The sequence below is a fragment of the Condylura cristata genome, unplaced genomic scaffold (assembly GCF_000260355.1).
Source record: "Condylura cristata isolate star-nosed mole 26May11 unplaced genomic scaffold, ConCri1.0 scaffold00008, whole genome shotgun sequence".
NCBI classification, from domain to species: domain Eukaryota; kingdom Metazoa; phylum Chordata; class Mammalia; order Eulipotyphla; family Talpidae; genus Condylura; species Condylura cristata.
This window is the reverse complement of record NW_004567109.1, coordinates 28,616,052-28,685,841: the sequence shown is the minus strand read 5'-3', so window position 1 is coordinate 28,685,841 and position 69,790 is coordinate 28,616,052. Positions and strand designations below refer to the sequence as shown.

Genomic DNA, 69,790 nt, shown 5'->3' with positions numbered 1-69,790 from the left:
GTGATTTGGTGATGGGAAACCCGTGGGGATTACAATTGAGATGAAAAAGAAATGTGCAAAATGATGTAAAAATAAACTTTTTAATAAAAAAAACATAAAAAATAAAAAAAAAAACCATCCCCTTTTCAATTAAAACAAAAAGAATCAAAAACTTTTTAATAAAAAACATCATAAAAAATAAAAAAAAAAACCATCCCCTTTTCAATTAAAACAAAAAGAATCAAATACCTGGGAGTCAACAAAAAAAAAAAAAAGAGAGAAAGAGAGAGACTATAAATTTGCTTTTCTCTCTCTCTTTTTTTTTTCTTGCCTGCAAACTTGGCTGCTTCTGTGTATAGTTGATGCTAGAAATTACTACCTCTTTCAATAAAGACTACCCCATACCAGCTCATGCACACACACATTACCTCATAGGAAATTAAATGAATGCAATTTTCATCTGAAAAATATAATGGGACAGTACAAAGGTATTTTCTTTTACCTTAATGTTGGGGAAACGTACATTCTCACTGGGGTTCATCTCTCATCCTAAAAGGTAACCCAAATAACTGCTAATATATTTATAGTCCTTCATAGCTTATAAAGTACTTTATTGATCCATTCTCATTTAATTTTTATAATCTGTGAAGTAAGTAATACTGTCTCATTGATGAAGAAACAAATTCAAAGAGGTAAAATTTCCAGGGCTAAAATCTAGAAATTAGAATTTGGGTCCAGATTCTGTGCTCATATAGCTACCAAAATGTAATAATCTATTTTGGTTGTCAAATATTAAAGGTTTCCTTTATACTTCTTCCCAATCTTTATTTCAGTTGTTCAAGGGATGAAAGAAGCTCAAGAAAAGCTGACAGGAGATGCCTTCAGAGAGAAACATCTTCAAGATGAGTTGTAACCTGAATGTGTTGCTTCTTTCATCAAAATTAGCATTCTGGAAGGAAAGCCACAGGAGAGGGGATATGGAAAAATTGTTCAGAACAATAACATCAACCAGAAAAGCTTGCTCCTGTCTCCTTGGGAAGGAGCTCTTTCACTGTGGAAGAGTTCTGCGATCAGAAGCTGACCTCCATGTTTTTGGATCCAGCAGAGTATTGCAGATTTCCTGCTGGCTCCTGATCTAAGTATACTTGTCTTTGAATGTAAAGAAAGATATCTTTTGACACAAAACTTGAGCCATTTGGAGATTTACTCCTCACATTTAAGTATTTGAATCATTTTCCATTTATTCTTGCTATATTCACTTTGGTGGTAAAAGGAATCAGTAGCATCTTTTCTACGTTGCTAAATTTGCAGAAATAGCTTATTATTTAAAAACAACATACCCTAAATGTAAATCAGTAATCCTAACCCCACCAAGGAAACCAGCCTGTTTCTTCACTTTTTCTCCTGGAAATAATCTTGGACTTCTTCCTGAATCCTTGCAACTTCCTTTCTCTTCTGCTTGGGCTTCCTGTTTGCACGCATGCATCTGCAAGAATGGCTGTGTGCTTGGACTCAGTCCTCGCTAGAAGCATGTTCCCCCTGTTAATTGTTAGAGAAATTCAACCTTCAAGCCCTTGAAAGAGCCATTTTTGTCAAGCAGTCAACTGTATTTTTGTATTGGGGTTAACAAAAAAAAAAGTATTGTTCCATTAAACTTTAATAAAATTTTAAAAGGACATGTATTGTGATGGTCTTTTGGTTTTAGAGAATGAAGGGAAGAGTGGAGATCACGTGGAAAACTAACCTTGAGGAAGTAATTTAGGACCCCAATCTAGGACTCCTGCTTACCTACCTCCCATATTGAAATGAGTATCCAGAGCTCATTTAAAAAATATTTATTTGGCCCTCCCTGGTGGCGGAGCGGGTTAAAGCACAGCACTGAGAATCTGAAGCCACTTCCACATGAGTTCGATTCCCGCCTGCCTCCTGCCCCGGAGGAGGACCACATGGTGAGCCAGACCTCTCCTGACCCACCCGCTGCTTCCCTCAGCAGTGTACTTCGTAGATCTGCCTGTTCTGCTCCGCACTCTGCCTCTGGTGAAGCCTCTCACCGCCCCTGAGCCTCTGGCCTGTACCCCAGTTCTGTATGCACAAACAAATCTTTAAAAAAAAAATTTTTTTTTATTTATTTATGCATACAGAACTGGGGTACAGGCCAGAGGTGCAGGGGGGTAAGAGGATTCACCAGAGACAGTGGGGAACAGACCACGCAGATTGACTGAAATATACTGCTGAGGGGAGGAGCATGTGGGACTGGAGAGGTCTGTGCCATGTGGGTTACTTACCTGGCAGGGAATGGAACAAACTCACGCTGTAGAGACTGTGGATGGCCTCAAATGCTGTGCTTTTACCCCCTTGCACCATCAGGGAGGGCACAACCTTGGGTTTTTAGCTTAAAAAGAAACAACAGGCCCCAAATAAAACACTTATGTTAGATCCCATGGAGCTTAACAGCAATTTCAGTTAAATCAGCCTGGAATTTTCTGATCAGCACTAGTGAGGTAACCTAACTGATAAGCACTCCCTGCCTTCCCCTAAAGGAAGGTAACCTGCCTGAAAGAATCCACTTTTTAAACTTTATTGTTCCTTTCTGTCTATAAAAACCTTTCATTTTGTACAACTCCTTAAAGCACCCTCCTTTTTGTAAATAGGATGCTGCTCAATTCATGAACTGTTTAATAAAGACAAAAAACTTTAAATTTACTTGGATGAATTTTATGTTTGTTGGGTTTTTTGTTTGTTTGTTTAATACACAAAGATCAGGGCCTGACCTAAGCCTTTAGATAACATATTTCAGAAAGATTCTAGGAAACAGGAGAGAGTACTGGAGAGAGTGAAGCACAGGAAGGATAACCGAAATAATGATGTAAACTGTACAGTTGTTACAAGCTGTGTAGAAGGCACTTCAGAAGCTCTTGGAATATAGTATAGTATATACTTAACAAAGGTTAGCTTCCATATTTTCAGTGCTTAATGCAGATTGATTTCAGCACTTATCTGTCCTAAGAGGTTGTAGTTCCCCTTTAGAGCACAAGAGGGAGTTTGAGACAACCTTTGCAAAAGGTTAGATCCCGTGGAGCGTAACTGCAATTTCAGTTAAATTAAATCAGCCTGGAATTTTCTGATCAGCACTAGTGAGGTAACCTAACTGATAAGCACTCCCTGCCTTCCCCTAAAGGAAGGTAACCTGCCTGAAAGAATCCACTTTTTAAACTTTATTGTTCCTTTCTGTCTGATTTACTAGTCATCTTCTCTTAAGTCCTTGCAGAAAGACAACTAAGAAGATGTACTTCCAAAATTAGAAAGGCAACCTGCCTTAGCTTGTGTATTGTGAGTGGTAACTATTTCTCAGCTTCCTGGACACGTATTTGCAGGGGGAAGTCACTGGCAAGCATAACGTATTTAGTATAAGAGCTGTCACATCCCTAAAGTAGATGATGTTTTTAAATAACCTACTTTATATACATTATCACTTTTAATTAACTTTCTTAAAGAGTCAGTGAAATAATTCTCTATTTTACAGAACAACCTGTGTGATCCATAAAAATATACCTAGTGAATGCTGTAAGTTAGATTTGAACAAAGCATTTGCCCTTTTGATTATTCCACACTGGCTTACTTTTATAACGCCTGTAAGTTTATTTTTACTAAATTCACTTATTTAACAGAGATGGACCAGAAAGGGGCCTGGTCAGAGGTGAGTAATAACTGATGAGACTGAAGGGAGGCTTTGTGCCATAGTGAGTTCTTGGATGTGAACACCCTGACCACAGACTGCAACTGTATTCATGTCAAAGCTGTAAGCACCTTGCAAGAGTGGGAGGCTTTGGAATTGGTCACTTAAGACTGGTCTCATGGGCCCTCCCTGGTGGCGCAGTGAGTTAAAGCACAGCTCTATGAAGCTATTGCAGCCACTGCAGCACCAGTTCAATCCCCAGCCAGGGAGGTGACCCACATGGTATGGCAGACCTCTCCTGAATGCCCGCTGCTCCCCTCGGCAGTGTATTTCAGTCAGTGTGCCTGTTCTGCCCACTCTATCTCTGGTGAATCCTCTCACCACCCCTTCCCCCACCTGTATGCAACTGTACCCAGTTCCTGTATGTATAAATAAATAAATCTTAATAAAAAAGAACAGTGGGGGGAGGGGTAATGCACTGGACTATGGTGATGGCATAGGGTGATTTGGTGTTGGGAATCCCACAGGGATTACAACTGAGATGAAAAAAATGCAAAAAATGATGTAAAAATAAACTATTAAAAAAATCAAATAAAATAAAAAATAAAAAAGATTGGTCTTACCTTGGGAGAATTGCCTGCCCGTCAACCCTTAAGAGTCTCACCTCTAAAATGGGCTGTTTCCTTCTTTATCAAAGGTCATTCCCCAAATGTCATTTCTTCTGAGTCTTTCCCTGTTTAGTCATTCTAACATCACACCTATGTCCATTCACTTTCTGTCCCATCATCTTGTTGGAATATTTCCTTAAAGATGCTTACTATTAACTAAAATTATATATTTTATAGACTTATATATTGTTTGTCTCCTGTTCTAGGATTCATAACCTCTGTGTGAGCAGTGATTCTGATAGGTTCATGTTTTTTCTGTGCCTAGGATACTGTTAAATGTTGGCACACACTAGCAATCAACAAATATTTGTGGAATAAATGAGTGATATATAATCATGAAAGAACTAAGAACAGAAGATGAAAGCTACAAATCAGGAATATTCCAGCAAAGAAAAGGATTTTCCTAACTACAAGAGTTACCCAAAGACAAAGCAGTCTTCCCTGGAGGAGGTTGTCTTCCCATCATCAGGAATGAGCCTATCAAAGCAATAAAGGGGCACATACATGGGGTTGGTGGGAGAGGGCTACTTTGAGGTCCCTTTGGCTTCTAAGCACCAGAGACAGTGGGGAGCATAACAGGCAGATCCACTGAAATACACTCCTGAAGGGAGCAGCGGGTAAGACCGGCGAGGTCTGTCACGACATGTGTGTCATCTCCCTGGCCAGGGGTCAAACTCATGCTTTAGTGGCTGCAGGGAGCTTCATAGTGCTGTGCTTTAATCCCTTGTGCCACCAGGGAGGGCCCAACTTGCCAATTTTTTGACTGCAGCTCAGAACCATGGACTAGTTATATCTCCCTTACTTTTAAGATGGTATGAATCAGTGCCCCTTTGTAGGTTTATTGTGAAAGTTAAGTGAGACGGTAGATGTAAGAAATCCATTTGAGTATTTATATATCTATTTATTCAGCAAGTATTCTCTGACCTCTTCTAAGGATGACACAGCAAGTACCATAAGGGATAGTAGTGTGAACTTCACCTCATGGAATTCAATTTAGTGGATCTTAGAGCCTGCTATCCTGTACCAGAGACTGTGCTCCTTTTGGTCAAGGACTGTTTGTTATTCATCCTTATACAATTAGGTACTCAGGAGATATTTGGTGGGTGGATCCATGATCATGAATTAAAATAAAAAAGTGAATAGAATTCCAGGTAGAGGGAGAAACTCATGCAAATTCAGGGAAATGTTATTATCCAAAAATAAAATTCATCCAGTAAAATTTAGAGACCTAATTGGCTTTCTTGAACAATTAATGAATCAGGGAGCATCCTATCCAGCAAGTAGAAAGGTTCTGCAAAGGCGCCACCAGGGAGGGCCCTATGTTCCTATTACCAGTGAGTGGCTCCATAGTTTGTTTATAGCAATTCCATTTTTTCCCCTTGTATAACCTATTGAACTTGTGCCCAAATCCAGGGATTTTTCCATGTCAAGTCCCTCTACTTTTCACTTTCCCCATTGCTATGATGTGAGTTCTAGTCTTTCTCTCTCACCTGGCTTATTTCAGCAATACCTAACTGCATTCCCTATCTCCTGTCTCCTTGCTTCCTCCCTCTCCCATTCAAAGTGTTATACCCATCGTGGTCAGGGCTAGCTTTCTTACAATCACATGCAACTGTATTTATTATTCCATTATCTGAAACCTTTCCTTGCAGTTAATGCCCAAATCTCCAACATGATTTATGAGGTCCTACGACCATCTGCTCTTATCTCTCTTTCAGTCCCATCTTCCTCTGCTCCCTTCATTGAACTCTGTGTTACTAGAATTGCTCCAGTTTCTGGTGACTTTTGACACCTGCTGTAGCTCCTGCACTGCATGGGGCAATCCATTGAAGGAGTCAGATGAAAACACCCGACCTGCCCACATACCTAAGCTCCCAGGTGGCCATGAGGAACTCACTCTAGTATGTAGATTTGAACCTGGTAAAGATCTGAACATTCCAAATGACCTCCACACTTATGCTACTAACTGTTCCAAAAGACAGACCCTCATTCAGTAAAGAGCATTAATTACATATCATATTTCATGTAAAAAGAGAAGGTTGAGTACTCTGACAACTAGAAAGATTTAAGGAACTGTTGCTTATAGGACTTTTAATTAAACAATAGCATTCACTGATCAGCCAAAATTCTGTGTTCTAATAGAAAGAATCTAATAGAAAGAATCTTGAAGTTGGATCTGGAATCTAGTTCTGCCATTTACCATATTGTGATCACAGGCAAGTCACTTGATCTTTCTGACTTCTGTCCTCATTTATAAAAAGGAGATAACAATCCATACTTTGCATGCTTGTATTGAGGACTGAGGTAAAAGATGTGAACAAGTATAGTACATTTTAATAATTAATCTTTATAGCTGTTGGCCAGTTTGATCCAAGACAAAAAGTAGAATTTTTGTCTTTCTCTCTTTTCTTACTTGTGCATTCAGATCTGGAAGTGAAGACAGTTCAATATAGCATGACATATTTTGTTCTTTTTGGGGAGTCACCTGCAAGTCATTAGGGAGGTAGTTGTTATGGGCATAAATGATACAACCAATGTCAGATATGGTTACTCTGCCCCTTAAGGTCAAAGCACTATGGGTTTGAACCTTGATTTTTACACTGTCTAACCTTTGTAAGTTTGTAACTCTCCCTGAGATTTCTACAAATTCTGTAAGGACTTGTGCTATCATATTTACCAAGCACTCAGAGACTAAAGTTACTAGTCTACTTTTTCAACAAATACCTAATAAAGGCCATTGCTCAATTTCCCTAATCACTCATGTGCTCTCTCCAAAAGCATTCCTGAGCGTAATGGCCTTTACTGAAGTCTTGAGAGTCAAAGAAAGCAGTTCCATCAAATCACAACAAACAACTTATTCTATTTTAGGCATTCCAGTGCTTAAACACTGTTGTCCACTTTCCATGAGATGGTTTCTCTTGACCCTTAACCCATATAGCAGCTACACTTCCACTGACTTTCTTACTCATAGTTTTCTTTTTCCCTTGCTAACTTTATCACCTCTTTCCTCATATTTTGCCTGCTGATTTCCAAATTCTTCTTCTTCTTTTTTTTTTTAATGCAGAGCAATCTAGTTTCTCTCCTTCTCAAACACATACCCACACTCTTCAAAACTTTGACTAGGACAAAAGGACTTTCTGTGCAGGAGAGTCTACGCTACATCTTTCTTATTATAATAATCATAGAGTATAATTTTTTCTGTGTGCTTACTATACATCTGGCAGTCTATCACATGTTCCCCAATAGTGACCTCACTTTTTTCTAGAGATTTATTTTTACTTATTTATGTATACAAGAACTAGGATCTAGGCCAGAGGCATGGGGGGAAGGGTAAGAGGATTCACCAGAGACAGCGTGGGGAGCGGAGCAGGCAGATTAACTGAAATACACTGCTGAGGGGAGCAGCAGGCAGATAGGAGAGGCCTGCTGCATCATGTGGGTCAGCTCCCACTCCTTGAATAGAACTCATGCTGTAGTGGCTGGCAATAGCTTGATAGCACTGAGACTTTAACCCCTGTGCCACCAGGGAAGTCCTGACCTCATTTTCTTATCTAATCTCCTTAGTGATTCTGTGAGATAGGTAGCTCTCACTACTGCTATTTCCACAAATGAGGGTGAAATGTGTGTCAGAAAAATGAGGTAATTTGCATAAGACACATACAAGCAGGTGGTGGAACATGGGCTGAAAGATGAGATCTGGCCCCAAACACTCTTTAGACCCAAAGAACAAACTCTTTCTACTCTACTAAGCGGCCTTACAGGGTAGGAGAAAAAGAAAGTAATCAAAAGACCTGAGGCTATGTAAATGCAATGCCATCTGTTCCCATATTGTTTCACAGCTTTAAAAAGATGGTTTTATATATCATCTCATTATTCCTATGAAGAATGAATAATCATCATCACACCCATTTTGAAATGAGGAAACTAGGGCCTTATGGCAGAAAGGGAGTGAAGGAGTAGACAATGTATGATACTTGATTTTGAGATCACAGAGGTAGTAGTTCTCTATTATTACAAAGTTCAGGGTGTGATCAGGGGAGCCATCAGCCAGGAAACCACATGGATACCAAAGTCATCAGGGACATGTCAGGGCAGGGGTTAGTGAGGACAACCATGAGCCAGGGGCTGGAATTTTCAATGCAAAATGAACAATTGGAGGCCCATGATGTCCTGAGGGATAAAGGGGGGTATGACTGGAGAACAAAGAAAATGGAATTTTTGAGCCCTCCCTGGTGGTGCAACCCATTAGGACACAGCACTGCAAACAAGCTGCAGCTGCTTCAATGCGAATTCAATCTCTGTCCCAGAGGTGACCCACCTGGCACAGCAGACTTTCCTGTCTCACCTGCTGCTCCCCTCAGCTGTGTACTTTGTCAATTTGCCTGTTTTGCTCCACACTCTGTCTCTGGTGAGTCCTTTCAATATCCCTGCACCTCTGACTTGTACCCCAATTCTGGATGCATAAATAAATAAAGCTTTATAAAAAACGGAATTTTTGTAAAAGGTGGAAGTGGCAATTTAACCTGAATTTTTGACTTGATGATGAGTTGGGAATGGGAAAGTGAGAAACCTGTAAGAAGAGCCCTGGAGGAGGTCAAATTTTAATTAAGTCAAAGAAGTAACTTGATTATTCTTTGGAGAAACAGATGGTGTAGGAGAATTTAACAAAGGAACAGAGTTCTAGAAGGCATAGAGGAAAGAGTTTCCAGAGAGGTTGATAGAGGGAAGGAGAGTGAAAAGGAGGAGCTAGAGCAGTAAAAGGATGAGAGAGAAAGAAATCGGACACCCGGAGGGGCTGTGAGTTGGGTAGTTTTCCAGGTTGGAGAGAAAAACTGCATGAAGGCTCATCACAGAATTGTGGGGGAAATGGTATCTGACTGAGATCTCTAAGATTTGGGGTGGGGAGGCAGAGTTGAGGAAAGGGCAGTGATTCTAAACCAAAGCTGACAGCTGGCTCCTGTGATCTCAGGGGACTTGAAGTGAAGTCTAGGTGAGGGTGGGAGGTTGGGTATTAATTACCTCCTGTACCTGCCTCCCCTGGCAGAGCTCTAAGTTCCTAATTACCAAGGAAGAACCTTTTCTTACTCCAAACTAATGCAGGTAATGTGGGGTCATGGAAGGGTTTTTGGTTTTGTATTAAAAAGGTTGATGGTAATATGATGACATTTAGAGCAATCACTCAGGCTGCTGGTGTAGAAAATGATAAGGAGAGTGTAGGCAGGGAGGCCCATTAGAAGGTTGTTATTTAGTCCAGGTAAGAAGTGATGAGGGGAAGGGAGAGTGGAGAGCCCTTCTTGTGGACCAACAGGTTAAGACTCAGCACTATGAAGCTCTCTGCAGCCACTACAACTGCAGCTGCAGCTTGAGGTGACCCACATGGCAAGGCAGACCCTCTCCTGTCCTGCCCATTGCTCCCCTCAGCGGTGTATTTCAGTAGATCCACCTGCTTTGCTCCCCACTCTGTCTTTGGTGAATCCTTTCATTGCCCCTGCACCTCTGGCCTGTACCCTAGTTCTTGTATGCATAAATAAATCTTTTATTAAAAAAAGAAAAGAAAAGAAGTGATGAGGCCTGACGGAGGTGAGGACCACAGCTGTGGAGATGTAGAGGCAAGGGCAAGGCTATAGGTCAGTTAAAGAGCTGTTATTATCAGGTTGATAGGATTTAGGGTGTGAACAGATGCATGGATAATGCCCAGGTTTCTTAGTTTCTTCTGGTCAGTCGTTCAGATGCTGCCTCTCTGCGAGCTTTTGTAAAGATGAAGCCATACAGTGAACAGGCAAGTACTTTAGAAGTTGCAAAATACACTCATCATTACCTTACATTATCATCAAAGTCCCCTGGTAACCCTAGTAAATTCAGCCTATGGAACGAGGTGTGAGAATTAAGATGAATCATAGTAGTCACCCAGAAATTGGGCAGCTTGTGTTCCTCAAGATACCCCAGATTCCCTACACCTGTCCCAAAACCCGGGAGGGGGGGGCAGGGGGCGGGACGAGCATGGACTCCGCCTCTGGGCGGGACGTGGGTGTGGCCAGGACGAGGCTTAGTCTAGCGGAGCAGAGCTGTAGCTGGAGCCTCAGCCTTAAGTCGCTGCTGTGGGCATCAGTCCTGATCCGCGCCACACCGCACCGCCCAGTACCCAGAACCTGGTTGCGCCTTCTGCCGCGCGCCGCCAGGTCCCGCGATCTCGCTGTTCTTGACAAGGAGCAAATCGCTGGTCCCGCACCGGAGTCCCAGGTAAGGGGCGCGGCCCCTGCCCACCGTGGGCTAAGGACAGGAACTGATCCTCGGCGCGGGGCGCCAAGGACGGTGAGCGAGGGCTGAGAAGGAGCACGAGGCAACGGAGTGAAAGCCGAGTAGAAGAGGGAGGCCGCCGCCGAGGAGGCAGTGAAGGGGCGCTTAGCCCGGGAAGGGGGGCTGAGGGGCGTCTTCTCGGACTGTGAAGGCCTCAGGAGAAGCTCTTAGGGCTGGAGTAGCTAGAGCAAGGGACAAGAAAGAGGGCTCCCGGGCTGGAGAAAAGAGGAGTGGTTATACTGGAGGGCAGTGAGGGATCGTGGCAGCAGGGGTTGGGGTGGGGTAGGGGGTGTGCGGAAATCCCGAGTGGGGGTCGTTAAGAGCCGGGGAATTGTAAAGGTCTGGAAGGAGTGGTGAGGGAAGAGTGTACCCCGGCAGCCCAGGGACTGTGAAGGGGAGAGGATTGACGGGAGCGAGGGCCAGGGGAGGAGTGGAAGTGAAAGGCTATTAACAGGCACTAGGTTGGGGGGTGTGGGTCATTTTGAACTGAGTGAGTTGATGAGGTGAAGGGACACTGGGCAGGAGGAGGTGCTGATGAGGTATAGGGGTGAAGAGACCAGTGTATGGAGAGCTAGGAGCCAAAAGGGTGTTGAGCTGGGAATGGGCAAGGGGATTAACCTTGAGTGGGGGGGAATGGGTGGGGTTTGTAAGTGGAAACCTTGGGAGAATGAGAAGGTGGGAGGCAACCCTGACTGTGTCTACCCAGACTGCAGAGGCAGGGGTGGGGGTCTGGCAGAGGGAGAAAGCAATGGCTGTGGGATTATGGACAGTGGGAGTCTGTGCTCTGGCTAAAGATGGGGTTGGGGGCAATGGAGAGGTTCTGGAAAGGAGCAGACATCAGTGGCTAGAGGTGAAGTAATTGTTAGGGAACTTAAGAGATTTTAGGGTGGTAGATATATCTGGCTGAGGGAGAGGCTGGGTGGGGGCTGTGGTTAAGAGTGGAAAGATATGGGGGCCCAGAGTAGAGTCCTTGGGCTTTCAGCACCAGCTGTATCTTAACATCTCAGAAGGTGGAGGAGGGGGCACAGGCACTGGGCCCTGTTACACTGCCACCTGGAATCACAGACAGGAAGAGAATGGTGGACAGAAAAATTCATCCTTAGGTCATCTCTGTTCTGGCATCTAAGTATGAGAAGGGATTTTAGGGAAGGCAGGGTGGCAGTCTGCAAGCTGATAGAGTTGTGGAGGGGAGTGTGAGAGACAGGGTTCTCTTTCCCACATTCTCAGAATCCAGATGGCAAAGGGTGGAGGGGCATAAAAAGAGTGGATTGGATGTATGCACAGGTGGATACCCACCTGTTTTATGCCTATAAAGGGTGGAAGACAATGGAAGTCCATGAGAAGACCTGTTTATTGTAGTGGGATTGTTGGTGCTATATTAGCTAGAGAAAAGATGTTTTCCCAGAGGGTGGGTCTGGGAACACTTCCTGCTCATGAAGGATTTAGCTAGCAGTGAAGGTGTGTATATTTATGATCAGAGGAAGCAATACAAGGAAAAGTTGAAATGATCTTCTGTTCAAGATATAAATCTCCTGTTTTTTTTTTTTAAAGAGAGGCATCAATAATCTATAGAATTTGTTTCAATAGCTTTCTCTCTAACCTTATGGTTCTTTCCATCTCCCCAGAGTGCATCACAGGTGCTTGGTGAATGCTGAATGACTGAGCTGTGGAGCTGCTTCTGCCTCACTTTTCTCATCTAGCCCCAATAATTGTTGTGAGAAGCAAATATAATGTGGGCGAAAAGAGCTTTGTAACCTGGAAAGCACTGCCCACAAGACAGAGGCCACTGATGTAATTATGCAGGTGGTGCCTACATTTTGTGCATGATAGTATGCAGTGGCAGCATCTAGTAGAACATCTGGCGTTTAGTAGGTGCCCAATAAATGGCAGCTATTATGATATTTTCTTTTGTCTCTAGGAGATGTGGGGGAAACAGTTAAGAGTTGGGCGTAGCTGGATTGGGTTGGGCTGGGCTGGGCTGAGCTGAGCTGAACTGGTGGTGATGGGTTGGCAGAGGGAACTGTCTAAAGAAAGGTTGAGTAGTAGATTGTGGCTTTAGTAAGGCGACTGCGTAGGGTGAGTTCCACAATTATTTGAATCCCTCCTATTCTTACCAGTAAATGTTTCCCAGTAAGATGTTGTTATATTTATTGAGTACCTGCTAAATGTTATATACTATCTAGATTATTTACCAACATTATTTATCTTCCAGGGTCAGTTGGTAGGAGAAAACATTAAGTGTACAGATAAGTGTATTTTAAATGGGTTATAAAACATTCTCCCATGTATTGATTTAAATTCTTAACACAGTTTTCCAGGAGTTATTTCATAGATGAGGAAACTGAGGCCCAAGGTGTGATTTGCCTAAGCTATGCAATTGCTGGAAGAACCAGGGCTTAACCCCTGTCGCTCTGATTCAGTCTTGTGCTTTTCCCATCAAGAGAGAAGTTTCGTCCATTTACTTCTTCCCTTACTGCATTTACTGAGTTGATCTCCCCTGGCTTGATTTCAGGGCTTTCTTCCTTCTTTCCTGGATTTCCTTAGGTATTTATCAGACTGAAAGGGTTATTTGTTTTTCACACCAACCCTTAGAGGAGCTGTTTCCTTCATTCTCCCATTCTGGGACCAGAAAAGATTCCCATATGATTCCTGGGCCTTCATCTGTATTGCTAGTCACGGAGACAGTGAGCTACCAGGCTCTATCATTTATGTGACTGTCACAAAAGAGAGGGAAGAGCTGACTGACGCTTATCTTGCAAATGCCTGTCTGTACACGCCACTGTCTGCTCAGATCTGCCTCAGGGGGCTACCCCCTGAGATGCTTGCCAGTGCTTCAAATGTCTGTGTAGCTGCTGCCCCCTCCTGAAAAGATCTCCTTGGGGGCTTTCGCATGAGCATGCCTTCAACTGAACCTTGGTGGTCTCAGCTCTCCCTACTCACACCATTGACTGGGGAAGCTGTGCAGTTACACTTAAACAGATGTTGACTGCACTGTGTGGCAGGAGCTAGGAAAGAGATGCTCAGCATGCTCTCTTACCCATTCTAAAATTGTTGTGCTTTTTATTTTTCCTAACCCTAGTTCAATCTGGGAGTCACTAGCTAGCAGATGTTCTAGTCCTGTCTCAGTTGATATACTGTGTGACCTTGAACAATTCATTTCTCTTTGTGGAGCCTCTGCATATTTTTTAAACTGCAAAATGAAGGGGAGTAGATCAGACCAGGCACTGAAACTATTTTTCATTTTTGTCTCACTCCCCACTCTCGCAATTGCAGCAGACATAGCTAATAAAAACAAAACACTCTTTTTGCTGATTCTAGGAGAATGAATTTTTCTAAACACAGTGTATGTATGAAGCATGCTTATGTGCATTCTCCTATTTAGAATTCACAGTAGCCTTGGAGATAGGTAATATTACCATATCATAGGTGAGGACACTGAGGCTCAGAGTTTAAATGACTTCCCATGTCACTGAATTACTAAGAAATGGGGGGAGGGGGAGCAATTTTTTTGTTACGGTAAAGCTGCCACTCCAAAGTATAAAGCCAGCAGAAACATGAAGACCAATGATATGACATTTACACTGATTGTCTGACACACGGCAAATATTCAATAAATGTTTATTGGAAGGAGTCATTTGCTCTAAGTATTTACTGTAGGTCCAGTGTTGATAGAGTGTAAGGATGGATAAAACTCAGCTGAATTCCAAAGGGGAGGCAGACAGTTCACTGAAAAATGATCTTAAATAATGGAATCCAGATCAAGGGGAGGGCAACTGAACAGGATTTGACTGCAAAAGTGAATTAAGGGGCCAGTGAAATAATATATATTGAGTACCTCCATGGGCCAAGAAACCATGCCAGGCCCTCCCTGGTGGTGCAATGGATTAAAGTGAAGTACTGCAATGAGCTGCAGCCCTTCAGTGAGAGTTCGAACCCAGACCCTAGAGGCGATCTACATGGTGTGGCAAACCTCTCCTGACCCGCCCGCTGCTCCCCTCAGCAGTGTACTTCCTCACTCTGTCTGTTTGGCCCCTGTTCTGTCCCTGGTGTACCCTCTCACTGCGCCTATAACCCAGATCTGTATGCATAAATAAATCTTTTTTTTTTTAAAGAAACCACGCCAGATTGACTTACATATGGATGGTAACTGTTAAAATTCTCTTAGTACCAAAGCTCTGTGAAGTAGGTGGTATCTTCTCTATTTAAGAGAAAGATGCTATGCCTTAGAGAAGGGATATGGTTTGCCCTAGAATTCAGATGAGTTGTAGAACAAGGATTGTAAACTTTCCCATAACACAATACTATACTGGGTCTAGTCTCAGCTGTTAGCTGTGAGACTTGTGCAAATCCTCTTAATTTCAGTCTCCCTTTTTTTTTTTTTTTAAAGATTTATTTATGAGCCACTGCAGCACCAGTTCGATCCCCGCCAGGGAGCTGACCCACATGGTGCGCAGACCTCTCCTGACCTGCCCCCTGCTACCCTCAGCAGTATACTTTGTCAACTTGCCTATTTTGCTCCCCACTCTGTCTCTGGTGAGTCCTCTCACCCACCACACATCTGACCTTTATCCCAGTTCTGTATGCATAAATAAATCTTTTTTTTTTTAAGTAAGTAAAATGGTAAAATCTTTAAAAAAAAGATTTATGCATACAGAACTGGGATACAGGCCAGAGGTGCAGGGGTAGTGGGATGATTCACCAGAGACAGAGTGGGGAACAGAACAGGCAGATGAACTGAAATACACTGTTGAGGGGAGGAGTGGGAGTGGGTCAGGAGAAGTCTGCCATGCCATGTGGGTCACCTCCCTGTCCAGGGATCAAACACATGCTGAAGGTGCTGCAACTAGCTTCATAGTACTGTGCTTTAACCTGTTGCATTACCTGGGAGGGCCCTCCCCTGATAATTTCATGATGCTAAATCTACCTGTTTTACTCCCTTTTGTTTCCTTTGGAGGAAAAAAAAAGCAGACATTCTAAAAGAAAACTACATTTTCAACTTAGGGTAGTTCTCCTTCCCTCTGACTTCTCACCTATCTGAGTGCTGAGTGCTGAACACAGGGAATGCAAGTGAAGAAGCAAGGCAACCTGTGTCTGGCACCATGTCAGGGAAAGGCATGGATAAGATGATGGGACCAATTGCTGGACTGTGGTGTGTTCTAGGGTAGGAGAGCATGGTGGCAGGTCTGAAAGGGTTGGGTTCCAGGGAAAGCCTGGAATAATGAATACTTGCAAAATGAATGAATAAGTGAATAAACAAATAATAGGTCTAGGCATTGAAGGATTCAGAATAATGATGTCTTCACACATGAGTGGGAGACACCATTTTACTTAGGTCTTAATAGTTGTTTTCCCATTTTAGTCTTATAATAGTCCCCAAAGAATATACTCTCTCACTTGTTCAGGATAATGGAAAAAGGCTTCAGAGAAGATAATATAGAGTATTTATTCTTTGATTAGTTGGTTCCTAGTCAAACTGAACAGTTTGGGCTTGATTTTTTTGGAGCTAGGAGTCTAAACTGGATCTTTCCGGGAATGTTCATGCATTTGCTGCTTTGGCTTTTTTTTCCCCTTAAAAGTCAGTTCAGGAACTTCCTCCGACAGGACACTCTCCTAGACCACCATTGCCTCCAGATTTAGTTAGCTGTATCATGGGGGCTTTCTCAGCCAAAGTTTCCTTTTGATTTATCATTTAAATGCTGCTTTGTTCCTTTGGGTTCATGTGCTTTTTCAAACTCTTATCTGTGGCCACTCAGACTTTGGACATCATGTCTGATTCTTATTTGTATTCCTCATTCTCAGCACAGGGCTTGACCCAAGTAAAGTCCTCAGTAAATATTTACTAAGGAGTGAATGGGAGGAACTGAGTTCCACCCCAATTCTGAGACAACATTTGGCTTAGGTGCAGAGATGGGGTAACTCTGAGTTGTGTGAATTTCCTCAGTGATGCTGGGATGGAGGGTGGGTATGTGTACAGCAGACTGACCATTAACAGATTGGTGACTCAGGGTGACACTGAAAGTGTGTGTCTCTTCTGCAGATGGCTTCAGTGACTGATGGTAAAGCTGGAGTCAAAGATGCCTCTGACCAGAATTTTGACTACATGTTCAAACTGCTCATCATTGGCAATAGCAGTGTTGGCAAGACCTCCTTTCTCTTCCGCTATGCGGATGACACCTTTACCCCAGCCTTTGTCAGCACCGTGGGCATCGACTTCAAGGTGAAGACAGTTTATCGTCATGAAAAGCGAGTGAAGCTGCAGATATGGGTGAGTCCTGGGCATCTTGGGAAGGACTGTCCTGTGAGGTAACAGTCTGCTGATAAAAAGGCTGGAAGCCCAGGCTGGGTTGTATCTTGTGGGTCTTATGGCATCAGCTATCAATGCTGTTTCAGGTCAGGCCCCTGGGCTGTCCCTTGCTGGATTTATGTTTGAGTTCCTCTGGGGCCTTGGTTGCTTCTGCTGCTTGCCTATACAAGAGGCGTTATCTTTGCCTATACAAATGAGTGATCAAGAATCTGGGTTTTGGAGGTAGAGACCTGGGTCAAATTCTAGTTCTGAAACTTAATGAGTCATGGAATCGTCACTAAATTACTAAACCTTTTTTACCCTTTCCTCTGGCAGCTATAATAGCATCTATATCATAGGTGTGTTGGATGCCTAGCATAGTTCCCAGAACATGGTAAATGTACAATAAATGTTAGCAACTATATCTATAATCTATAGACACGTAACAAATATCTTGGGTTGAAACAACAATAATAATTCATTATCACACAGTTTGTAAGGATTAAACCATCAGGAATGGTTTCTGGACTGTAGCCTTTCCTGAGGCTGCTGAAGGCTTATGTAGGACTGGGAGGTGACCTTCCAAGGGGGATTATCCCAAGACTGATATTGGCCAATAGCAAGTGGCCTTGGTTCCTTACCATTTGGCTCTCTCCACAGAGTTGCTGAAGTGTCTTCATGGCTTTTTCTAGGTGAAGAAAGCCAAAAACCCTAAGAGACAATGTCTCTTACTGCTTAGCCTTAGAGCATTCCATTGGTCACTGACTCAGTAGAAGGAAACTACATAAGGGTATGAATACTGAGAGGAAAGGAATCGGTGGGGACCATCTTGGAACCTGGTTACCAAAGAAACTCTTAATGGTGTTTACTGATGATGCCAATAAAATATATATACATAGAATTAAGAGGACATAAAAACATGTAGATCATATAATTTTCATTAATGAATTAGCATTGAGATTGGAAATTTTGAAAATTTAGTGTATTAAAATGTTTGAAACATGTATTTGTCCATTCGAGTTGTTAAATGCACATTGGCACATTATGAGTATATCCTATTGGCATAGTCTGTATATTGTACTTTTTTATGAGCTATGTCCATATATTTTTAAAGACTTATTTATGCATACAGAACCAGGGTACAGCAAGAGGTGCAGGGGCAATGAGAGGATTCACAAGAGACAGAGTGGGGAGCAGAACAGGCAGACTGACAAAGTACACTGGTAAGGGAAACAGCAGGTGAGACAGAAGAGGTCTCCTGTGCCACGTGGGTTACCTCCCCGACTGGGGATGAAACTTGCACTCAGGTGGCTGTGGCCAGCTTTGCAGCACTGTGCCTTAACCCATGCCACCGGACCAACACTTGTGTTTTGCAGGAGATAAAAAAATGCAGATTCAGAGGTTAATTAAGTGAACTTAGGTTAATCCAAACAAATAACCAAGTAGGGTTTCAACCTCCTGATTCTAAATTACAGATCCTTTTTTCTATACCATGTCTACTTGACCTCATATTTCTGTAAGAGTTCATTTTTAAATTGTATTCCCTATTAAAAGCATTGAAGAATTATGTATCATTAGATATGGGGAAGCCATACAGATCATCTAGTTCACTGGGTCTAGAATTGTGATCTCTCGCTCATTGATATTAGTGTCACCTGGGAATTTGTTGGAAATGCTGATCCCTAGGCGGCACCCAGGCCCAATGAATCAAATTCTGGATTATGGCCCAACAATCTGTGTTCTAACAAGCCTTCCAGGTGGTTTTGAGGTGGGCTAAAATTAAAGAACCACTGATTTAGTTTAACTACCTCATGGTGAGAATCAATAAGCATTATTAAGTGCTGTTATGTGCCAGGTGCTTCCACTTGTGTTATCTGACGTCATGCTTGCAGCCAATGCACTGAGGAAGGTGAAACACAGGATATTTGGGGCATCTGAGCAATATAGTGAAACTGGAGCAAGGCTTCGTAAGAGCAGGGAGGGGGTGTTGGGGGGAGAGTCTGCTGGAGAGGCTATATGAGGGCAGCTTGCAGTCAGGGAGGCCGTGTACAACAAACAGAAGGTTCTTGCTAGGAGTCAAAGGGTATGTGCCTGGTGACTCCTTAGGGAGTTGAAGAAACTATTAATAGAGTTTATTTTTATCTGTGAATATAAAGTACATTTTTACAATATGGATTGACAGAGATGTCTTTATTTGATCTCTGCATCAGATGGTCACATATACTTCACATGAAAAAAATTTCAGATAGGAGGGGACTGTTCTGCCCTTGTTAGGGATTGGCAGTGATGGTGTCTGGAACTCTTTCATTTTCAGCCTGTGACAAGGGCTTTTGCAGTCTTCCTCTTAAGTGGAAAGGATAATCTTATTGATTATCCTACCTACTTTTAACTAAATGAACCCTATAAGAGTCTTACAAAGAAATCTGTGACTGAAACCTCTGATTGAAGACAGTACTGATTATAGTGAAGATAGAAAATGGCTGAACTGATGCTTTTCTGACTCCCAGCATAAGTTCATTGTCAGCGTATTTCAAGGCAAATCAGTGATGATCTAATTAGATATGACATGGTTAATCACATTGCTTTGGCTTAAAAATAATTTGCAAAAAGGTTGCATGTGCTTTTCTGTAGCAAAAATAATTTTCTGATTTTGTAAATTTAAATGTATTTCATTTTTATGTGTTTTAATATCCATGTGTTTTAATATTTACAGAGCATACATAAACACATATGTACATACATACGTACATGCATAAAATCTAAATAACTATACAAATATTGTGGGTACTGCGCCTTCATTTTTCTTACTTACTGGTTATAAATTGGTATAAATTTGGAGACCTTCATCACAGGCACTGACGGCACTGAGGAGCCTAAAAGTGCTTAACAGGTCATATCTGCATTCTAGAAAAACCTCTCGTTTTGTTTGGAAGGTAGATGGAAGTAAGACCAAAAACGAGGTGGTTAGAAAAAGTAATAAGGACCTAAACTAAGTGTATTAATCTTGTCAAGCTACCATAACACAATAGTATGGACTGTATGGCTTAAACAAAATAAATTAAATTTATTCTTGCAGTTCTGGGGATAGGCAGTTGAATATCAAGTGTTGCTGCTTGGTGAGAGCTCCCTGTTGGGATGCAGACAGTTGCCTTTTCACTGTTTGCTCTAGGGTCTTCCCTTGGTGTGTATATTTGTAGAAAAGCAAGCAAGTCCTCTGGAATTTCTTTTTATAATCCTACTGGATCAGCACCCCACCCTTATACCCTTATTTAATCTTAACTACTTTCTTAGGGTTCCCATCTCCAAATATAGACACACTGGAATGTGGGGGAGGGAGGTTAGGGCTTCAATACAAATTTTGGGACTTTTGATTTTTTTTTTTTAAGCTGTATGAGATTTAGTAAGTCATTTCACTTCTGTGATGAATAGATAATACCCTCAACTCTAAAGGGGCTACACCTAACAACATAGTATGATACCCGGTACGTATAAGGAATGCAATCAATGTTAGTTTCCTTTCTTTTTCTGTTCTTGAGCCACAAGCAAAAGGTGAATGGGTCCCCTCCCAAGGCTTCCCACTTGTGGCTCCAGGAGCACTGGAACAGCAACCAGAAATTCACTAGCACTGTTGGAGGTGTGGCTTTAATTTTTCCAGTCCATTCAGTTTCTTTCTGAGCCCTTCAGAAAGCCATTTTCAGGATGGAAAGTGGAGAGGGGAGATGAAGAGGTGATGAGCATTGCTGAGCAGGACCATTCACAAAAGGAGTTCTATCATCTCTGGGGATATGGGGCAGCGAGGGCATTATAGTGTTTTTGTTCCCTGAGGGTCCCTTGCCGCATAGGTCCCTGAGAGCCCCCTCTGTTTCCTGAGAGGTTAATTATTATGAATCAGAGAAGAAAACCTTACAGGGGAGGAGGGGACTGGGGAAAAGTCTCAATAATAAGGAGTGAGAACATGCACAGGTGTGAAGGGAGGGGGACTCGGTAACTCCACAGCAACAGACCTGACCAGAGGCCACTTATTGCTGGGTTTTGGTTGCCAAGCAACCCTTAGAGACCTGTGGCAAGAGCAGAGTGAGAGAGGCCCTTTAATCTCTACATGGATGGAGCCCACTGCAAAGACTGTTGGATCTGGAACTGCTCAAAGGAAGAATCTGGGGGTATATGGGGGACTGAGTAGTCTTTAACACTAGGACTCTGGAATCAGGGTTCCCGAAGACAGGAGACTTTGGATTGACTGTTTTCCCAACTGTGAAATGAAAATAATTCTTGCTCTTCTTGCCTCATGGATTTTTGTGAAGACCAAATGAAAAAATGGAAGTGAAAGACCATGGAGAACTAATAAACCTTGAGTAAATTAGAAGATCTACAGATATTGTCAGCCATGTGAATCCTCCTGATAAGTGCTCTAAACCACTTTTTGTGTCTTTCATCTAGGGAGGTAGTTACCACTTTCAAGAATGGCTGGTTGGGGTCAGAGAGGTCAAGTTATTTGTGTGGAGTGGAACAGAAAATTTCATTCTTTCACTCATTCAAGAAACATTATCTGCTACTCACTCTGTGCCAGGTATTATGCTCAGTGTGGAGGAACACCATTTCTGCCCTCATGGAGTTAACATGTTAGCAGGGGGCATAGGAACTAAGTATATGAATAACAAATAACTCATTTCATCTGTGGTAAGAACCCTGAAGCAAAGAACAGACTCGTTTCAAACTCAGGTACTGAGATGCAGAGCTTAGGAATCACTGAACTTGTGATTTAGGTCTCATTCCCTGGCTTGTGGTTGGGTTTCAGACTCATTTCTGCTGAAAATTTACAAGGCTTATTAGCTGATGTTCTTCATCACACCAGCTCACCCATCAGGGAACACAGTGGCAGGAACCCCATCATGGGAAGATAGAACTGACTCCTTCCTACTCCCACCATTGAGGATTTTGTGGTGCCATATCAAAACTTTTAAGATAGTGTCTTTATATATATATATAATAGTTTATTTTTACATCATTTTGTACATTTTTTTTCATCTCAATTGTAATCCCCATGGGCTTCCCATCACCAAGTCACCCATATGCCATCACCACAGTTCAGTGTACTTCTCTCCCCCCCATTCCTCACTCCACCCCCACAAAATGTCTCTGGTATAGGCTGTTCATTCTTCTTCTTATTTTTTTTTTAAAGATTTATTTATTCATGCAGAACTGGGGTACAGGCCAGAGATGCGGAGCGTGAGAGGATTCACCAGAGACAGAGTGGGGAGCAGAACAGGCAGATCGACAAAGTACACTGCTGAGGGGTGCAGCGGGCAGGTCAGGAGAGGTCTGCCGCACCATGTGGTCACCTCCGGGGCAGGCGGGATCAGACTCATGCGGAAGTGACTTAAGCTTCTTAGTGCTGTGCTTTAACCTGCTGTGCCACCAGGGAGGGCCTCATTATTCTCATTATTTTTTAAGATAGTGTCTTATCTGCCCAGGGTGACTTGTATAAAAAACTAGCCAGTCAACTGTCTGGTTTATCCATCATTCATTTATTGAGAGTTTATGAACTCTGTTTGGTGAAGGATCTACAAACTACTATCCTTACTGCTGGGCCTGTTCTGGTATCATTATTCTACTTCCTCTTTCATTCTCTTCAACTCCCTCCTCTGAAGCCCTTGGTTACAATAGTGTTGGTGTATATCTCCCTCATTCTATTTGTTTTGCTGCACAGGTGATGATTTTAAAAAGATAATGTGTGCAAAGCACCAACCTAGTGCCTGACATGGGGTGAACCCCATGTCAAAACAAGTAGGAGTTTTTATTAAAGATATAAGGGGATCAATAAATGATATGCCTTTCCTTCCTCACTTGAGTATGGAACTAATTGAGAGATAGATGCAGGAACCAGAGAGATGGAGAGTAGTGCGCCTGCTTTATTACTGATAAAAGATGGGGATAAAGCATATGGTCTAAGTCTTCAGATAAGCAGGGCTTGCTAATACTTCACTCTGGTCAAATGGACACACAAGCCTGTCACAGGTGAGTGTGGGCTGCTAGCTACAATTACCCCACACAACATGACTTCAAACTTAAAGTAGCTTTGCTCAGACTTATGATGCTTAATGCCTAAGGCATCCCATCCAGGTCTGTTGTAAAATTCTCTGTCTTCAGGTCAGTCTTCCTTATGGAGGGGCAAAGGAGGGTTCCTCTTCTAATAGCTCTTTTTATAATTAAAGTGATAGATAGAAGTAACCATTAGTGTCAGACAAAGCTTTGGCAGAATGATAAAAGCTGGGACAAATAGGAAAGGTATCTTACGACACTTCCTAGAAGTCCTGAGTGTCATAGAGTAAGAGCCACTGCTTCTGTAACCAGGAGCTGGGAATAAGAACAGGTGAGCTGGGGGTGTCAGGCAGTCAGCTAGGTTCATTCACTGGCCAACTGTCTTACTCCCTCACAGCTGCATCAATGAATGTTAGGTTACCATATGGCTTTGGAGTCACTTATAAATAATTAAGTTAGTGAATATTAAATCGGGGAATATCAAAGGTCTATATGTTAGGACCAGTAATAAAAGGATACATAAGATGTAATAGGGCTTTGAGATGTGGGAAAGACACCAAAAAACCTAGATGAGGGTAGATGTGGCTCAGGAGCAGTCATTTAACAAATATTTACTATGCTAGACATTGGGAGTAGATAAATTAATATGACACATTCCCAGCTCACCAGGAACTAATAAGATTGAATTTACCTTTGAGCTCCAAAAGTGAAAAAAAATTAATAACTGGTCTCTTGTTCTGGTTAAGGGAAACAACTAAGACATCAAGAAAGACTGACTTTTCCCTAGAACTTTAGAATATGTGCTAATAGATTATTAGGAGATTGAGTAGCTCTCTAATGAGCATCTATATTGGTTTCCTATAGTTGTATTCACAAATCACTATAACTTAATGACTTAATAAATTTAGGGAAAAAAAAACACAAATTGTTTCTTACAGTTCTGGAGGTCAGAAGTTCAAAATAGGTCTTCCTGGGCTAAAGTCAAGGTATTGGTAGGTCTATGTCTTTTTATCTTTAAAGATTTATTTATTTATGCATACAGAACTGGGGAACAGGCTGGAGGTGCAAGGGCGGATTCATCAGAGACAGGATTCATCAGAGACATAGGGAGAACAGGCAGATTGATGGAAGTATACTGCTGAGGGGAGCTACTTCTTTAGATGCCAATAAGTTCCTACATTTAGAGCTCATCCCATCTCAGTCTCTATATTTTAGATATGAGGAGGCTGATCCTGAAGAGGTAAGGATTTTACTGAGGGCCTATGGCAAAGTCTATGGCTAACACACTCCAGGGTTTCTCATGCCACCTTTAGGAAGGTGAAATTTGGCCATTCAAACATAATGTGGCACTTATGGGAATCACAGAAGAGGTTGGAGGCTGAGGGACAAGTCCTGGAGTCAGGGACAGGTCCTCTGGCTCCAGAAATGTGGAGGCAGTTTCGGAGTGTAACACCCCAAACTCTGATTATCTTAGGATAATCAGAACTTTTCCAGGTAGCAAGTTTCCTTGTGTGGCTACAAACACATGTTGATACTTTCATCTTCTCAAAGCCTATAACAGTAAGCTGCTGGAAGAGGTTTAATCTGATTTTTAAAATCACAACAAAGAACACAGGAAGTTACATCAGATGTGCAGTCGTATCTGTTCTTTGTGACTTGCAGATGAATTAGCCAGCAATCCTGATGGGCTGTCCAAGGGACCTCTACTCTTTGGGGTCACCACCTCTTTCCCCCACTCACATTGGTAAGGGGGAAAAAAAACAATAACCTACAATCTATTTGCATATTCATTCATTCAAGACACCTGTATCATGAACCTATTATGTGCCACACACTGTCATAAAAGGGCAGACAAACAGAGTACAGTATAAATGATAAAGTAATAAGGAAAGTGTGATAGGAGTACAAGGAAAGAAATAGCTACCTCTGCCCAAGAAAGTTATTGAAGGCTTCATAAAGGAAGAAATGTTTGAACTGGTCTTGGCAACTGAAGAAGAGTTTTTTTCAGGTTATTACAGAGAATAATCTTTATAAGCCAAAGAGAAGATATTTGCAAAAGCATGGGCCCAAGGACCCATTATGTGCCTTGCTGGAATAGGCTCTGCAGGGACGAGTGAAATGAAGTTTCTACCTCTAAGGCACTGTTGTAGTAAAGGAGATACAGCATGTCCACAAACACTGATGATGCTACAAACATACGATGCTTTGATAGAGGCAGAGAAAATTTTAAGGGAATTCAGAGTAGCAATGCTTCCTCTCTGCTTGAAGACATCAGAAAGGCTCCATGGAGGAGGTGGCCTTATGGGATGAGAGGAGGTTCTAGCAAATAATCACATCTTGAGAGGCAGGACCGTCTGTTTCATTCATCTAGCTCTGTGGTCTATACTGACCTAAGTTTTTTACTCAGCTGATAACCGCTGTAGGGAGGAAGTGGTGCAGCATGTGATGAGGAGCTCAGCCTTTGGAGTGAGCCCATTTTTGCTGCTGTCACCTTGTACAAGCCCTGTTATCTTTCTGTATTTCACTTTGTTCTTCTGAAATAAGGATAATTTTGAAACAACCACACAGTGTTGCTGAGAGTTGAAATAAGATAATACTTTGGCTAGTACCCGGTACATAATGAGTGATTACTAACTGGTAGCCTTTATTAGCATTAACAGTATTACTCTCAAGAATTGACTTGTGAATGCCAGGAGTCTGGATGTGATCTGAACTAGACTAGGCATCCTGTTTAGGATTTGATGTATATCCTCCTGAGGTCTTTCTCTGAGTCCTAAGCTGAGTCTGCAGTGTGGCTGGTGGCTGACTCCTTGGCAGAGCCTTGCCCTGAGATCATATGTGGTTTAGCTGGGGAGTTAAAAAAATGAATTAAACCATAACAAAGCAAAATGCATATGCTGAGTGAATGCAGTAGAAATTTAAAAGAGAAAGTTCAGTGTTGGGCTGAGTGGGTAGGAAATTGGTGATGGTGGTGGGGACATTATAGGATGGGTAGAGAGGGAAAAGGTTTAGTGAGGATTTCCAAGCATGGGGATCAAAATAAGCTGAGCTGGGGTAAGGATAGGGGTGAGTTGTAGTTTGCTTTGTAGAATGTTCTTACTATGAGGTGTTTGGACTCTTGTCTGTCACATCTCTGCCTCCGCTTCATCTACTGTGTGCTGTGGCCATTCAAGCCACACAGAACTCCCCTTTTATGTGTTTTTTTCAACTATTCAACCATTCACTCAACCATATTTACATTGTAGGCACAAGCATGTTCTAGGTGCTGCAGATGCAACAGTAAAACTGACAGAGAAAAGCCCTTACCCAATACTGCCCTAGATTTAAGGGGGAGAACTATGTTCTCTGATGATAAGTGTCATGGGAAAACACAGCAGGATAAGGGAAAGAGGAAGGAGGTTACTTACAAATTTAATTATGGTGGCCAGAGTAAGCCTCACTGAAAAGGGGCTTGTTGAGTAGTAAAACCTGAAGGAGGTATGGGATATTTTGGTGAAAGAGTGTTCTTGGCAGAAGGAAGTAAGTGTAGAAACCCTAAGGCAGAACTATGTCTGCCATATTCCAGGCATAGTAGGAGGACAGTGTAGCTGGACTAGGGAGGAGAATAGTCAGAGGTGAGGCCAGAGAGTTAGTAGGAGGGCCAGATTAGAGCCTAAATAAAGAAAACAACTTTATTAAATATAAATGAGATACAAAGCTACTTAGTTAATGTATATAATTTGATGAGTTTGGACATATGCAAACACCTGTGAAGCCACCATCACAATCAAGATACTAGACCTACCCAGCACCTCTGAAAAGACTTTGTGTCCATCCTCCCCAACTCTTTAATGGTAAAAGTACTTAATATGAGCTCTACTCTGTTAACAAAATTTTAAGTGTACAGTACAGTATTAATAACTATAGGCACTATGTTGTTCAGCAGACCACTAGAACTATTCATCTTGAATAACAAAATCTTTATACCAATTGAGCAACTTCCCATTTCCCTCCCCTTTCAGCCCCTAACACCATTAATCTATTCTATGATTTATAGAAAATTTGCAATGAAAATACATAGAATCCCATTTATTTTTAATCCAGTTTACCTAATGTTAACATCTTACATAATAACGATGGTACATTTGTCAAAATTACAAATTTAAAATTGGTACACCAAACTAAACACTTTATCTAGATTTTAATAGATTTTCAGCTAATGTCTTTTTACTATTTCAGAATCCAAACCATGTTGTATCTAATAATATAGTTTTACTTGAATTATAATTCATATAATATAGTTACCTTTAAATTATATACTTCACTGGTTTTTTAGTATTCAAAAATTTGTGCAACCATCACTAGTATCTAATTCAAGGATATTTTAGTGACTTTTTAAAAAAGATTTATTTATTTATTCATATAGAACTGGGGGACAGGCCAGAGGTGCAGGGGTGGTGAGAGGCTTCACCAGAGACAGAGTGGGGAACAGAACAGGCAGATCTATGAAGTACACTGCTGAGGGGAGTAGCGGGCGGGTCAGGAGAGGTTTGCCACACCATGTGGTCACCTCCGGGGCAGGCGGGGATCGAACTCATGCGGAAGCGGCTTTAGCTTCTCAGTGCTGTGCTTTAAACCGCTGCACCACCAGGGAGGGCCCAGTGACTTATTTTTTAATATTTAAAAGGATTGCTCTGAGGCAGGATTATACTGGTTTCAAGAATAAGTTATAAATAGGCAAAGGGCAGCAGGGAGGATCAGCTAGGATTTGCAATTAGCCAGGCCAGGAATGAATGGTGGCTTGAATTGGGGTGGTAGTAGTGGTGGTAGTTAAAGTGGTCAGTCTGTGTATTTGTTGAAAATACTGCTGACAGGATTTGCTGATAAATTGGATATAGAGAGATTAAGAAGGGGGAAGTCATGGATAATTCTGAGGGTGTGGGTTGAGCAACCTGCAAGTGTTGGAGATGCCTTTGACTGAGACAGGAAAGACTTATGGAACAGCAGGATTTGGGGAGAAAATCTGAATCTGAAATTTGGGACCAACTGTTAGATAACTAAGTAGAGCTACAGAATAGGCAGCTGGAAAAAATAAGCCTGCAGTTCTGGGCATTTGGCTGGAGTATAAATTAGTAGTCATCAGCAAATAGATAGTATTTAAATTCATGAAGCCAGGTCCTCCCTGGTGGCACAAGGGGTTAAGTCTCAGCAGTATGAAGCTATCTGCAGCCACTGCAGCAGTTCAATCCCCAGCTAAGGAGATGACCCACATGGCACAGCAGACCTCTCCTATCTCACCCATTGCTCCCTTCAGCAGTGTGTTTCAATAGATACACCTGTTTTGCTCCCCACGCGGTGGAAGTTCTCTTGGACACAATTTTCTGATGAAGTAGGTCATCTGAAAGTGAGGATGGGGTAGGAGAAAGGAGAATGTTTTTTAAGGAGGTGGAAGTGAAAAGACTAGGGAAATGTAACTTGATTGCTGATTAGCATTAAGGCTCCATTTGAAATTAGTGATCATAAATTTAAATTCATGAATTCATGAATTTAAAGCATAGATGTGTGTTTAGCTCCCATACTGCTTTTCTCTGTAGATACAGACATCACATAAGCAGATCACTGGCTTTAATGAAAGTGTTGTTTTGCTGAGTACATATGACACAGCAGTCAAGGATCACAGGAGGCAGGATGTGTGCAGGAGAGACATTGTCATGACCGATCATAGAATTCAAGCTGGGCAGCAAAGAAGGTGAGAATGTAGGGGTGTGAAGGACCGGGAAAAGATGGTAGGGGTTGAAAACCCTTGAAGCTGGTAATATGGAAGAAGTGAACTAGAAAGGTCCTAGTGATCTGAGTGTAGGCTACTTAAATTCACTGTTGGTCATTACCAGTGCTGTGGAGGCCAAGGTAGAGTGAGGTCAATGTCACTGAAGGAGTTTGAGGAAATAACATTTGAAGATGCTGGAAGGCTCATCTCCATGGATGTTGAAATCACCAAGGACTATGGAGAAATACAGTGAACTAGGAGCTGTTCATTATTCAGTGATCATGGTTTATCGAGGGATAAGTGGGTGGCATAATCATAAGATGAGATTCAACGTGATGGTGTTTTGTTTTTTGAAGAAGGGAAAGAAAATGATTTGGCAGCAAGGGGTGAGAAGCAATAGCATATATATTATATCTCTTGGTGTAGTGATTCAAAGGTGGTGAGAGAGGAAGCAACCCTTGATTCTGAGGACTGAGGGGAAGGCCTATTCTCAGGGAGAGGTAGGTTTCTATTTATATAAGGAGGTAAAAAGAAAATTTAGAGAAGAGGTTGAAGAAAAAGTGTTTCTAATGACCAACTGTTGAGTTTCAGAAGGCTTATGGAAAGGTTTCAGTGGGGAGTAGGGGGAAATCTTGTGAGAAAAGATATGTACAGAGCTGGAAGGGTAGCAGAGTCCAGGAACCAGGAATGGCCTGAAGGACTTGGGCTTTTTGCCATGGCTTAGAAGAATAGAGGGATAAAAGGTATAATAAGACAATACAATAGCCATCATGGCTGTGTGGGAGGCATGAGTAGGGGGGTGAGTATCTTGCTTCTCCTTGATCCTTGATTTTAGAAGCCCAGAGATCGGCAGAGGTGCCATCTTACTCTGATTATCTAACATCCCTCCCAGTTTCACTTGTAATTTTTGTGGTAGTAAACAACCACCACCATTTATGTAAATCTGCTCACCTAAAAATGTGGCTACTAATACTGGCCTCTATGCATGATGGAGCTGACAATAACACTGGCTAATAGCTAGCACTGTGCTTAGTGCTTTTATCAACTCATCTCACAACTACCCTGTAAGCTAGGGGCTGTTATTATCACTACTTTACAGGTAAATAAATTGAGGTCCAGAGAAGTAAAGGAACTTAATCAAGTTCATTTACTGACCTAGTGCGAGTCCCAGTTTGAATAGCATTCCATGATTTTGAAACCAGTATATGTACTGTGTTCTCTGCTCCTCTCTTGTTTTGGCTTCACATAGCTAAGGATTTGATGCTTAGAAAGAGCTTTGTAGATGGTAAAACTTTTGTTAAGAGTTGTAATTTACTGGGCAACAACTGTATGATGTAGGTGCTTTATATACTTTTTTTTTTAAGTAATCATCTCAACCATGCACAAAACAGATGAGAAAACGAAAGCTCAGAAGTTAAGAAAATCGATCATATCTTAAGGAGGACATGACACTGCTGATATTCAAAATTAGCCTGTGTTTTTTTCACATCTAACTGCCTCCCCTCTCTTCCCACTGCCTTGTGACAAAACAGGGACCTCACAGGTAGTTGAGAGTCAATGTCACCACTGAAATTTGGAGCCTGCAAGCAAACTCTCTGAGAAGGGGATGGGTTATCTCTTGCAAACTATTTCCTGTTAGCTTTTTAGCTTCTTTCCTTTTATACTGGTCCTCCTTTCTCTATCCAACATGAAGACTACCCAGGGCCCATAGGGGGGATTTCATTAGTAGAGCAATGGACATTTAACCCCCATTTTCAGTGCACAGGGAGAGCATAGTGCGCAAACCCTCAAGCTTAGTTGCATTGGGAGGTGGGAGATAGTTGCAGTTTGTCTGATGTGTTGTTAAAGGCAGGGTGGGAATAAGGGAGGTCATTCCACTCAGGCTTTATAATCCCTTCTGCAGAGTTCCCTGTCCCCCAAGCCATTGTCAAATGCCACTGCTCCATACCTTCTGTTGCCAGGTGACAGCTAGAAACTCCTATCCTCTCTGCATTTCTATGCTTTTCACCTTACTCTGTGAAGTCTGTCGACTGTGTGCTAATGAGACTGTGTGCTAATGACGTAGAGGCTCTGAGATTAGGTCCAGGGGTGGAGTGGAGGAAAGGGGAGATGGATGGGAGGGCAAGTCCATAGTGATATTTATGCTCCCTTTCTTAAGCTCCCTCACCCACTGCTTCCAGTCAAAATCCAGGTTCCTTCCTTTATTCCTTTCAGCTCTACTTCTACTCATCCAGTTGTTCATTAAAACTATCAATTCTAGGGTCCTCCCTGATGGTGCAATGAGTTAAAGCACAGCACTATGCAGCTGTTCACAGCCACTGCAGCAAGAGTTCAATCCCTGACCAAGGAAGTGACCCACATGGCGTGGCAGACCTCTTCTGTCTTGCCTGCTGCTCCCCTCAGCAGTGTATTTCAGTCAATCTGCCTGTTTTGTTCCCCACTCTGTCTCTGGTGTACCCTCTCAACCTTGTACCTCTGGCCTGTACCCCAGTTTTTGCATAAATACATCTTTAAAAAAAAACAACTACCAATTCTATTTTCCCAAGTTCTCTTTGAATGACTCCTTTCCTGAGTGATAATTCCATAAACATTTACCAAGCACAGCTCCCTTCTACCCTTTTTCTATCTCAACTTCCCCTCAGACTAGAACAGCAGCCTGAATGGATCTCCCTGCCCTCAGTCTCGCTCCCTTCATACTCTTTGGTCTCTGTTTCCTCACTGCCTATACTCAGGAGGCTGCTCCTCACTCCATTACATCCCTTTGCTTGGCATTTTAAGCCCTTCCTTGAAGGGCTCTGGGTTAAGCCCCTCACACCTCAGTCAATACATACTGTACCCAGGTCTGCTCCAGACCTACATTCCAAACACTGGATACACTTAAAAAAAAAAACAAAAAACCAAAACCAATACTTTACTTTTCAGAGCGATTTAAGATTTATTGAAGAATGGCAAAGATAATACCCACACCTATTTCCCTTTTTCTTACCATCTTATTTTAATGAGGGGTATTTTTCTAATTAACTCACATGGACACATTACTACAAACCAAGTTTATGACTTATTCAGATTTCCCTAGTTTTTTATTTAATGTTCCTTTGCTCTTTCAGGATCACATCCAGGAAACCACATTACATTTATTGCCAATGTCTCCTTGGGTTCTTCTTGGCTATCATAGTTAGAATGCCCTTTTTCATTTCTTGATTTCCCTTCTCCCTAAGGACTACCTCTCCTCTCCATTTTCTATCAACAAACTTCCATTTGATTTTAAAAACTAAATTCATGTATAATCACCTTGGGGTAACCTTCCCTGACTCACCTCTCCCCCAGCCTGGGTTAAGGGCCTCCTCTTTACTTTCCATACTTTCCAGATGTATTGCAAGTATCTAGAAATTGTCTGTCTTCTCCCATGATTGCAAGCTTCCTGAGAGCAGAGTCCCAGGTCTGAGTTTTACAGTTACACTGATGTTTACAGTTATACTCTCCAGCACTGCACCTGGTTAGAGAGTTAGCATTCAGTAAAGGTTGACAGAATGAAAGTCTGTGCTCAGGCTGTGGCTTTATACTTCACAAAGTCAAGACAGACTCAAATGTCTGGTCCTTCTTTCTGCCCCAGTTCAAGTTTTGCCTCCCCTAGTGACCTTCTCTGCATAGTTCTACCCATCAGAAGCTCTGAGGCACCTTTCATGTTAGCTGTTGAGTACGATGGGCACCTGGCTTTCTTACCTGCCTCCCTATCAGAATCACCTGGACCCTGGTCCACCAGATCCTCTGACAAACCTGTGCTCTGATCCTAAAAGATCATCTTGCTATTCCCATTATACACATGAGGATGCAGCCAGAGAGGTACAGCATTTGTAATTTGTCAGTGGTCACACTGCTGGTAAGTGGATTAAGACTTGAACCAGGCTTTCTTCCATGCATGGGCTCTTCCCACTGGACCACAGTGTTTCCGTTGCTAAACCTATAACCGTGCTGTGCTGGAGCTGTCCCAGTTCATCCCAGCCTCCTCAGCAGGGACCATTTTAAATAGGGCACCAGGCTGAACCTCATAAACTGATAGAACCCTTTCAATTTCCTCACTGAGGACTTGAGGAGGAAGAGATAAGGGAGTAAGAAGAGAAAGTGTGAATAGAGATAATCAGAGGAGACTCTCTGGCTGGACATGGAGTTCTGACTCCCAAGAAATGCCTCTTGTGAGGACAGAAATTGTCCTCTCAGGATACTGTCCTCCCCCACTGATGTGTTGCTGTGTCAACTGACTGAGCCCAAAGGCTGGCCTGGAAATTTACCACCAGCAGAGGCATAATTAGTCTTTTAATTTCCTTCCTGTGGAAGTTTGCTCAGGTCTTACCAACCTGGTTTTCTGGGGCTCCTCCCTCCTAACACTTCCCTCTACTGCCATCTCTCAGGGTATCTGAAGCCTGTCCTGGGTGTGGCCCCAGGGGAAGCACTGCAGATTATTGCCGCTAAACTGTAAATTGAATGAACATGACTAATGTTTCCTCAGAGTTTTACAGCTACCCAAGCACTGTCACAACACATCTCATTTTACCTTCCCAACAATATCAAGAAAAGGTTATTATTATCAATCCCATTCTGCAGCTAACAAACCTGGGACTCAGAATGTCAGATAAGTGATTCAAGGCACATGCCAAGAAGTGGCAGAGCTGGAATTTGAGCTCAGGTGTACTTGACCCCCAATTCCATACTCTCACTGCTACCCCTCCAGCACCCATTCATTAAGAGCTGATGGTGTTTAATGACAGTGCTGGAGACACTAGAATTAAATGGATGATGAGAATGAAAATTTCAAGAGAATTTTTGGAAGAGGTAATTCCATCCCTGAGGTGGGAACAGAAGGGGGTGCCAGCGTGTAGAATTTTTTAAAGTATATTTTTGGTTTTCTTCCCAAAGAGATTTAAAGTGGCAGCAAAAGATTTGTCAGAGTGACTTCATCTTTTTTTTTTTTTCACTCGGGTTCTGACTCTAATCTGATTTTTTCCTCCCAGGTATGCTGCTCCAAATTACTTCCCAGCTGTTAAACCAATCATAAAAACAAACAAACAAAAAAAAACAAGAGTTAACATTTGAATAGGGATTTGGACCACTGTGAGGTCAGACTGCCTGATTCAGATATTTATCAGCTATTTAATGTCAGTCTCAGTAACTTCATCTGCAAAGTGGGTATGAAATGGTCCTTGCTGTTGTTATAAGAATTAATAGACTAAGTCTTGACAGAGGCAATCATTCATTACTTCTGTTTGTGGGTATTGGGGAAAAAGTGAATCATAAAGGAGGAAACATTGAACTGAATTCTGAAATGTAAGTGCTACTGGTGCAGCAGGGAAGTGGACCAGGTTATTCCAGGCAGGGGGAACAGCTTAAACAAAGCACAGAGACCTTCAGAAGTACAATGTTTGGTATCTAGGGAGTTGTTTAGGATAGTTCAAGCCTCTGAGAAAGTATAGAGAGGGGTACCATGAACTGAAGGCACCCCTTCAGTTAAAATAAAAATTTAATGTCCTGGTATTACAGAGCAGGGAGGGGCACCCCAGAACCCCCAGACCTGCCTAAATAGGTTCTGTCATCCGCTGCATCAAGACAAATATACTCAAGTGCATAAGTTCTTTAATGGAAAGGAACTTTAATACAATTAGTGTGCAACAAAGAGAAGACAAAGAATATAGTTTCTGAATCAAGCACCCTAAGTTATCTATCCCCTCATGCGTAAATACCTAGCCAAATAGGGTTGGCCTAAAGCAGGGCTGTTGAAGCCCGAAAGCCTGCCACAAGTCGAAGGCACCTCTGGTAGGGACCCGTGGAAAAGGGGCAGAAGAGCCCAGACAAATCTGAAGTGAAAAGAGCAAAATCAAAATCAAGATAAAAGCTGCCATTGTTAACCTCCCCATGGGTCTCTCACCCACATCTGCTTCAACCAATCCAAGACCAAGAAGCCAGTGCAACTTCATGTCTCTCTGCTCTGTGTGCCTCCTCCAGGTCTCCTCCTGGCTCTCCATCCTTTTTCCTTCCTCTTCCAGTCTCCTCTCCAGTTTCTCCTCCTCCCTGCTCAGCTCCATCCTTCTTTGGGTGAGGCAGAGAACCTGGAACCTCCCCTTTCCCTGGGCAGCCCCTGTTATGCTAGCATCTGGAAGGCAGTATAACATAGGAGTTAAACTCCTAGCTTCAACATTTGCTAACTTGGGCAATTACTTAAGCTCTCTTTGCCTCAGTTTCTTTACCCAACCAGCCTCAAAGAACTGGTTGTGGGTTGATTAAATGATACTTAGAAAATACTTGTGACAGCACCTGACAGTAAATACGCAATTCGTGTTAAAAACCTATTTAAAAATGGAAAACCCAAGGCCTAGAGTTGGGGGTATTCATAAATCCCCAAGGCAGGCTAGTGCATCCAGACTCCCAACCTGCACCAGGTCAGGCAGCTCTGACAGGCTCCCCTCCCTCTTCAGATGATTGTCTTCCCTCCCTTGTAAATACATTGCAAGGCATTAGCTTTGTAGAGCTGTATGCTTACCCTATTTTTAGAACACTCTGGCACCTGTATGCAAATGAGCCTCTGAAGACTTGTCTGCTATGGTGACTCGGGCCAACTCCTGCAAGAAAGCAACCATGAAAGCAAAGGGAAGGCACAGCTCAGGGCTGGATGGAGATGCTGGACTATCTTTCTAGTCAGGTCCTGAAGTCCTGGGAGGGAAACCTAATTTCTTACCTACCCTGTCTAGTTAACTCCTTTTTTGTTTCTTTAGAAATATGTTGCTACATAGGTCCCTGGGCTAAGCTCCAAAGTGAAGTTTTGGGCTTTGGAAAGTCCATATTAGAATTTCGTTAAGGTGCTGGTTCAGGTCCTGGAGAAATGTTTTTACTTACAGGAATATGAATGTGAAGCAGGGGAACCAGAAGGAGAAGGAACTTTATCAGACAACCTAGTGATTCTGCCCTGTAGAGCTAGAGAGAACTGGGAATGAGATGACATGAAAATGTCCCCACCCTGAGTGGCCTCACCATTTGGCACACCCTTAGAATGTCCTCAAGCAATAAGTTCTATCTGTATTGAGCTCTAAGAGGTCCTCAGGAGCTCCCTGTTCTCTTCAGGATGAAGTCCGACTTCCCGGCTGGCATTTAATACCTCTATGATCTAGCTCCAGCCGCTATCTCTTCCCCCACTGAGTATTTTAAGTACTGTGTTTCAGAAAACCTAAAATGCTATCAATTGTGAGACAAGACTTCTTTCAGAGATGCTAAAATGTGCTGAAATGAACAACATCTAGATTCTGTAAAATATGGTATTTTACACTCTAGTAAAAATGAAACTGCTTCTCCTCTTCCCAGATGCTACTCTGTTTCAGATTTTACTTTTCTCATTTTCTTTTTAGCTGTTTATGATGGAAAATTTCAGACATACTTTGAACTAGGGAGATTCAATAGTAGTTAAGCCCCATCATCCATCTATACCGATTATAATACCCAGGCCTCTAGGATTTATTCTCCATGTTTTCCCTGTATTTCTTTCTTCCTGGACTACTAATAATGGAAATGGCAATTTCCAGCTCTCGCTGTGATTTTAGTTTTTCTTGATTATAAAAATAATACATGTGCATTAAAATACTTTGAAATTATATTTAAGCTTGAACAATAACTAGTATAGAAATTTTGGTTGTTTTTTTTTTCAATGATTTTTTTTTTAATATCCAAAGGGACAAGTTTATTATATAAAGGGAGAGAAGAATAAAGGATACTGTATAGACACAAACCGGTAGAAAGAGCTACCCCTGAAAGGGACAGGTTAGTTAAAAGAGAGGCCTGCATAGACACAAGTGGCAGCCTTGGAAGGAGAGCTGCCTCTGCTGCTTCACAAAAGGACAAGGTCAGTGAAAAGAGGCACCCGCATGGTCACAAAGTGGGCAGGAGAGCTGCTGCCCTGCAAAGGGAGGAGGCTGGTGAAGAGACACCTGCATAGGTACAGGAGGGTAGAAGAACTGTTGCCTCATTGCTATGACTTTTTAACAGTTAAGGTCATATAATATATTCAGTTTTCTATCCTTTTAAAAATGTAACTGTATAAGATATAGCTAACATAGTTAGAAAATCTTAATAAATGCCTTTAGTAACTTCATTGTATTTTATAGATAGGATGAGGATGTACTACACACAGATTGATTCATTCATCAGTAGTTTTTGCTCTTACCATGCACTGGGCACATTAAACAGTGGTAAAATAATGAGGCATCACCTCTGGTCTCTCAAAACTTACCAGTTCTTCCTTATTTTTAATTTGGGGCTATTACGATTAATATTGCAGTGATCACCCTCACATGTAAAATTTTTCCTCGATTTCAGATTACTTCCTTTTGGCAGATTTTTCATTAGTGAAAATATTATCATCAAATCTTATCTTGGTTTAATTTTAGCTAATTCAATAGATAAAAAGTGGCATCTCATCACTTCAAATTGCATTTCTCTGATTACTTATTGAACAATCATCTATTTATTACTTGTTTTCTGCGAATTGTCTGCAAGGGTCCTATTTTTGTCATCAGCAATTTCTCAGTAAAAGATCTGAGTCTCATTTCCTTTTATTTGCCATGACCTGGGGATGTATTAAGAATAATCTTGCTCCAAGCTTCACCCTTTCCCACCTCATCTCTTCCCTTACCTCTTCCTGTCTTGATGGGGAGTTGGGTGAGTCACATAAAGGGTACTGCAGGTGGCAAATTAAGCAGTTTCCCCAGAGAGACTACTCAGAAGGCTGTGAATGGTGCTGATGTCAATTTGGAAGCAAAGGGAGTGAAGAGGAAATGGGTTGGCAACTTTGATGCTAAATTTGTCCATGCCAAAGCACTGGGGTGTTGTGGGTGATGGTTCATATAGCAGGCATCTTAAAAATATCTCTATGTTCCCTGATCTGTGTGTGATGGGTGTTATCGAGGCTTTATTAGCTAGAGAAGACACTATGGGCATGGAAGTACTTATAATTCCAACTCCTGGATTCTAGTTACTTCTTTCCTGTCCTTTGTCCTTTTTTCATCTGTAAATCAACATGGACAATAATACACAATGTTCTAAATGTGGAGTCATAATATTTGGATTTGAGTCCCATTCTAGCCAAAAAGTCATTTGGGGAACTCACCTTATCTCTCTGGGTCTCATTTCTCTCATTGCAAAATAAAGGAGTCAGATAGGATGAGCTTGAAAATTGATTTCTTCTTAGTAAAAGTCTGTATCACTGTCATTGTTTGCATCCAATGAGGTGATGGAAAAGAAATGCTTTTAAATGGTAGGGTGTGCTATAATGTTGTCTATACTGCTAAGGACAGAGGGCCATACTGCCCAGCTAGGTCCAAAGGCTCCCTATCTTCATTCTGGGGTCCTCTGCTTATCACAGACTACCCTGAACCTACCTGAAAAGCTCTCTCCCTTTGGCTTCCCCCCAGTCCCATGAGGCACACTGCCCAGATCTCAGCTGCTCTGAAACAACAAGGATTGAAGCCTTGCAGCCCAGAAGCTCTCATTACCTGTCTCTCCATTACGCGTTATCCCCCACCTCCCAACCTAACTGGGAGGGAATGAATTGAAGAGGAAGGAGGGAAGAGGGAGCCTCACTGTGGGAGGGGGGTATGCAACAGGCAGGATGCTGGGATGAAGGTGCCTGCAATAAGCTCTTACTAGTTTTGCTACTGACCTAGGCCTCTGCTCTTTTTTGTAACATTGGAAAGGGGCCAGAAAGAAGGAGGTTTATCAGATCTCAGATCTTACTCTAATCCTCAGGTTCTAAATGATTGTTTCCCACTCAGCACATAGTCAGCCTTTGAATTTTATTAATCAGTATTCTTAGTAAATGCCTACTATGTGCAAGTTGCTAAGGCTGAAGGTCTGGGGATTATCTTATTATAAGATTGGGCCACAAGATGCTTATAGCCTAAAAAAGGAGGTAGAGAAGTGAACTAGTAACTACAATAAATATGATGTGTGCAATGATGAAATACCAAGTGATAGAAAAGGAAGTTGCTTTTTGAGGGGACAAGTGAGTCAAGGAAAGCTTCAATGTATTTGGGAAACCATAAGTAATAGCAAAATTGGAACTCATTGCTTCAGTGGAAGAATGAAGGGGAAGGAAGACTAGAAGGGAAGCTGTGCTGAAACACAGAGACCCTATTTTGGGAAACTTAGATCATGGAAGCCAGGGAACAAGGACCAAGAAGGCGATGATGGGACTTGGATTTTGGAAAGTTCCATCTAACATTCACTGTGCTCTATTAATAATTTTGCAGATACCCAATGCATCCATCCTTTCAACAAGGATTTATTGGAAACTCCCTACCCCTTGTGCCAGAATGATGCCAGGCACCAAAGACACAACAGTAAGCAAAACCAGACATCCTGTTCTTGTGGCACTTGCAGTTTGGCTAGGGAGACAGACCTTAATCAAATGATTATACAAATAAACACAAAATTACAGTAGGGATGAATGCTACAAAGGAGAGGCACATGGTGCCAGGAGAGCATATAATTGGAGCATTTGACTTTGCCAGCTGCCAAGGGCAGCTTCTCTGCTAAGCCAAGCTCCAAAGCAAGAGTGTGTGTCAAGAAAAGGCACTAGAAGATTTAATGGAAATGGGCCTCTCCTGCTTCTGAATCCCTTGCCAATCCACATCTATCTTCTAAGGTAAACAGATGCTGTAGACTTCAAGCAGGTCCTCAGGACCCAGCCAACACTTGGCACAGAATTTGTGCCCAGTAAAGATTTGAGAAAAAAAAAAAAAAGGAAAAAGAAAGCACTTTAGGTACTTTAGATATTTGAAGATGGCAGTAATATTCCCCAGAGTTCTAAAAGTTCCTCTTCACTTGTTTTTCTGAGATAGTTTTAAGTTCCTGTCACTATTCTGGAGATTCTTCTCATTGTCAAGGTCTCTGTGACAGATGATTTAAAACAGCAGAGTTGTTGCCTTTTGAAAACAGGGCTGGACCTTTAGAGTCCCAAGACCTGGTTTTATTTAAGCCCCTTATCATTCACTATCTTTCACCTCCTCAAACTTCTTTCACAGGATTTCTCTGGGAGTTAACTAAAATAATAAGAAAAAACTTGGTACAGCTTAAGATTTGAATATTTGGAGGCTGCCATGTAATTGAAAATTAGATTTATTCTTTGTGTCTCCATAGACTAGAATTAAATAATGGATAGAAATTACCACATGCAGAGTTCAGCTCCACAGATGGAAGAAACAGTCTAATAATCAGAACTACCCATCAGTGAAATAGCTGCCTTTTAGGTGGTCAGTATCCACATTAGAAATGCTCAGTACAAGAATGCTATGGAAAGGATTCGTAGGTGTGAGGAGGGTGGTTTGAATAACTTCTAAGGTTTCTTTTTAACTTTAGCACTCACTAGTCTGTTACCAAGACAAATGGAGGTACTGAGGGAGATCATGTAATAGAAAAAATAGGATGAACAGAAATTTGCAGAATGTGTGGGTAATCACAAGGTAAACCCAGAAAGAAGCTGCTGGTTTGTGTTGGATCAATGAATTAGTGAAAGTCAAAGAAGTTAAGTTATATTGCTTAAACACATGTGTGCCAGACACATGTGATTTCACTTTAAATTCTGTGGGTGATTTCCAGAGTACAAAGTCTAGTTGGGTTTTAGGCTGTGTTGAAAATGTATATACTTTGGTCAAAAGATGGAATTTGAAGCCTGACTGCGTCCTTATTGCTTGACTCTAGTAATTTATGTAAATATTTATGTAAACATAACTCTCAGTTAATTCCTACATAACACGGGGACTGAAACTTGTTCTGTTTCAGACTAATGTAACAAGGAAGTAGCATAGTGTAAGGGACATCCTGAAGAGGACAGGTATTGGAATCAGACAGTCCTGGGTTTGAATCTCAATTTCATAAACTTGTTGTAATATATTAGGTGAGTTACTTAACTTCATCATTGGTAAATGAGGTAATAATATTCCAAGACTCTTGAAAATTGAATAAAATAAAATAGAAAAAATGCTTAGCATAGTGCCTAACATAACAATGCCCAATTAGTAGTTTAATTTTGTTCCTACAGATAATAAAAAATATAAAACACTTATAAAAGTAAATGGTCAGTTGACTTTCCTCCATGCTCATGTATCTGTCTTCCACATTAACCAGATTGCTGGAAGCCAGGCCAGTGGCTTGCTTTCTCTGGTGTCCAATCTCTGGTATAATGTTCTGACCATATAAAGAGTTTAATGAATGTCTGTTTTGTAGAAGTGAATTGATTGCTCTTGATGACATGGTCTCCTTCCTCAAGTAGCCAGTGAGTCATGCCTCTTTCTTATTCTTTCCTGTCTCCTCTTTGGTTCTATTTCTGATTCTCATCAAGGGGAGAGGAATCAATGTTCATCAAAGTGATTTTTAAAAATAAAAGATAGAGAGAGGGAAGTTCAGGATTATCTAGGCTACTTTTGACTGAACACAGGAGAGTGAGAGCTCAGATTGTTGTCTCTGACTTTTTTAAGTGAAATAACAAATAGCAAGATCAACAATGAAAGCAGCATCTACTCTGAACTTTATTGAACACCTACTATGTGCCTGACACTCTGCCAGAGTGGTCATACATTATGTCTAATCTTCATACAACTACTTTATCGATGAGGAAATTAAATTTAGAAAAGTTAAAAAACATCTTATTTAATTATAATCACCCTATAAAACAGGCACTATTATTTCCATTCCAGACATGAAGAAACTGAACCTTAAAGAGTTGAACATATCAAACTGTCCATTATCACACAAGTGATGAGTAGTGGAGTTGGAAATCAGGGCAAAAGCTGCTTAATTCGATCCTTAGCCAATCCCTTTCTGTCACATCATTTGCCATATGGTCTGTGAGAAGGATCATATTAAGGCTGTGATTGGAGGCAGCCCTGAGCAGGGTTAAGTGGGCAGAAAGTGACCAGGGCCTGAGATTTGTCCACTCCATCTGGGTAGACCCTAGGGACACTGGCCCTGCTCTTGGATTCAAACATCATAATTGATGCCTGTGTGGTATGTTCTATAAATCACAGATTGTTGCAAGCATTTTTGAGATAACAACTTTCTTAAGCTTCACAATAACTTTATGTATAGCCATTTGAATTATTCCCATTTTAGAGATAAAAAACTAAGACCTAAAAAGGTAAATTAGGGATTGCATGAGAACATGAATACCAGGAGGTAGTGACTATAGGAAGCCAGTTTAGAGGTTGCCCACTACAATCACATAGTAAGTAGTACAGTAGGGATTCTAATTCTGAAATGAGAAGTTTAGAAATCCAGCTCTGAAGACATGCCCTTAATTTCATATGACATTTTTGTTTTCCTTGATGATTGAAGCCCTACTCTGTGCATAGCCCTGAGCTTGGCAATGGGAGGGATGAAACTATTACATGTCCAACCTTAGTTATTATTCCATACAAGGATTTCCAATTAATTGTTACAGGACTCTTCCAATTAACTGAGTTATAGGACTCTTCTGTCATAGAACTGGGCACAGGGCCAGGTTCCAGGCAGAGATGGGAACTAGGAATTCTCATAGAGAAGTCACATTTTGCAGGTACATTGAGAAGAGGTGAGACTTGTTGGCAATAACATTGCTCAGAAATCCTGCCTGGGTCTCTAAATCACCAATCTAAAAGGATCACTTATGTAAGATTCTTCTTATGTAAGATTAATATATGCTTTTTGCAGATAAACAAAAATAAACATGAAGAAAAAAATCAAGGCAATTCTTGTTTCTCACACTAGCCTTTTCATGCATTTCTTTCCAGTTTTCTTCTCTGCATCTATAGCTAATAAAAACGAAGGTTACATCACACATACTTCCAGTATTCTGACATGAAACTCATATATTTTAAGCATATTCCTATTGTTGAACATATACATTCATTGATGATACTTTTTTTTAAAAAAGATTTATTTATTTATGAATACAGGTGCTAGGGTGCAGGCCAGAGATTGGGGATAGGGTAGGAGAGGATTCACCAGAGACAGAACAGGGAACAGAACAGGCTGATTGAGTGAAATACACTGCTGAGGGGAGCATCAGGTAGGGCAGGAGAGTTCTGCTGTGTTATATGGGTTACCTCCTGGGCAGGGGTTTGAACTGGTGACATGCTGCAGAGAGTTTCATAGTGCTGCATCTTAACCCCTTGTGTAACCAGGGAGGCCCCTGATGGCACGCTTTAACTAAGTAAAGTGCTAACAAATATTTTTGTGCATAAGTATTTGATTATTGTAGGAAAAGTTTTTAGAAGAAAAATTTGTGCCAAAATGTACAACTATTTTTAATGTTCTTGATCTTTCCAGATTGATTTCCAGAAACTGAATTAAGTTCTTTCCAGGAGAAAGGTGAAAGGTTGCCATTTCTCAGTGTATGAACTTCCTCAATAATGGGAATTAAAATTGAAAATGGCTAAACCTTTTTTACATAATAATTATCCATTTATATTCCTTCTGTGAATTGGTAATTCCTTTTGTCTATTTTCCTTTGGGATTTTAATTATTTTTTTCATTAATTTCCATGTGGTTTTAAAAACTGTATCATTCTAGTTAGGAGCACACGTAGGAAAAAAATAACATGTTGCTTTAATCAATACAAAAATAAGACATATAACAGATTCCTAAATATACCTTGGATTACTAGTAAGTTATCTTGGAAGCTTATTAGGAACAAAAATAGACTTTCTAGGAAGCTAACTCTTTCTACTTTTCACCCAGGACACAGCTGGGCAGGAGCGGTACCGGACCATCACCACAGCTTATTATCGTGGGGCCATGGGCTTCATTCTGATGTATGATATCACCAATGAGGAGTCCTTCAACGCCGTCCAAGACTGGTATGAGACTCACTCACTCACTCATTCACTCATCAAACTGCTCATGAAAAGCCTAATGTGTGATAGGCCCTGTGCTGTGTGCTTAGGATGAGTTAGACATGGCTCCTGTCCACAGAGTAAAGAGGACAGATTAGTGAGTGGCAAAAATAATCTCATGTGACAGGTGCAGCAATGAGGGGAGGCCCCAGATTGGGGGGATTCCTACAGAGGACTCTAACTCAGCTGGAGGAGTCAGACAAGGTGTCATGGAATTGCCAACACATGCTATATCTAATGAAATGAACAGGAGTTAGCCAGAGGGACAAATGGATAAGAATATTCCAGAAAAACAGTACAACTAGATGTGCAAAGGCAGGAAGGTGGGTGAAAAATAGGAAGAGCAGAGCTCCTGCAGGATTTTGTGTGCAGGGTAAGGAATTTGGGCTTTATCCCATAGTGATGACATGAGTAAGGAACCAATGGACTCAGACAGAAGTTTTAGAAAGATCATTCTGGCCATGGTGGTGAATGAATCTACATTCTGCTTCCCTGTAAGGTTTATTCTGGATTAAGACTGGGGGTCCTAGAGCACATTTAGTGCAAGTTTACAAAGGTTCCGTACACAGTGGAAATCAGTATAGCTCCGTAGAGATACAGCTCTGAGCAACCTGCGCATTTCTGCCTGGAACACAGTCATAAGGAGAAGGGAGCATGAGGGGAAGGATGGGTGAGAAAGCCACCTTTACCTCCCATAAATGGAAAGGATGAGGATGGCGGAGGTGACTTTCTTCGGAATCAGAAAGAGTGAACAAACTGGACACACAGCACTCACTGACCAGTAACAAGCTTGTGTCCTGCTCCCTTTTGCTCAACGTGTGACCTCTAAGGACTCCCCTTCTCAAGAAATGGTTATCATGACTTTGGGAAGCACTATTGATGTGTTGGAGCCTTGAGTGGGGTGTAACCTTGCTGGCTGCCTGCTGTAGTTCCCTCTGGTTTTGAAAGCAGTCATTAGTGTGTATATTATTCACAGTGATCTGTGTTCTCCTTCTCAACCTCTCTGTCACCCTCTTGTTCTGCCTTTTCCCCTTCCCTTTTTAACAAGCATTCTACCCTTTTTCTTTCTCCTTTCTATTCCTTTCTCTTTCTTCCTCTTTTTTCTCCTCCTTATCTGCCCTTTATTTCCTCTCTTCCCTCTAGTCATGATTTTTCTTCCCTCCTGTCTCTTTTCTTCTTCCCTTCCCCCTCACCGCCCATCATGGGTGATAAGCTTTTCTTTAAATGTCTCCACACTGCTCATACCCTCTTGGCCTTGACCTCCTTCCCTTTCTCTTTCAGTTTCTGTTCATCCTGCCCCAGGAACACAGTGATTTTAACACCTGGTGATGATTCCTCCAAGAATAACCTGAGTTGCTAATCTGGGAACTGAGAGTGGATGGGGGTGGAGGAGAGAGAGAAGAAGATGACAGGGAACTATAGAGAGCTTGCTCCTGGTACTGCCTTGAGGGTGAATACTGTCCATCTCTCTCAAGCCCTGGTCTTTGAGCTTTGAAGCTGGGAACTTGGTCACAGCCTAACCCCCAGCTGCCATCTGAGTCTCAGTGCCTAGCATGGAAACTGGCTCTTTGTCATCCCATGACAAGTGGTAGTTGAGTGAATTCCATCTTTGAGGGAACAGCAGCTTCCTACCCTTAAAGAAAGGAATGGTGGTAGGTTCAGCTTTAGAAGCAGATTGGTAATCGATTTCAGGTTGCACTCAGCCTCGAATTAGATTGAATGTTATTTTCAGGACATCTGTTTCAGGATAGAGCTGTTTCCAGATAACCATTTTACTGACTCATTTATCACGTAATGACTGACATTTCCCCTATTCTCTGTTGAGGAGCTGGCACCCCAAAAATGAATGATCCTGGTTCCTGCCCTCAAGGAGAGAGAGGAAGAGGTATAGGGGACCAAAAGGGGAAATAATTGTTTTTAATAGATGGGATAGTTGGGACAGAGTTAGATCTAGTCCCACAAAAAGATTATCTCCACAATATAATGGTCCTGTTTTATTCCTTCTGTTGAAATTTTGCTTCTCATTATAAAACATATGCTCACTTAGAAAATTTTGAGTATAGAAAATTATTTTTTAAAAGTCTTATAAACATCCCACCACCGCTAATATTATGATTCCTAAAAATAATATCAAAGGTCTCAGTGAATGTTTATGAGTCACAGAGGTAGAGAGAGGGGCTAGTTGGGCTGGGGAAGTCTCCCTGCAATGAACTGTGGAATGAACCGTGGATCTTGATGATGAGTTAGGGTGGGTAAGGAATTCCCACCATTTAACAAAGGCACAAGTCATGGAAAAGCATTTGGGGCATAAATGAAGAGAATGTGGAGTAATAGCAGGAAGGGTGATGGGTCAGCATGACAGGATTTGAATGTTCTCAAATACCTAATAGAAGGATCCATTGTATAGCCAGTTGGGACCCAGAGAAGTTTTTGTTTGTTTGTTTGTTTTTGTTTTTATTAAAGAACTTATTGTGTAAGATACACATTTTAGAACAAACTCTGTGCAGTGAAGAAAGGTGTGGGTTCATGTATTACAGGAATACTCCCAAGAGCTGGGTGATGCTTGCATCCAGCGCTCAGGGGTCAGCATCTGTAACAGTCCATGGGGGCAGGTATCTGTTATCTGTCCTTGGCTGGATTTATTGACAATAATAACGTGGGTGTTGTTAGCCCTGTGAGCTTTGCAGGGTCCTTTCTAGCCTGGAGAGTATCATTAACACAATCCCCTCTCTGTCTCTCTTTAGGGCTACTCAGATCAAGACGTACTCCTGGGACAATGCACAGGTTATCCTGGTGGGAAATAAGTGTGACATGGAGGAAGAGAGGGTTGTTCCCACTGAGAAGGGCCGGCAACTTGCAGAGCAGCTCGGTATGTGCAGAATATGAGTGTCTGTGTGCACTGGGAATGAATCAGAAGGGGCACAATTAGTAATTTACACAGTAAGTGTGTGGTGATCATGAATTGTGTGTGTAGGTGTTCTGTTTATATCTGTGATATACATAGGGGATTTGTGCTAGTGAATGTTAGATAACTCATTATGACAAGCATGTATACTGTGTCATATTGAACGGATATGTGAAATTTAAATTTATGAACTCTGGGTTTTACCAGCTCCTTCCACAAAGAAGTTGCGATGTTGTAATAGTTCATCAATAAAAATAAATAAATGGAAAAGTTGGAGCAAAGGGGAAATATAGAAAAGTGGAAAATAAGAGGAAGACAGGAGAGAAAGTATGTACATTACAGGTCCTTGGAAATGTGCAAGTGTTGGGCCAAAATATTGTCTTTAAGCTTCCTAGCAACCTAGGCAAAGGAAAGAAACATAAGCAGTTACATGGTTGTTAAGATAAAAACAAATGCATTATTTCTGATAGAATAGAATCCATATGCTGGATGCAAAAGTGTCCTTAATACCAAACATCCTTACAGCAACAATGCTGAACCTAGTAAGAAGAGCCGCACAATTTCTCTCACTGTTGAGTGATGCTTCTTCGCATAATTCACAAGTATAATTGCATGAAGGAACAGAACAATGTGGTTTAAGTATGTAGTTCAGTGATGCTTTAACTTCCAAGGTGAAAACATAACCACCCTTGGGTTCCACTGAGGTCTAAGTGCCTCAGTTATGTCTCACCAGCCCACTGACAGGACTCCTACCAATTCTTACTTATAAGAACAGCTTTTCCTTCTTTAAAAAAAAAAAAAACTCTCTTCCTTACCTTTGTGCACTGGGGTTAAAGGTAAGGTCACATTAGAGAAATCTTCCTCAAGATGAATGCTTAGCTTCAATACAGTCTCCCTAAGCTTTGCTCCCAACCTTGGTGTTAAGTATAGAAGAGAAGGTAATTTAAAGTGATACTCTGAGTTTTTAAAGTACAGCTATTTGGGTACATAGGCAGGGAAATATACAAGTGTGAACTGTGCATTTTATGTACCTGTATTGTGTATACGTGTGTGTATGTGTGGGGAGTGCCCAGTACATCTTTCTCCCCTTCCCTATCCCCCAGGATGGCCTAGAATAGAAATTAGTAAAACTGTAAGCGCTTAATAGGGTGATTGTGTCACCTTGGCCCTTGCTGTTCTTATCCCATCACAGAAGTTCTCAGTATCTAAAAATGGTTCCACTCATCAGGAAACAGTGAACACGTGGTAAAAACCCACACATAAGTGACCTCAGCCTGTCAGGTTATGCCTTCAATCTGATGTCCCTAGTGAGAATCCCAGCCCCCTCCCTGGGCCAACTGTGCCCATCTGTTTGGGGAGCTTTCTTCTAATCCTCACCTTGACTCTCATCAGTCAGTGAGAGTAGCTCAAACTTCACATTTCTCAAGAAGTCTTTCCTGAGCCCTTCAAGCTCCTTTCTTTTTGTGCATCCACTTCCTGTACCCCATACACACGACATAGTACCCATCACACTTGGGTGAACTTGTTTACCTCCCAAAAGCTTTCTGAGGACAGAAACTGAGTCTTGCTTATCTGTGTACACAGAGTGCCTCCCAGATAGCCTGGCATAGAATAAACACTACAAAAATATGTTTTGATCAATCTTTTTGTTTGATTTTATAGATTTATTTTCAAAGGGCAAAAACACTTAGGCAGTCTAATACAAGCAAAACAAAATTATCCTGTCAAAGTCAGAGATGATGCCTAAATGTATCCTTACTTCCAGACACTTGCCAATATATTCAGAGTCCTCTCTCAGTAGACAAAAAAGGCCTGATAGCTTGTTCTGTATATCCTCCTTATCTTCAACATAATCTACCAATACATTAACTTTCTACATCTTTATCATGAATTTCATATCCAAATTCATCCTCCATGACCATGATAATTTCCATTTGGTCCAAACTGTCTAAGCCTCAGAAAGGGCTTCTCACTTTCCTGGAACTGTCAGGAAATGAGTCTGGCCAGGAGGGAAATGCACTTCTGTCTACAAAGGAAGTAGAAATCTGTTGAAAATGTGGTTTTGAAATACCTACACACACTCACTCCAGTAAAGTATAGTGGAAATAGCACCAGATTAGGAGTTAGGAGATTGAAGGTTTTATCCTGATTCTGCTACTAGTTTACTATGTAATCTTGAGAACCTTGTTTCCTGACTCTGAATCTCAATTTACCATCTGGAAAAAAATGGAATTTAGATTAGTTGAGTAAGATCTGTTTGACTCTATCCCTCTTTAATTCCATAATTTCATTTCATACAATTCCTCACTTATCCTTCAGTTATCTCAGACTCTTAGACATTGTCTTACTTATTTAAGCTGTTCCATAAATGTTTTTTTGATTTGGGATAAACAATAGAAGCTTTCCATCACTGAATCTGGCTACAAAGAAATTAAGACCTAGCTGGACCTGATACTGGCTAACTCAGGGCAGTGATTTATAGTTCAAATTGTGTCTCCACAACAATTCTCTTTGTAACCTTCACTCTCATTTCTAGCCTGGAATGTGAACATTATCAGCAGCTCTTACACTGAACAAAGAGCTAAGTCCAGATCACTTGTATTTTCTTGCACACAGGAGCTGTGCCACACTTGTATGTCCATATTTTTCCCTCTGGAATATTATGTAACTTTCTCAGTCATTCAAGGTAGTAGGTGGCAGGGCCAGTACTCAAACTGTTAACCTTTTGCTCAGGTTCATTAAAAGGTTTCTCAGGAATTAAAATCTAGCAAGCTCTAGAAGATGACAACCAATTAATCAGACTATGTTGATTGATAATGTGATGTTCTCATTCTATGATCCAGGTGTATATTTACCCAAATCAGCAATAGTCTTTCTTCAAATTTCCACCTTCATTTCTAATGTTAGTGAGATTTCTTTATAGTACATAATCTGAATAAGGAACCGACATAATAAAGGTTAATTTCTCACTAATATTAAAAGTCAGCACAAATCTGTTCCATGTGTCTTCTTATTCTGGGATTTAACCTAGGGTGGTGAAATCACACAAAATCTCTTCAAGCTTCTGTTGGGGCTTGGATCATCCACATTTATTGGCTCAAGTTCGAACCCAATGTCAATGGCATGGGGCATACATTCCTCCCACAAGGAGGCATTGCAAACCTCTAGGCATGGGTGGCAATGTAAAGTGCTCCACAGCAAGTGCAGTGAATGATTTGCCAGTCCCTGAACATATGTTGGACCCTGAGGACACAGGTGAACAGATACCCTGTCCTAAAGATACTATTGACCAGAGAAACAACAATAAAGAGATCATTTTATGCTTTGGGTATATGGTTGTGGCAGTCCTATTTGTCATCATTCTTTACCTTTGGCTCAATGCCCTCTGGTAAAGCTGAACCGTGCAGCCTGTGTTTCCCAGTCTCCTGTAATTTTGCTTTCTGGCTCAGGTCACCCAAAAAGAGATGCTGGCAGGTGACTAGAGTGAGGAAAACTGTGTATTCCTACATGCCTATCTTGGCTGACTTCCAACAAAAAAGGCTACTACTCTTTTCTGATTCCTACTTGAGTAGTTCTAACTTCCTTTGTGCCATAATCTCTTTTTGTTTGTTTGCTACCAATAATCTCTAGGTTTCCTCACTATTCTGTTTCACTCCTTATTTCTTCTACTACCAATTAAAGCATTCCTCTCTTACATAAATGTTAAGAATGGTTTCCATATTCCTGTTGGAATCTGAAAAAACTGTGTATGGTTCCTTGGGGAGTACCATGAAGAGGTACACGGTATATTCTGAGTGGTGGAGAAATAGGTGAGAAGAGAAAGGGAGGGCTCTCTGGAATCACTGATTCTATAGGTAAGTAATGAAGATGGTTAGGAGTAGGAATTAGAATAATAGTACCATTAAAAAAGGTACCAAAGGGCCCTCCCTGGTGGCACAACGGGTAAGGATGCAGCACTGCAAGCTAGTGCAACTGCTTCAGTGTTGAGTTTGCTCCCCAGCCCCAGAGGTGATCCACATGGGGCAGCAGGCCTCTCCTCTCTCCTGTCTCCCCCTCTGCTCCCCTCAGCAGTGTACTTTGTTGATCTGCCTGTTCTGCTTCCCATTCTGTCTCTGGTGAATCCTCACATCGCTCCTGCACTTCTGACCTGTACCCCAGTTCTGTATGCATAAATAAATAAATCTTAAATAAATAAAAAAATACCAAATCATTAAAAAAGTAATAATAATAAAGCACCAAAAAAGAAAGTGTCAATGTTTCTGGATTATAATGTGAACCAGGAAGGAGAGACTGGAGAAGTAGACAGAAGCCAAGTCATGTAGGGTTTTTGGGTTTTAGACCAATGAGGCTAGCTATTGCATTAAGGAGACCTCTTTCAGGCCCACTGACATAGATCTGAATTAAAACGGCTCAAGTTATAAGGATAGGGCACAGCTGAAGCTAAATGGAAGAGGTCACTCTCCCATTAAGTGGAGATGAGGTAGTTAAGGGATAGAGGTCAAGGTGTTGGGTGGACTGCCCACATGAAACCCAGAATTCCTGAGAATGAGAACAAATGTGGGGTGGAAAGGGAGACAGGGGGTCCCTTGCCAAAAATCAGTGACCAGAGGGAAATGAGTTGAAGATTGATAAGTGACAGACATGAGGAGGTGTCAACATGGGATAGAGAAGGGGGATCTAAACATAAAAATAGAGAAGAAATGTTTTGGGGGTTACTTTCAGGATGAGAAAAGATATATTTAGCTGCATACAAGCATTCTGAAGTCAAATTTGGGAAGCAGGCATTATAGATACAGTCTGTGGGTCTGTGATAACTGCCTTCAGGAAAGACAGGCAAACAATTTGAGGGGGAGGATCATCTCAGATTCAGTTAAGAGCAGGGCCCCATTAAAGATAGCAGAAATCCCATTGTTCTGGAGCCAATTACAGAGAGGAAGTGACTAGAGGCTCGTCTGATTAATTGGTTGTCATTTTCCTGACCTTGCTAGATTCTCAGTTCTTGAGAAACTTTTTAATGAACCTGAGGAAAAGTTAACATTTGGGTGCACTAATGAAGAGCCTTATAGGATTCTGACCATAGTTGGGTGAGGGTACATTTGAGGTTGTTCTAGTAGCAAAGGAAACCCATAAGCAGGTGCTTGAATTAGGTCTCATACTGTGGTGACTGAGATGACTGTGAAGATATCACTTTGGCAGGACATACAAGATCTCTAGTTTGACCAGGTACTACTGCCTCATATCTCACTACTTTAAGTGTTCTGTCTTTTTTTTTAAAGATTTATTTATGCATACAGAACTGGGGTACAGGCCAGAGGTGCAGGTGCAGTGAGAGGATTCACCAGAGACAGAGTTGGGAGCAGAAGAGGCAGAACTGACAAGTACACTGCTGAGGGGAGCAGTGGGCAGGTCAGGAGAGGTCTGCCACATCATGTGGGTCACCTCTGGGGCAGGGATCGAATCCATGTTGAAGTGGCTTTAGCTGCATAGTGCTGTGCTTTAACCTGCTGTGCCACCAGGGAGGGCCCCGAAGTGTTCTAATAATAACATACTGTTATGGTTGTCCTGGTAGATATACACTGGAATATACTATATATAGATTATATGTAACATGATATATAATATATATATTTTGTATTTAATTCTCATTATACCCTATGAAGTAGATGATAAACACTTTATTCTGCAGATGAGGAAACAAAATAAGCAACTTGCCGGAGGTCACATAGCTAGTAACTGATGGAAACTGTATTCCAATCCAGACTGTCTGACTCCTGGACCTCTTCCCACTGTCCACCTGCACAGTGTGGCATGTCTGCCCCTCAGTGCCAGTTTCTCAGAAGGGATGTGTGCCCCTGGCCTGGACCTGTATCCTCACCTTCATCCAAACTGATGGTTTGCCCTCTGCCTAACAAGTAATATATTTTCTCCACTTCTGCAGACATGGTCACTTGTGAATAGTCGGTCAAAGGTCAGAGCTATATACTAAGGTTTTCTGAAGCTGGGTTTCTAAGACCTCAAAATAATGACCCAGCAGCTGCATGCTTCATCACAGGACTACAATTAGTGGGCAATTTTGCAGCTTGCCTCTTTCAGGTCAAGACACAAGCCACAGGAGAGGCTGTCAGTCAGAGGTGGGCTGGCGGAACTGTGAATGCCTGCAAGCTGGGAAGGCCAGGGGAAGCATTCTCTTGCTTGTACTTGGGGCTTCATTTTCCCCAGCCCTATGATGTGGTGATTATAGGGGGAAGAAAGGCAAAGGAAAGAGAACCCCTCCTTTGTGGGAGAAAGGAATAAATGAAATGAAAAAGGGAGAAAGGAATAAAAAGGTGAGAAGAGCAAGATAAAAAGAGAACAGAAAGAAACTGTCATAACAGGCAGCTTTTGTACAGCAATTTATCCATCATCTCAATCCTCCCAACTTCTCTCAGCAGGAAGACACTGTTATTATTCCTGTTTGATATATAAGGAATCTGAGATTCAGAGAGAGGTTAAGTGATTCAGAAAGGTGAAGGAATTTGTCCAAATTCAGACACTGTGGTAGTCAGGTAAGAGTAAAGGAGGTCAAAGGGACTTGTAAAGTAAGAAAAAGATGTGATGGGGGAAGGGGACTGGGGGAAAAAAATGAAATAGATAAAGAGGAAGAAGAAATGGGAGCTAGGCTACGTATACTCTTTGGAACCAGTCAAACCAGGTCTAAAGCCAATTTCCATTATAAAATCACATAAATGCATTTTCTCCTTTATTAATTGGAGCTGTTTATATTTACCCAATATGTTATTGTGAGGATTTAGTAAGAGGATATTTGTTAAGTTTCTAGCATAGTGTTTGGCATAGGTAGGTGCTCAATAAATATTAGGCTAGCATCTCAAGGAGAAAGTATGAGGAATATAAGGAGCCAAATGAAACCAGGAAAGAGAGAGGAAGGTGGACAGATTCAAGAGGAGGGATTAGGCTAGGACAGGGACATGAGGGAGAAGGCAGAGTATGCTTCTGAGGAACACCACCCACCCAGCCAACATTTCTCACTTGGGAAGTCACCACTTTGAATCAAGAGGACCTTTCTTGTGCTTCTTGATACAACTATATTCTGGTCATGGTCATAAAAGTGACGTTAGGGATGTCAAGGCATCAAACAGACAGTAACGTCTCTGGCTTCAGGTGCAGTTTTCCCTGGGGTATTTGCTGGGTTCATGTGAGGAGGGAAAGATATAGAGTAACCCTACTGGAATTCAGGAAGAAAGCCAACTGAGTTGTAATAATCAGTGTGTCTGTGGGTAGAAGGGGCAAATGAAGTTTGCTTATTCACTGTGGATCTTGGCTGCCTCTCAGAGCCCAGCTAAAGATGGCCAGACTGGTGTGAGTGGGAGGCAGGGGAGGAGGAAACCTCTGATCAAAAAGGTTAAAACTGTGCTTCTGGTGCTGATGCCTCTCCCTACCTTGGGTAAGTCAGCTTAGTTCTCAAAGTCATAGTGTCTGCATTCATGAAATGGAGAGATTTTGCCTGGACACTTTCTTGAGGAACAAATTAGATAATGGTTTTGATAAGTGATTTGGAAACTGTGAAGTACTGTGCATATAAATTAAGGTATTCACTCCTTCAGCAAACACTTAACACACCCTCTGTGTCAAGCACAGGGCTATATACTTTATGCATTATTTATTGAAAATTCTTGAAATAATTCTGTGAGATAACTAAAATTATCTATTTATAAACCAGAGAGTTGATTAATAAAGAGAACAGGTGACTTGCTAAGGGTTTCCCAGCTGGTCATTAATAGAGTGAGGCTCTGTCTGGTTCTAAAACAAGTGTAGAAAATCCCTGCCCTGTATCTCCTTGAAAGAGAATTCTCTGTCCACAGAATTAGACCTCTGTGTTTCACTCCTGAAACAGGCTGTATGAATCCAGACTGATTTGGTCAGGTGGCATGAAAGGCAAAGGACAAATTCTCACCTATGTCTTCTCTCCTCAGGGTTTGACTTCTTTGAAGCCAGCGCCAAGGAGAACATCAATGTGAGACAGGCCTTTGAACGCCTGGTGGATGCCATTTGCGACAAGATGTCTGACTCACTGGACACGGACCCTTCCGTGCTGGGCACCGCTAAGAACACTCGCCTCTCAGACACCCCACCGTTACTGCAGCAGAACTGCTCATGCTAGGCAAGGCCCCTCCTCTCTCTGTCCTCTCATAATGGCCCCACACCCACTGTTTCCTTTACCACACTATGTCCGCCCTACCCCTGAGCAAGCTGAGTTGCCTACTGTTCTTTGCCTACAGTGGAGGCTGAAGCATGCCCCTGGGGTTCTCTTCAGTGGCCCCACTCAAGATACTCAGCACTAGACTAACACAGGTCACATTTTGGGTGGAAATTCACTTTACAAAAGAGGATTCCATTTTACGAAGGGGATTCACTGTAAGGACTTAGAAAATGAGTCTGTCTCTTGTCTGCTTTTAATATTTCCTTCATGTATACACCCGCACATACACACTTTTCAGGCCTGGTCAATGGTGTATAAAGTGAGACCCACCTGTAGAGATAATCCTATTAAAGAAAACCTCCCAAACAACAACATGCTTGTTTCATATCAAGCTCCCAGTGGGGCCTCCTCTCACTGCAAGTCAAGCTTTGGCTCTCAGAGCCCTATGCCAGTTACCACAGATGCCCGCAGGGCCTGGGAAGTTGCTGTGGTGACAGGCCAAAGCTAATCTCCAGAGAGCTCAAACTCTCTAATGATGCTGAAGGAGCTAAGGCTGAGTCAGAAACACACTTAAAAGAAAAAGATTATCCCCTGCAAAATGTCAAAGGTTCCTGCTATATGAAAGAGCAAGCAAGCTCAAGAAAGACAAAGAGAAAAGGAAAAAAAAAAAAACCACAAACAAACACAAACATGAAGAAGCAGATCATGAATTGCTGACTGTGCTGTTTTCCAGTTGGCTCCAACTATGAGAACAGCAACCATAGTTACCCATATTAGTCTCTGGTTCTTAGACTACCAGAATGGGATCCTAAATTTTATCTAGTTTGATTGGTCAATTCCAATCTTTATATCCTGGACAAATAGCTGCCAGGCCTCACAACCAACCTCTTTGTTCTAAAGCATATATTCTAGGTAGGGACCAGAGCTCATTGTCCATACCTTTTCAGACAGCTCTTATAATTAGAAAGTTTTCACTCCTTTAAAGTAAAATCTGCCTCCTGGAAATTCTTTCTCTTTCTAGCCCATTTGTAAAGCTCTGTTGTCAGAGACCTTGCATCTATGCTATCTCTGCATTGTACACCTTAGATGATTTGAGAACAGAAATCATGAACCCAGGGATCTGCCCTTTTCCGAAGTCAAAAAGTTATAATTCCATTTGCCAGTCTTCATAGGTGTTCTCCTAATCCCACCTTTTCCTCCAACCCATCTTTCAATAATTACTGAATTATTCAACTCATTAATGTAATTCAAAGCAGAATAAATCTACGAAGGGAAAACTGAACTTAGAGATCCCAAGCCTAACCTCATTCTCTTGGGAGTGAAATCTTAGTTTTTACAAAGATTTTACAAAGATGGTACGTGAAATTACTCCTAGCATAAAGCGCCTTAGTCAAACATGAACCAAACCAAACCAAACCAAACAAAACGAAAAAATACCCCTCAGACCCCAGAGGCAAACTGAATGGAGTAAATCATGATTCTAGCTTATATGGACATGGGCATACATCTGGGTTTTAGCTCAAATAATGTTATGAGATCAGTGATGATTCCTGAGAATCATTCCACCTGGCCCTGGCCTGAATCCCCAGCTAACCTGCACTGTCATGTCTCCTTAAAAGTTGGGGAGGGAGGGAAGATGAAGAGTTTTAACCAAGTTTTCTCTCCTGAATTCAGAAGCAAATAATTTTTCCAGTAAATTACAATAACTAGCAATAGGTCCAAGAACCACATAAAATGGCCGTTTGGAGATTGCTGTTCTTTGATACAGTACAGAGGATGGAGTTTTGGACTTGGAATCAGACCTAGACTCTACTCTTAAACTAGTGTGACTCTGGACCAACTACTCCTCATCTCTGAATCTTGATTTCCTACTTATAAAATGGGGGAGAGTTATTTGGATAATCTTTAAGTTTCCTTTTGGCATCACTAACTCTTGTGTCTTTTTTTCACTTGCATATTTCATCTGTAGTTATCTGCAAAATGAACCCAAGAGATGAGGTTTATCACACCAATTGTATTGTAGCTGCTACTAATGTCATATTCTGTGTTAGGCATTGTTGCAAGCATTTCATGTGTATTAACTAATTTTTCCTCCTAATGTCTTTAGACAGGAGGTCCTATAATCAACATCATTTAAAGATGAGGAAACTAAGGTAGTGTAAGATTTAGCTTGCCTAAAGATTACATGGTATAGCTGGGGCTCAAATCCAAGGTCTGTACTCTTAAACCACATTCTATGCTACATTTCTTATAGATGATTCAAAGAGATTAAGAGACTTGGTCTGGATCACACTGCCAGGAATCAATCCTAAGGCTGTCAGGTGTCAAGTTCACTGGAAAAAAAGGCTTATGTCTTTAATCTGTGAACACATTGGGCAGTTTTTAGACTATAATGAGGTAATGGATCTTTAACAATTCTGGAAAGGAGAGTCAGCCTCTGAGGCAACCAGGTCCCAAGGGTGAATAACATAACTCAGGCCCAAATACTGACTGTGCCTGTATCTGCCTCTGTCAGGCATTTCTTACTTAGCTGTCAAGTGATGCTTTAAGGGGTCTCCCCACTCTAACATTGGGGCACTTGGGAAGAGTGATTTGATTTCTCCAATCACAGAAGAATGTGGTCCCTTCACAATGGAGTTATTCTGGGTGTGATTCTACACTGTAAAATCTAAAGGTCAAGAAAAGTTAATATTTTTCTGAGTGGTAACATCCATTTATCCTAGTACAAGTATTTTATGTTATTTATGACTCCTGGACATTTTAGTATCTACTAATCTTTTTTCTCCTCTTGAATATCCAGGTAAAGACTGAAGTGTTTATTTTGAAAGCTGTCAAATTCTTTAAAACTCAGGAGCCAGCTTAAGGGAGAAAGCTTCTTCACAACAGATGGAATTGAGTTAAGTGTAATAGTGACAAAATCTTCTACACGGCAGCAAACAGAACTGTTTGTTAGATGGCGATTTCCCAGCCCTAGTCTGTGACCTGGTTTCTGCCGAGTGGAAGGCAGCAGCCTCCAGCTGACTCAAGAGCAATGTTCATCAATCACAGTAATAGAGCAATTAGCCACCAAGGTTGAAGCCGCATAACATGTGTTAGTGGCAACTTGTCCTGATTTTTGTCTTGTTTGATAATCCAAATAAAAGAAGATTAAAAAAAAAAAGACTTCTAAAGAGGCAAATGTAGGCCAAAAGTGTGATACAGTATTGTAGTTATTTACAGAATCTGTTTTAAATGCATGTGTATCTGTAAATATAAAGTAATCTGTGACTTCTTATTGTCTCTTCAGTATGTAGCATTATTAACTTCTAGAAGCAGCAACTGGGTAGAGTATACTGAATGGTGAAGGACTCATGGAATATTAGATATGGAAGGCAACTAAGAAGATCTTGGTCAGGTTCCTCACTTGACACAAAGGAAGTTCGAGAGCTAAGGACAAAGAGGAAATTCCCTATAGTCACTCTGAGAGTGCAATAGGGATGGAGTCAATATTAGGTTCTGGATCATCTCTAAGAAGAAGAAATACACCTACCCTCTATCTCCTATGGACCTGGCATTATTAAACACTGTATAAACATAAATGAAATCTAATGATTCCTGTGTGTGCAAGGTGTCTATCATCTATGGAGGCATTGTTTCTAAAACACTTTTCTCTGGAGTTGGCAGATAAGGAAACAGACTTGAAAAAGTTAACATGCCTAAGTCACTCACTAGGGTCATTTGAACTCACTGTCTGACTCATGTTCTTAAATCTCCATTTCAGATCGTCTCTTTGATAAAGGGGATTTAGGGGGATAATAGACTCCCAAGGGTTCTCAGAGTTAATTAAATTATTGGATAATGGCTGGCACATTAATTTCACAATTACTTTGTGACTGCAGCCTTGTGACATCCACAGAATAATATGAGCATGCCCCACGCCTGACTTTCCCATTCTCATCATCTGTTCCTACCCAAAAGCTTCTTGCTTGGCTTACAAGTTTGCTAGACCATCTCAAGAAATGTGTTTAAATTTGTTTGCCAGTGGTTTTTGAAGTAAGTGAAAGGAATTACAGTGACCAGTGTCAGTATCTCATTGTTTTCAGATTCCTTACTCCAAACCTGTGCCTGATTTTCTGGAGAGTTAGATATGCCTAGGACAGTGGGCAAGAGAGAGCCCCATCAGATATAAACACTGCTGGGCAATGTTTTTGAAAGCCTGGATCCCTTGTGTAAAGTAGAAAAAATTCTATTTATTCAATAAACTGGTGTCGAATATGTACCAGGATGTTATCAGAGGCAAATTAGACACAGTTCTTGGCCTTCATAAGGCTTACAGACCAATAGCTTGTAGTTTAGTCTAGACATAGTAAAATAACCACTAAATACACAGTACAAAGATCTCTGAATGAAAGATACCTAATTCTACAAAATCATATAACTGGAAAACTTGAGTCACCTGTGTGGCATTGTCTTCAGGAGCCCTAGGAAAACCCCACTGCTCCCATATACTGCCACTACCCACTGATCATGTTTTGCACTCCTCAATTAAGCTTTTGTATTTCAGTTCAAATCCTTGATGACGGATCAAGTCCAAATCTTCCAAAAAGAGTTAAGGGTGAAAGAATATCGGTACCTGTAAACCATTTTTAGATAACTGGTTCATAAGTAATTGTTCTTTGAGGGATATTACAAACTACTCCAGAAACATAGTGACTTAAATCAGGAAATATTTTTTATGTATCATGATTCTCTGGGTTGTCTGGGTGGTCTAGAGTGGTTTTATTCGCATGTTTGGGGAACCAACTGAAATGACTAACTAAGGTGGCTAAGATCTCTCTCTCCAGATGTTTCCATCTTCCATACTTGTCCACATTGTGGTTGTTTTCTCAGCAGCCAAGAGAGTAAGATCCAGTGCAGAAGCACTTTTTAAGCTTTTCTTTTCATCATGTTTGCTAGTAATGTCCCACTAACTAATGCAAGTCATATAGCCACGCACAATTTTAAGGGGATGGAGAAATAGATGCTATCTCTCAATGGGAAAAGCTGTAAAATACTGTGACCAATTTTTCAATCTACCAAAGGAAACAATCCTAAGTAATCTGAAACTAAGTCTGATAAATGTCCTTGGTTCTTAAAGTCTGGCTCTAAAAATATCTCCAAAGACAAACGTCAATATGGTTTAGAGCAGGGAAAGAATCAAGACATAAACAGATGGAGAAGTTTTAGTATGTTTGACAGCTATTTCATTACTCGATAGCTACCCTTTAGTTCTCATTCTCATTGCTTGGAATTCTCTGTAATGTTTGTGATTTCCAATTGAAATTGCTGACCAGAAGCCCAGCAGAAGGATTTACTCTGTGCAGATAAAATGGCTAGATGGACAGTTGGGCCCTTTGCTCTAGCTATACTCTTCCTTAAGCTCTCACATAGTCTGAGAGCCTTGTCAAGTCTTTGGCAAGGACATGTATATGTAAGTTCCTACTAGCAATCTCCATGTTTCAAACTTTACATGTCCAAACTGGAGCTCTTGATTGTGCCACAAATTTATTTCAACCTCAGTTTTCACAGAAACCTGCCATTTTAAATTCCTTATTTTTCTTTTTTCCTTCATGTCTATAACTAATTCAGCAGCAATTCTTCAGGTTCTATTTTTAAATTATTCTTAGGTCGACTTACGTTTCCCCATTTTCATTGCCATGAATTTGGTTCAAACCACTACTATTTCTTCCCTGCAGAGCTGCCACAAAACTTCTAATCTTAACAACAATCATTTAAAAATATAAATGAACAAACTGCTTCTGTTTATTCTTCTCTCTACATTACAGCCTTGGTTCCTCTTCAGACCAGCATTTTGTACCCATTGTTGAGAATAGGTCATCACTTTTAGTACCCAAATCTTTACATATTTGTCACTAAGATGCAAAATATATAGCTCCAGTTTAAAAGACAAAATCTTAGGGAAGGATTCTGATTGGCCTCACTTGACCACATGCCCTTTTACTGACAGTCTTCATAGGAACCACCTGGTTTGGAAGAGGGGGGTAGTAATTTTAGAAAAGAAGAGATTGATATTTCCATCAGAATTCAGGGTCTTTATGAATGTCAGGAAATGATTTACTAGAGCTCTTACAATAAGTATGGGGTAAAGTGAGAGTTAAAAAATTAATAAAAAGGCCCTCCCTGGTGGCGCAGCGGGTTAAAGCACAGCACTGAGAATCTGAAGCCACTTCCGCATGAGTTCGATTCCCGCCTGCCGCCTGCCCAGGAGGAGACCACATGGCGAGCCAGACCTCTCCTGACCCGCCCGCTGCTCCCCTCAGCAGTGTACTTCGTCAATCTGCCTGTTCTGCTCCCCACTCTGTCTCTGGTGAAGCCTCTCACCGTCCCTGAGCATCTGGCCTATACCCCAGTTCTGTATGAATAAATAAATAAATCTTTAAAAAAAATTAATAAAAAAAATCAATAATCACTATTACTAACAATGGAAGTCACTGAATTATTTTCATATGTGGCATTAAAATTAGCTAAGAACTTTACAACAGTTAACACTACCACTTTTCTCCACATCTGTTACTATTTCTTTGCCAACTTGGAGACACATACCCTCTTTAGACCATCATAGATTGGGCTGAATTGTGTGGCATAGTGTTTTTTTTTTTTTAAAGACTTATTTATTTGTGTATACAGAACTGGGGTACAGGCCAGAGGTGTAGAGGCAGTGAGAGGCTTCACCAGAGACAGAGTGGGGAGCAGAACAGGCAGATCAACAAAGACACTGCTGAGGGGAGCAGCAGGCGAGCCAGGAGAGGTGAGCCAGGAGAGGTCAGCCACGCCATGTGGATCACCTCTGGGGCAGGCAGGGATCAAACTTATGGGGAAGAGGCTTTAGCTTCTTAGTGCAGTGCTTTAACCCGCTGCGCCACCAGGGAGGACCCAGCATATGTTTTTGCTTGCTTCTCATCTATCATTCTGAAGTGACCCAACAGCAATTATGCAAACAAGAAGTCTCTGGGAAATTTATATAGAAGAGTTTCCTTTTTTAGGTATAAAATCATGCCGTAGAATTGCTAATGTCAGACAAAGTAAACCAAGTCCCTGAGGAGGTGTAATTAGCATTCCCAGTTCCTCCAGATACTAATGCATCCCTTCCTGGGATTCACCAATGCACTGGGATAGTTAATAGGCTGTGCAACCTTAGTTAAATCACTTCTATTTCTGGGCTCCTGCTTAGACCAGATGGTTTCTGCAGGCCTTCTAATGCTCTGTGATTTTATGCCTATTTCTCTAAGAGTTGTAAGTGGCAAAGAAATTTGGCAGGAGTTCTTTCATTATGAAAACTTTGTTTTTTCTGGGATGCAACAAAAAAAGCCAAGGTTGTGGGACTCCCTCATCATTCACTCAGGCTTATGGCCCTCGTTTCTGAGGCTGCAAAAAAAAAAAAAAAATCCTAGCAATTGTCTCTGCATGGTACATGTTGCCACTCTTTGACAGGTGCTGAAGGGTAACAAGAGGAAGAGGAGAAACAAGAGGAAGAGGAGAAACAAGAGAGCACAGCTCCACATGTTTGAGGGGAGATGCCAGGCAGCCCGTAAGAGCCAGAATTGCATTCCAATCTAAGGACAACTTAATTTATTGAGCACCAAGTGTGTGCCAGGCTGAGCTAAAGCACAAAATTTTGAGAATGACTCCTGTCACACAGCTGGGAGCCTGGAAATTAAAGATGAAGAGATTTTTCTATACTGAATTATCTTCAAATCCCTTCAACTAGCTTTCCACAGGATGAGTTCTAAGAAAGTGGGTGGTGAAAGATTAAAAGCAAAGGGCTTATAGTCCAACAGATCTGTTGCAAGTTTTGGGTATTTAGCTCTAATTATATGACTAAGAAAATTATTCTCAGAGCCTCAATCACTTCACATGTAAATAAATAAAATACCGCCTTTAAAAGTTTGTTGAGATAGTTAAATGGAAGAATGGGTATAAAGCCCTCACTGCAGTACAATGCCTGACATACATAGTAGGTGTATATATGTACTATTGTATATACTATTGTACTGTTTAGCAGGCAGAATGGGGGGCACCCCAAGTCCCACAAACCTGCATGTTCCAAACAGGTTCTGCCATCTGCAGCATCAAGACAAAACACACTGTTAGTGAATAAGACCTTGAATAGAAAAGAACAATTTTAAGAGTGTATCCCAACAAAAAGGAGGCTCCAGATAACCTGCCCCATTCATGGAAGGGTGGAGCTGAACAAAGAGGTGAAGCTAGAGAAGGAGACTTTTGAGGAGGCACATGGAACTGAGACCCTTGGGGGGAAAAAAAAAACCTGCTTTTATTTCTCAGCCTTGAATTTGTACCAGGGACTTGGGGAATATGGAAGGGTAGAGTCGTGGGTGAGAGATTTGTGGGTAGGCTGACAATGGTAGTCTTTAATTTGACTTGTATTCTGAGTTTGCTCTTTTCCTTCTAGAGTTGCCTAGCCCTTTCTACCCCTTTCCTATGGGCCCCCACCAGAACATGACTTATACTTTCCAGCCTTAGTGACTCTGCTTTAGGACAATCCTGCATTTACCCATGGGCATTTACCCACGAGGGGATCAATGACTTTGATTGCTCCATGGGTTAACTATTTTAATGGCATTCTTTCTCTTCTATTTCACATGAATTATATTAAAGCTCTTTTCTGCTGAGGGTCTTATGCACTAAGTATGTGTTGTCTTTATGCGGCAGATGATGGAACCCATTCTTCCCGCTGACAGTACCTCATGAGGCCATCCCAATCAGATAGAGCCATGCAGGCAAGTGCAATCCAGTACTATGAGTGAGAGACTATAAAGAGCCAGTGTAAACAGTGAGCAAAAGAACAATAGATAGGGCTGTAAATAGGAAAGGCTGCATCCTGGACATGGAAAGCGAATTAGATAGATCTGGCCAAGGCAAAGGGAGGAGCCAGAAAATGATCTTGCACAGCTCCACTGCATGATCTTTTTAGAATGGTTATTGCTAGGCTCTTGACAGGATGATATCTTACGTACTTCTTCCTTCCACTAAGAAATGGGTCTCCAAAAGTGAGGAACAAGCATAAATGAGGGTTTAGAATATTCTGGGGCCTTTTTTTTTTTTTAAAAGATTTATTTATTTGTACATACAGAACTGGGGTACAGGCCAGAGGCTCAGGGGCGGTGAGAGGCTTCACCAGAGACAGAGTGGGGAGCAGAACAGGCAGATGGACAAAGTACACTGCTGAGGGGAGCAGTGGGCGGGTCAGGAGAGGTCTGCCACACCATGTGGTCACCTCCAGGGCAGGCAGGAATCGAACTCATGCTGAAGTGGCTTTAGCTTCTCAGTGCAGTGCTTTAACCAGCTGCACCACCAGGGAGGGCCTTCTGGGGCCCTTTTTAGAGGTGCCCTTCATTACTGAAAAAAACAAAATTCCAGAGATCTAGATTTGAGTCCTGATTTTGCAATATACTGTGTGACTTGGACACTTATTTATAAAATGAGATAAATAATCTTGCCTGCTTCACAAAATGGTGATGAAAATCTACTAAAAACACATTTTAAAACTGAAATACAGACAAATAAGATACATCCACGGTGGGGGGCTGGTAGGCAGTATTCATCTCAGAAAGAAGTTGACTGTATTCCTCCCAGTGCTGTTTTAAGGGTTCTCTTCTTCTCTACCCTGTTCTCTCCCATCCACTCTCCCTATAGTTTGGTACCAGGAACCTAACCTCACAAACAAACATCAGGGCCTACATACCTTACACCCAGATGTTTAGTTGGCTTCAGAGAATCTTCCACAGACTAATAGCAGGTGAAGAGAATTGGTAAGTACATGCTCGAATTGGATGAGCAGAGCACTGAGCTGTGATGGGGCAGAGAGTACAGCTGGGTACACCATAGCAAAAGGCATCCATGTGTGTTCAAGACTTTGCAATTCCCAAACACTTTCTCACTGAAGCCCCACTGATCTTTTTTTTTTTTTTTTTTAAGATTTATTTATTTTATTCATACAGAACTGGGGTACAGGCCAGAGATGTGGAGGGTGAGAGGATTCACCAGGGACAGACAGGGGAGCAGAACAGACAGATCGACAAAGTACACTGCTGAGGGGAGCAGCGGGTGGGTCAGGAGAGGTCTGCCACGCCATGTAGTCACCTCCGGGGAAGGCAGGGATTGAACTCATGCGGAAGTGGCTTAAGCTTCTTAGTGCTGTGCTTTAACCCGCTGCGCCACCATGGAGGGCCCGAAGCCCCACTGATCTTTGACAAAATCCCGTGAGGTGTGTTTTATTATTCTCAATACTCAGATATAGAAAATAGATCTGCTTCAGTGAAGCAATGAGCATAGAGAAATGCACTTAATGGCTTGGTTGGCCCCAGAATAAGGTAGAGTCCACTTCTAGGAGTGGGTAATCCTGATCCCTGAATCTGTCTAGCAGTGGAGGTGGGCAGCTAAAGAAAAAACCTAAGTATCCAATGTGCCTACATTCAGCTTCTCTGTTTTCTGGGAGTAAAGGAAGGAGAGGAGCACAAAGTCTCCTTACTGCTCCCAAAACCTCACAAAAATGAAACTGGGGCTGAGGTTTGCCCACAGAGAACCAGAGGCCTTGGTCTCTGCCATCATCCAGGGAAATGTCACCTTACTCAGTTCGCATGCCATCTTCAATTCCCCCAATAGCACCTTGTAATTTACTCAGCCAGGGACTGGTTTGGCCTCATGGCAGCCTAGGAGACTGTGCCACAACAGGCTCAGAACAATTCCTCAGGAGGAGCAATTAGCAAAAATTAGAGTCATCCTGCAATAGGTCTGAGCAGAGAGTGGAACAATAAGTCTCATGTCTCTTCCCATCAGATTCTAGCTAGGTTCTGAGAAGAATGTTTTCATGCTTTTTTATTCTCCTTGTGATCTGCACACAGATACCTCTTCTCCACAACATAGGAAGTGTCATGGGGTGGTGTGAGTTTGTATAAATACAGAGAGATGTATGGATACATAAGGATAGGCACAGCAACAAAAGGGAAGATCCCATTTGCAAATAACACATGTTCTATTGACCCTAATTTTTCTTGACGTATTTCCTATCCTTATTTTTAGTGTCAATTGACACTCTCTTTTTGAAAAACACAAACAAAACCCAAGGGTATTCATGACAAAGGAACATGGGTGGAAGGCTTAAAAGATGATTAGGATCTTTTCTGGCAAAATTCAAGTGAAAAGGCTACTCCTTTTCTCTCTTGAAGTCCAGAAATCCACGTTGAAGAACAGAATACGCACCTCTATGTCTTGAGCTCCACCTTGTGGTTGATCAAGAAACCCTCCCGTCCAGCATCAAGAGGTGAATTATATAAAAGCCATGGGATATTTGTACTTGCCAACAGTTTTTGAACACATCCTATGGGCCAGGTTCTGTCATAGCGTTCTGTCATTCGTATTAGTCCCTATTGCAAGGATTTCCATTTTTAATCCAGTGCACAAGATGATGTCAAGGCAAAAATTAATGTTTAAATTTAGTTCTTTGGACTAAGTATTCTTAGTGAAAAGATGATGTAATGGAAAAGTCGAGGGGATTGCAATATGACCTGAATTTGAAGTCCTGCTCTGGCACTTACTAGCTGTGTTCTGGGCTCAATTCCATTAGTTGTTGAATGAAGAACCAGTCGACTAAGAGCAAACTGGTTTATTTTTTCATAGAAACTAATTTTTAAAAGTTAATGTTAGTAAACAAAGTATCCCATTGGAATCCAATGTTGATTTTTAGAAGATAGAAGATATGTACACATCTTGAGGTATGGTTTCAAGTACTCATTGGATCTTTGGGAAGTAACATTTTGAAGACCATATACATGATAGGCAGAATAACGCCCCTCAAAGATGTACACATTGTAAACTTGGCATCTGTGAATGTGTTAGGATACTGGCAAAAGGGAATTAAGGTTGCAAAAGGTATTAAGGTTGCTTATCAAATGCCCCTTATGTAGAAAATTACCTTGGATTATCTGGGCAGGTCTAACTTCACAGCAAGGTTCCTCATGAGTAGAAGAGCAAGTCAGAGAAACACAGTTACAGAAGAAAGGCACAGAGACATGCATGGCTGCTTGCTTTGAAGATAGAAAAACAGGGATAGAAGTTGAAGAATGTAAGCAACATCTAGAAACTGGAAAGCACAAGAAAACGGATTCTCTTACAGAGCCCTTGGGAAGGCACACAATCCTGATATCTCTTAATTTTAGCCCAGTGAGACATATTTCAGACTTGTCTCCTACAGCCTTGTAAGAGAAAATATTTGTTTTATGTATGCTGCTAACTCTGGTAATTTGTTACAGCAGCAACAGAAAACTATTACAATACTTATGACCATCTGTGTTTCCAGAGTTGTTCCCTGTTTCCTTTGGTGGAGTGGGAAAAGCACTGGACTTGAAACCTGAAGACAGAGGTTGGCATTCCAATTCTGTGATTAAATAGCTATGTGACATCTAGTAAATCACAGTTTCTCTCTGAGCAAGTTTATTATGTAGTAGCACCTTCCTCATAAAGTTATTTTGGAAAACAAATAAGATACGAAGATGTAGGTGTTATATAAACTATAAAGAATCCTATACATGCAAGTAATTATTATTTACAGTTCCTGATACATAGTTGTTGTGCAGGAAATATTTGCTAAGTGAGATTAATTATTCTTTGTCAGTCATTGGGATGTGGAAATGTGATTACAAACACATGGCAGATACTTTGGGAGCAATAAAGAGATCATGTCAGGTATTGATTACAATTGAGTTGATTACAATTATGGAGGTAACATACTGATGAAAATATTTAAATCAGAACTGAAAAATGTATATAATACATTTGTATATAATAAAAATGTGTATTATATAAAAATGTATATTATACACTAGTGCAGGAGAAGTCATAGGTTGTATATGATCAAGTGCCAAGGAAGTGGAATAAAATATATATATATATTCTATATATATAACCTGAGTGTAAGTATGGAATGGATATTGTGTATGGGCAGGAAGAATCAAAGAAAGATTCTAGGAGATAGCTCTCCTACAGGATCTTGGAAGGTGTAATTAGGTGCAGGATAATTGCTATTATTACACTCCTAGAGCATTTTTTCCCTACCTACTATTCCAGGAAGGCTTTTACATTTAAGACATTGGTAGTCAGTTACAAACTTTTAAATGGTATTCTTTTCTGATTCTCTTGGTAATAAATTTTCCCTTTTATTTAAAATAATCTTAAACTTAAGAGGAAAGTTATAAAAATAGTATAATGAAAGGCTTTTATTTTCTGCATTTTTGAGATTCGGCTGCCCATGTGATACCTCATTATCCACGAATGATCAAAATCAGGAGACTGACATTGGGACACTATATCCATCTAATCCACAATCCCAGTTCAAGATCAGTAAATTGTCCTCACAATGTCTTTTGTAGCGATGCATATAATGGACATGACTTATTAGTTTTTGAATAAAAAAAATAGCTCCTTAGTCTTTCTTTGAGTTTTATGACCTTGTTTCATTTAAAGATCAAGATAAATTATTTTATATGATGTTTCACAATTTGGTTAGTTTGGTGTTTCTTCTTGATTAAAGTTATAAATTTTTAACAGAACAGCACCAAAGTGATGCTTTCTGCACTGTATACCATCAGAAGGCACAATTTCATTTATCCTATTACTGACATTAACTGTATTCATAGATTAAGTGGTATTTGCCAGGTTTTTGCATCGTAAGGTTGCCAAATGGAGTTTTTAATTTTATTCATCCCTTCCCCATTCACTGTTGTATTCTATGACAACAAAAAGCTTTCTTTCCCTGAGGCATGGATTCCTATTTTATACAATGGACTATCATCTAATGCTATCGTTATTTTGATTCTCATATTGTTCCCATTTTGGTTTTGTGGGGAAGTCCCTTGAAACTGACTTCTCTATCCTTTTACACATCCTCATCATTCTTTTAATACTTCCTTACTTTCTGGTATACAAGATGTTCACCTTATACCTTCTTTCCATCTAGTCTTGGAATCAATCATTTCTCCAAGAAAAGTGGGTTTCTTTAAGTGAAAAATGGTCTGTTAGTATAGAACAGCATTTAGAAACCAAAATGGAAGTGCTGAGGAATGCTCATTTCTATTGGGGAATCACTGTTTCCTGGCTAGAGAACACACATATACATTCTCATGTGTCTACATACATATACATTCACATCTATAATTACATCTACATTTTAAAAATTAGAGTTCATATGATGCCTACAATTCCATTATATCACCACAGAGTTTTTCTAATTTCTGCATTTCTATATTTGTAACTCCTTTCCCCTTACAATGAGAAACCTGGCTCACATTATCTCTAACATTTAATAAATCATCCTATGCATATGACCAATTTGCTTTATCACTACTGGCCTCACACCTCACCTTTCTTACTCTGCTTGGACTCTTACATCTTACACCATCAGTCAGCCCCCCTGTTCATCTTCTTTAACTTTCATGTCCTCATCAGGTTGCTCCAACTCACCCTGGATCAGGAACCTAGCTTGCTTAATCCTATCTAAGCAAATGACTTTTAGGCATAATTTTCAGAGAGGAAAAAGAGGCTGACAGAAAACCAGCTGCTCTCTTAAAGATAGTTATGAAGTATCCAATGGGGCTAATGAGTTATGATATATGTTACTTTCCATATTGCATTTAAAAAATGAGACTGAGAATTAGTCATACCAGTCATATCAATGATCAGAGTAATGAATTTGAAGTCTCTCTATTCTAGGTATTTGATAGGCAGTGGGCAAGAGACAAAAGAGTGAAGTCTTTGGAATGAGATCCACATGCTTTGGAATGTTTATAGTTCCCACTTTTTATTGTGTGATTTTGTGTAAGTTGTTGAGTGCCTTTAAATCTCAGTTTCTTCATCTGTAAACTGGTAAATAAGCAGACTTTGGTTGCTGTGAGTTACAGAGGAGTTAATATGAATAAAATATTTAGCCCAAAGTATTACAGTTTACTCAGAAAACAAAAATAATCAACTGAACTTGAGAACTTAAGCAAAATTTAAAAAAAATCCAAATATCTTATTGATTCCCACAGAAGCAGAACCCATC

At 41.3% G+C, this 69,790-nt stretch overlaps 2 protein-coding genes across 3 annotated transcripts in view; both read left to right on the top strand.

The window, feature by feature from the left end:
- TXNDC12 (thioredoxin domain containing 12 (endoplasmic reticulum)) overlaps positions 1–1,655 on the top strand; it is a 19,463-nt gene extending 17,808 nt beyond the window's left edge. The window contains exon 7 of the mRNA XM_004679009.2: positions 813–1,655. Within this exon, the coding sequence (XP_004679066.1) occupies positions 813–892 (80 nt within the window). The 3' untranslated portion in view covers positions 893–1,655. The remainder of the gene's footprint in view (positions 1–812) is intronic.
- Positions 1,656–10,401: 8,746 nt separating this feature from the next.
- On the top strand, positions 10,402–58,270 carry RAB3B (RAB3B, member RAS oncogene family). 2 transcript variants are annotated; one of them, XM_004679007.2, is made up of 6 exons: positions 10,402–10,563; positions 16,658–16,885; positions 43,440–43,558; positions 46,339–46,463; positions 54,470–54,657; positions 57,497–58,270. In XM_004679007.2, exons 2-5 carry the CDS (start codon positions 16,658–16,660, stop codon positions 54,655–54,657), a joined length of 660 nt encoding a protein of 219 aa, XP_004679064.1. In that variant the 5' UTR covers positions 10,402–10,563; the 3' UTR covers positions 57,497–58,270. The 2 variants fall into 2 exon arrangements, with proteins under 2 accessions (XP_004679064.1, XP_012578199.1); XM_012722745.1 differs by having other exon boundaries at positions 54,470–58,270.
- Positions 58,271–69,790: the final 11,520 nt, after the last annotated feature.

What these genes read in the sequence shown, in the direction of transcription:
- RAB3B (XM_004679007.2), top strand. Translation starts at nt 16,658, where the DNA reads ATGGCTTCAGTGACTGATGGTAAAGCTGGAGTCAAAGATGCCTCTGAC. An exon ending in TTCAACGCCGTCCAAGACTG is followed by an intron (nt 43,559 to 46,338) that starts GTATGAGACTCA and finishes GTCTCTCTTTAG; the next exon opens with GGCTACTCAGATCAAGACGT. An exon ending in GCAACTTGCAGAGCAGCTCG is followed by an intron (nt 46,464 to 54,469) that starts GTATGTGCAGAA and finishes TTCTCTCCTCAG; the next exon opens with GGTTTGACTTCTTTGAAGCC.